Consider the following 72,089-nt stretch of genomic DNA (forward strand, 5'->3'; position numbering starts at 1 on the left):
CAATGTATAAATTTCCTGGAAATGAATTAATTCCGACATGTTGAAAATTCTATCATGTTACTTTATGCTTGCTTGATGAATGAACAGTAATTAAACAGAACAACAGTTCATTAGGCCACCCCTTGAGTTAATGTGGGCAGAATTCTGGAAATGATATAATAGGAGCCTATGGTTTATGAATATTCCACTTATGCTGGGCTCGACAAAGCAGTCTTTCAGGTTATGCCTCAACATAGGGTAGATATGAAAAAAGTGTATGCATTAATATATTTGCTTTTACGATCACAAAGCATCTGGAATTGCATCACAGCCATCTATGATTATAATGATTGTAAAGAGGTCAGCCAGGTTGACTTCATAGAAGATGCATTCCCTGATTGGGGCTGTTAATTTGGTCCGATCAAGGAGCCCTGGCTAACAGATACAAACAGGAGCGTCAGAGGTTCTGTTCACTCCGACAGCTGGCTGTGAGGGAGTTGGATCAATGTCAAGGACTCTCTATGTGTAAATAAAGGTGACTTGGTGATGAGATACTGGCCTCTATGGAGTTAATTTCAATGGACTCTGTTGTAATGTTTTGTAAAGTATTTTCTTGGTGTGTTCTCTGGCTAGGTCAGAATTTATTGCCAATTCCTGTTTGACAGAGTGATGGCAAGTTATAGTCTTGAACTGCTGCAGTCCATGTTGATGTGATTTTTCCTTCTACAGGGTATTTCACCTCATGTACAAATGCTTGTCATTTATAGGATATTGCTGAGGCTGTTTTTGAAATATTGCATACAGTTCTGGTCTCTCTTCTATAAGAAGGATATTGTTAAACCTCAGAGGGTGCAGTACTAAGTTGTGTCAAGTATTCATGAATTGGGAGACGGAGTCAGAATTCATTGACAAAAAGTGATTGTGGGAGAAGCAGTGTTGTCCTTTTAAAAGTGTTTTTGTTTCAGTGCTTAGAGTTAAAATGGATATCTGACCGGCAGCTTGAAATGCAAGTGCACAGAGAATGCCTAAATAGAAATAGAAGAGCCAAGCAGTATTTTACCAAGACAACAATCTTTACAAATTTAGCCAATTGATTTAAACCAGGCCCTTAGATACTAAAAACCTATCAAATTTAAATCTGATGGTGTTGACAACATCAAACCAATCCTACGTAAGAAATATTATGTCATCATGGATATAAATGTGAGGGCATTCGGAAAATTGCGATTGCCAAGAGACAACACATTTTCGATCTCCAAGAAAGCACCATCTAATTAATAGAAGGTACCATAGCATTTCTAGCTAAAAGTTCTCACAGAAGCAATTACAGGGATAAACGTCCCCGACAGCGGAATCAGTGGAAGAAAGACATTTGTGATGTGAGATCGACAGGAGGAAATTTGGAGAAGACTGTGTTCCAGAAGACAGTCTGTGCGAATGTGGAGAGATTAAGTATGAATTTGTTGTTGTCTTATTAATTGGGTTTACATAAGTGGGATAACACAGTATAGTGCTAGAGGAACACAGCAGGCGAGGCAGCATCAGAGGAGCAGGAAAGTCGATGTTTTGAGTCGGGACCCTTCTTCAAAAATGGTGGAGGTGGAAGGGGGCTCTGAAATAGAGGGGAAGGATTGGGCTGGGGAAGGTAGGTGGGATGGTGATAGGTGAGTGCATGTCAGCAATGGTGGGGATTGGTCAGTGAGGTGGAAGGAGCAGATAGGTGGGAGAGAAGACAGACAGGTCAAGGAGGTGGGGATGAGAAGGAGGGTTGGTCATGGAATAAGTTTGGGGGTGGGGAGATTTTGAAGCTTAAAGTCCACATTGAGACCATTGGGTTGTAGGCTCCCAAGGCAGAATATGGGGTGCTGTTCCACCAGTTTCTGGGTGGTGTCATTGTGATACTGGATGGACATGTCATCCAGGGATTAGGAGCGAGAGTTGAAGTGTTTCGTGACTGGAACACATTGTTGTTTGTCGCAAACTGAGCATAGATGCTCAACAAAGCGATCGCCAAGCCTCTACTTGGTTTCACCAATGTAGAGGAAGCCACATCAGCAAAAGCAGATACAATAGATCACATTAGCAGATGTGTATCTGTCTGATGTGGAAGGTTTTTTCGATCCTGGTATGGAGGTGTTGGGTGGGGGGAACGGTGGTAGGCATAGGGGCAGGTGTAGCACTCCCTGTGTTTGCAGGGAAAGCTGCTGGGGGTGGTGAGGTTATTGGGGAATGTGGATCATGCAAGGGAGTCGTGGAGCAAGCTGTCCCAACAGAAGGCAGATAGGGGTGAGGAGGGAAATATATCTTTCATTGTGAGGTTAGATTGTAGGTGGTGGAAGTATAGGAGAATGATATGTTGAATCCAGTGGTTAGTGGGGTGACACGTGAGGGCATTCTGTCTGTTTTTGTTGCAGGGAGTGGCTGTGAGGGGAGGTGCGGGAAAGGCAAGAGATGCCGTTGAGAACACTTTGGACCGCTGAAGTCGTGGTCCTTGAAATAAGAGGACATCTGGGATGTTCGGGAGTAGAATGCATCATCTTAGGAGCAGACGCAACGGAGATGGAGGAATTGAGTGGGGTATTGCATCTTGCAGGAAGTTGAGTGAGAAGTGGTGTAGTCTAGGTCACTGTTATTCCCGACTCCAGCATTGGCCGTTCTTACTATCTCTTATATAAGTGGAACTTCTGTTTATTTGAACAGCATTCCAGGAGAATTTAGACCAGTTAGGGAGTAGTTAGTACTTAGGTGGGAGTTGCTCGGTTCGTTAGTAATTGTTTATTTTGTTACTGTTAGAGTTCAATAAATAATTTGTTTGTTATTTATAAAAGTGATCAATATTCTTTCCTTTAATCATTCTTTTAACAGATTGAGGCAAAAGGCGATCATCTTTGGGTGTTTTGATGGGTAATTATTAGAAGGGAACCTTTACTCCCATCAGAACAGATTAGAGCTTGTATCAGAGATAATGGGAACTGCAGATGCTCGAGCTTGTATTTTGATTTAGTTATCAGAGGTGTTTTGCCATTCCCCTTCCATAAACAGAAGGATGTTGCCAGGACTGGAGGGTTTGAGCCAAAGTGAGAGTCTGAATAGGCTGGAGGTTTTTTCCTGGGGCATTGGAGACTGAGGATTGAATTTATAGAGTTTTATAAAAATCATAAAGGGCATAGATAGTGTGAATAGTCAAGGTCTTTTCCCTAGGGTGGACAAGTTCAAAACTAAAGGACACGGGTTTAAGGTGATTCGGGGAAAAATTTATCAAGAACCTGAGTTTTTTTTGATACAGGAATTGGTGTGTGTCTGGAACAAGATGCCAGAGGTGAATACAATGACAACATTTAAGAGGCATCTGGCTGGGTGTATGATTAGGAAGGGTTTAAAGAGATGTTGGCCAAATGTTAGTAAATGGAGTCATAGAGACATACAACAGGCAAATAGAACTTATCTGGTCAACCTGCCATGTTGACCAGATACCTTATATAAATCCAGTCCCGTTTGTCCATATCCCTCTAAACCCTTCTTATTCATATACCCATCGAGATGCCTTTTACATGTTGTAATCATACCAGCCACCACCACTTCCTCTGGCAGTTCATTCCAAGTATGCACCACCCTCTGTGGAAAAAGTTGCCCCTTAGGTCCCTTTTATATCACCAAGTGACAGATCTCAGTAAAAGCATGTACTCAAAGAACCCACTCTACTTACTATTGTAGATTTATAAAAAAAATCTAGCACTTAGCTGCTCCCCTGCTATGATCTCCCTACAGTTTCTCCAAGGTCACTTGGAGAATTTTGCTGCTTGATAATTCAAACTTTGATGCCCAGAGGTACTTGAAATCAAACAGCAGAGGCAGTAGCTGTGATGATTCAATGCTGGATCAGACAGCACTACAGGTCTCTTTCTCTGTTGATTCACTTCCCACCATGTAGTCGCTGCCTTAAACTTCCTTCCTCTATTTCTAAAGAGCCGTTGCAAGTTCTAAAACAATGCAGCAGGTTATAAAACAGTAATTACTGCTCCTGGAATTCATGAAAATCGGCTGCAACACTGAAAATACTGCAAAAAAGAGCAACTCTTACAGCTGCGAATTATTCCTGCCCTCCATCTTGGATTAGCCAGACCAGATTGGGATGTCTAATTGGTGTAGATGATTAAGACTAAAAACTGTTTCTGTGCTGTATGACTCTATACGTGAATATCATGGTGCTGAAGAATCCAACAGACATTTAATAGAGCTGACTATTATCTACAAACACCGCTTTCAAAGATGCTGCAGTTTCTAGGCTAACATTGAGTAATTTAATTACAAAAGGGTATCACACTTTCAACAGTGTGTCATTTAAAAGGAGCATGCCATCCTTACCCTGTATAATCACATGATATGAAGCTCTAACAATGCGATTGACGCACTGACTGCAAGACACATGTGAAGTTGACACATTCACAATGCTGTTTGGAGGGTTTTCCCGGATTTGACCCAGTGACAGTAAATTTACCTTGATATGGTTCCAAATCAGACTTGTGTGAGGCTTTGAGAACTTATTGTTGGGGGTGTTCCTTTGCAACTATTGCTCTCGTCCTTTGAATTGGCAGTTATTGAGGGTTCCATAGATGTTGATCTGAACAAGGCAAGTTGCACATATTAATATTGCATTAACAGCAACATGAAAAGGATTCGATCATTCAGTTTTCAGTGATGTTGGTTAAAGAAGCAAAATTGATCAGGACAGAATTCTACTTCAAAATAATTTGATGGCATATTTTTCACTTGCCTTCAGCAATGAAGCACTCCACTACTATTTCAATGAAGCTTCAGCCTAAATTATTTACACTGTTCTCTTGAGTGACCCTGAAACCCACAATCTTCTGACTGTGATGAGAATGTTGCCCACTGAGCCATGATGACCAGTAATCTCTTTCAGGTTGTTGGCGAACCCATTAGTTTATCAAAGGCTGATATAAAAATGATTAAATACATTTAATAAAGAAGAATGCAATACGAGAGCAGAAAGGATCTGAGTGCATGACCAATAATATTGATTTGCTGAATGTCAAATGGCAGATTAAAACAAATGTGTATGTACCACAAAGCAGACCTGAGAAAATGATAATCCGGTAAATTTATAGCCACACTTACAAACCTAACCTTTCCAATGTCAAATATTTCTAAATCAAATTAAGTGTATGCATCATTTACAAATACGTTTGCAAGATACACATCATTAAAATCTTTAAGGGTTCAATAGAAAACAAGCATTTTTAAAAATGCAGAATGTAAAACAAGGAACTAAATGCAAATGCTATCAAAACTTTCTCAAGCTAGGACTCAGACGTCCAGTGGACACATTAATGTTAATTCTCATCAAATGAAGAGGGTACCACAATCATTCAGCACCAAGAAGTAAAAATAACAGCTCAACATGTAGAAAATAAGATCAACTGAGGTGTTACTATCTTTGTATTTTCCCACAAAGAATTTAAACATTGAAATCCATATGTGAAGGTAAATTTTCATTTTACTCATATACCTTATTAAAGGTATACCTACATTACATGAGTGGCTTCACTGCAAAAGTACTTTGGAACATCCTGATCCAGCTTTGAAAGGTGTATATGAATACAGATCGTGGCCTTTTATTTCCATTATCTAATTGCATTGAGTTTGGTTCTTTCTACCTGTAACTTCCTTTTTGATTAATTCATGGGATGTAGGCATCATTAGTTGGACCAAAATTTATTGCCCATCCCTAGTTGTCCTTTTAAAGGTGATGGTGAGCTGCTTTCTTGAACTGCTGCAAACCATTTCATGTAGCTTCCCATACAATTCTGTCAGGGTGACATTTCCAGGGAATTTTGGCCCAGCAACACTGAAGGATAGGCAAAATATTTTCTAGTCAGGCTAGTGATGAGCATTTGCAACAGTAGTGTTCCCATGTATCTGCAGCCCTTGTCCTTCTATTTCGCAGTGATCATGGTTTGGACAGTGCTGCCTGAGGATCTTTGGTGAATATCTGCAGTACATCCTGGAAATAGTGCACGTTACTGCTACTGACCTTTTGGTGGTGGCGGGATTGAATATTTACGGATGTGGTTCTAATTAAGCGGGCTGCTTTGACCTAGAAGGTGTTAATATCCTTCAGCGTTGTTGCAGTTTCACTCGTTCAGGCATGTGGGGAGACTTCCCTCACATATTTGACATGTGCCTTGTAGTTTGTGGAAAGGCTTTGAAAAGTCAAGAAGTTAGGTACTCACTGCAGGATTCCTAACATCAGACATACTGTTGGAGCCACTCTATTTATATGGCAAGTCCAGTTCAAGTTCTTCTCAATGGTGACTCCCAGGATGTTGATACTGTGGGATTCAATGATGGAAACACCATATAAAGGGATGATGGTTAGATTCTCCCTTGTTGGACATGGTCATTGTCTGGCTCTCTTGTGGCATGAATATTACTGTGAGGTTTACTGGCATGTTCCCCAGTATGGAGGAATTATCTTATGAGCAATAGGAATTTAAGAGAATGAAGGATGATCTCATTAAAACATACTGGATTCTTAAGGCACTTGAAATGGTAAATGCTGAGAGAGTTCTTCCCTCATGAAAGCCTAGGATCAGAAGACATAGTCTCATAAAGGTGAAATAACTGCACAGAGGTTGGTATCTGTCACTGAGTCACCTTTTATTTTCCTGTGCACAGTACAGTGACTGTGGCCAGCCAGCTCGGAGTGAGCCCCTGAACTGAGGAGATTCTAATTCCCCTGTTAATATTGGTCAGCCAGGCTTCCTGATTGGCCCAGGATAACAACCCCGGTCCAGGATTATGCCAACAAAAAGATGAACCTAGAGCCAATCACTATATCCCTTGACACCAAGCACCACCCCCCCACCCCATTCCCAACCCCAAGTCCAGGGATTGGTCTTTAGCTTGTAGCTTTTCCTGCACCGTTTTCGCCCCAGGTCCGGTTCCTCTGAGGCTCTGACACAGGCAGCGTGTGCCAGACTGTAGCCCATCTCTTGCATCTGGAGCATCTCAGAAGAGTTTCCTCCTTTTTCTTTAGGCAGTATTGGTATCAAGGCTGCGCCTATCTCGGACTCCGAGATTTCTTCAACATAGACAGAGGGGGGCGAACCTACAGTTCCTGCCAGGACTTCTGGCTGTTCTGAGGTACCCGGTATGTTTTGCTCTTGGCCAGTTTGAAGGTAACACCTTTCAGGTGACCCATGCGTTTGTTCAGGACTGCCTCACGTTTGCTAACTTTGGAAGTCACAGGACCTGATATCACATGAACCTCACCTCGTACCCATACCAGTCTGCAAGCAATCAGAAGAATTATCCATTGCTTTTTACCTGACTCAATTTTATTTGCCTAGATAAAAATGTCGCATTCTTTCTACATACTGGGCCCAGCCTTCAACAGCAGAATCAAATGAGTCAAGCTTCCCAAATAAAGATGCGATACCAGAAATGTTTATCTCATCTCCAAGATGACTGTTGTGAGCAAATGTTCTTCAGGTATATCTTGTTTTCTCCCGGTGCCATTGAAATAAGTGCACTGAGTCCGGCATCCCATCACCAAACCACCCTTTATTTACTTGTACACTGTACACTAGCTATGGTTAGCCTGCTCCGACTCGGTCTTCAGAACTGAGGAGATACTTAATCCCTTGTTAATATTGGTCAGCCAGGCTTCCTGATGGAGTCGACACAGTGCGGTGCTAGTGGAATACAGAAGGTCAGGCATCGTCAGAGGAACAGGAAAGGCAATATTTCAGGTCGGGAATCTTCATCAAGTGATGAAGGGTCCTGACGTGAAACTGAAGGATCAGCACCACATATTCTGCCTCGGGGGCCACCACTTGATGGTCTAAATGTGGACTTCACCAGTTTCAAAATCTCCCCACCTGCACCACGCCCCGACACACCAGCCTCATCCCATTCCTCCCTCTCATCCCCGCCTCCTTGACCTGACACAAGCTGCCCATCTTCTCTCCCACCTATCCGTCCAATCCACCTTGCTGGCCAATCCCCACCACTCCCTACCTGCACTCACCTATTACCACCCCACCTACCTTCCCCAGCCCCACCCCCTCCTCTATTTATTTCGGAGCTCTCTCCACCCCCCACCATTTCTGAAGAAGGGCCCTAACCCAAGATGTAAACTTTTCTGCTCCTCTGATGCTGCCTGGCCTGCTGCGTTCATTCAGCTCCACACTGAGTTATCTCTGACTCCATCTTCTGCAGTTCTTGCTAAATCTGCAGGTGCACAGCAATGTGTTCTGTTAACTGACATGTGAAGTGGTTCAGGAAGCTGCACCATCACATTAAACCATGTTGAAAAGGTTTAACAGGAAACTGGATGGACTATCCATCATTGATCTCAGCAGCGGATGCAAATTCCTTCTTAGAAATATTTGGAGATAGCATGGAACTGACTACTGGGGAGAGAAGTCTACATCCCATAAAAGATGAAGGAACAGATCTAGTCAGCCCATTTTGTAAGGGTCACTTGCATATAAATCATTGCTCTATTTTTGTGAGGCTGAAATAATAATTAAATTAAGCACTGAAACCTACACACATTACACTTTCAGGCTAGTAATAACAAATAATTGGACTGCACTTCCTCTGAACAATTTTAATTTTGTGTTGCTCAACTGGCAACACCCACAATCCATGATCAAAAACAAACAAAAATAATAATAACAACTAGTTCAATGATCTGGTTTACAAATTGTTGATTTTCTATTTCCATTGATTTCATTGGAAGTAAAAATAGATAGATATAAAGCTAGCTAAAACAACCTATTAATATAGGCTTTCTTGAGTTTTAAATTTCTTAATTGAATAAGTGACTTAGTAATTTAAAGTGCATCATCACTACGAAGTTTCAGATAAATACCGTATTTCTCCAGCACCATTACTGTTTCAATGAATAGAAACTGATATTGTTGCATAAGAAAATAGGAATGATCTTGACTAATATAGAAAACAGGGACAGGACCAAGTCTTTCCACTCTTCAAGCATGCTCTACATCCAATATGATTATGGCCGATATTCCAGGTCTGTACTCCGTTGCCACTTTTTCCCCATATCGTTTGATTGCTTCAGCCCCAAGAACTATATTTAGCTCTTTGAAAAACATCCAGTGTTTTGGCTTCAACTGCTTTCTCTGGCAGGGAATTTCACGGCTCTCTGGGTGAAGGAATTTATTCTCATCTCAGTCTTAAGCAAACCATGCCATTTCCTTAAACTGTGATCCCTGGCCTGGACTCCCTGCTAATTGGCAACATCCCACCTATACTTACCTTGTTTAGACCAGTTAGAATTCTATCAATTTCTAAGATTTCTCCCCATTCTTCCAAACTCCAGTGACTACAGTCGTCACAGATTCAGTCTCTCTTCATTTGTCAGTCCTGTCATCTCAGGAATCAATCTGTCTTACAGGGCAGCTGACTTAGCCAGTGATGCCCACATCCCAGGAATAAATAATTAAAGACAAACTGAAATGTTTCTTGGACACTTTTGAGCACTTTCAAGACTCCTGAAGTAGAAGTGATCAAAAGAGAATCATGGTTTTAAAATATGGCTAATTGACCACTTCTGATGACAAATAATCACTGTTATTGTGATCAAAGTCTACTGCAAGTTAAACATTTTGGCCTCAACTGATGCTCTGACTGTTTTGAGTACAATTGAGAACAACATCAGTGTCAATATCTGCTGGTGGGAGACGGACAGAAAGATATAATGCTGACATCTATTGCTTGAAAGAGTCCTGCTGCAACAGCAAATCCAGAGGGAACAAAGTCTGAGAGATAGATGAAGTAAGATATGGTAGAAGCTAGAGTGTGATATTAATGGAAAAGAAGGAAGAAAGAACTGACAAGAAATCCAGTCACAGGGAATGTAAACCAATACAATAAGCGAGGGAAAGATTATTGAAGGAAGGACTTGCATGAGAAACAATATTTCATGTCAGATTGCAAGATTAATTGAATGCTAAGTCTCAAAAATATTTGTTTTTCTCACTCACCAGCATTCTCAAGAAGTATCCTTGACTTCACTGCCCCCCACCCCAGCAGTAGTTTCACTACGCATCCTTGCTGACTTGTAAATTGATAAAGCAACAAACAACTGCAGACTGTGGCTTCCAAGTTGTCTAAGTCATAGCATTATATTACAGCGAGACAACAGAATGAATGTTAATCTAGGCAGATCTAAATCTGAAGGATATGTTCAAGCAAATCGCCACTGAACACTTAAGTTGAAATCTCAACTTTTCAAACATAGTTTGTATCATGTTGGGTAAGGTTAAAGGAACTGTTCAATGCCAAAGACATACATTCTTTCATCGCTGGCTACATTTGGTAATATAAACTTGCCGATCCTTATTTTTTTCCTGTTAGCAATTAGACTCCACCTCTAACTGAGTCAGATTTGGCACAGCATCCGATTCTAGTGTGCCAATTTTAACTTTGTTATTATACAGTACACTCATGAAAGTGATGCATTCTAATTCTTCTCTACGTTTGCAAGGCAAGTGGCTATTTAATTGCCTCCTGACTGCCTAGTAATTGTTATATTGTCCACAAGGCAAAAATCATGAATGTGGTGGAATATTGTCCACTTGTCTGGTTGGTTTCAGTGACAACAACACTCAAGAAGCTTGACATTAACAACCATCCCTGAACATCCATTGTTCCAGTACAGATTGCACATTGGCAACAAGGCATACCATATCAACGCCTCATTTGACAGCATCTTCCAATCCCACTGACTCTACCACTTAGAAGGTCAAGACCAAGAGATATATGGGAATATCACCACCTGCAAGGTCCCTTTCAGGTCGCTCACAATCCTGACTTACAAATAGTTTGCCATGCCTTCAGTTTTGCTGGATCTCAATCTTCCTGAACAGCACTGTGGACTGATCTCTCTGCCTTGTTTCATGGACTGTGGTAGTCCAGGAAGGAGTCTCACCACGCAATCTCTCAAATGCAGTAATGGTGTCCAATATATACTGCATCAGTCACGCTCTATGAATTGATAAAATGAAACACAAACAAAGACATGTACAAGTGTTTCTGAACAAAGGAAAGTATTTGTGATGTAAAAAAAGACATTGGATCAAGAAAGGTCTATAGTTCATTGTTAGGCATAGGATTTTGTTTTACAGAAGTAACAAAGTCTTTCTTACAATTTCTCACTCAATTAGCTGTTAAAATTAATTTTGCTTTGTGTTGTTTTTTTAAAAAATTCACTTGTGAGAAGTGAGTGTTGCTAGTTGGCCAGTATTTATTGCCCGTCCCTAACTGCCCCTGAGACGATGGCGGTGAGCTGTCTTCCTGAAATGCCACAGTGCACCTGCTTGGGTTGACTCACGATGCCCTTAGCACGGGAATTCCAGACTTTTGGCCTAGTGACATTGGAGGAAAGATGAAGTATTTCCAAGTCAGGACGATGAGCATCTTGGAGTGGAACTTGCAGATGGTGGTGTTTCAATATATCTGCTGCCCTTATCCTTCTAGATGGAAGAGGCCATGGGTTTGAATGCTGCTGTCTAAAGATCTTTTGTTAAAATTTCATCAGCAGAAATAAATTTTGCAAATTTGCTTATTTTTTTCATTCAGTCCAACAATGTGTTTTGGCTTGTTTTGTATTTTTTTGTTATCAGATGTTTGACTGTCATGTTTCATTACCATTCCAGGCAACATCATTAGTACAACCTCTAATCAAAGCATTGATGTTCTGCTCTGTTCCAAATTTATATGATCCTCTGGTGTGGTGGGTCTTGTCACTTCCAGTTCTGTTTTTCAGCAGCGGTCTGTATCTGGATTCTATTTCTTTGTGTTTGTTACTGGAGTCCCTTATGGAGAACTAAGCCTCCAGAAATTCCCTTGCACCTCTGAAGTTAACTTGTCCCAGTGTAGTCATTTTGTCCCAGCTGAACTGATGACCTTCATTGTCTGTATGTATTGAGAGAAGTGAATATTGCGTTGTTTTGCTGCCAGCTGGTGTTCATGTTTCCTGGTTGTCAGTTTCCTCTCTGTTTGTCCAAAGTAATGTCTATTGCACTCGCTGGATGGGATTCTGGCAGTCCTGTTCACTGTTGGTATGGAGTCTGATTAACAGAACCAGAAGTGACAAGACCCACCACGTCAGGCGATCGCATAAATTTGGAGCGGAGCAGAACACAAACGCTTTGATTAGAAGTTGTACTGATGATGTTTCCTAGAGTGGTAACGAAACGTCTGCACACCACACAACAATCGGCTCAGTGAGAAAACGAACAACCGAATCCACAGCCCGAGCCACAGACCTTCGGTAGGACTCTCATGTTATTAAAAAAAAGTTTGAAGATCTTTGGCTTACAGTTCAAATGGACATGGCAGCAAGAATCCATGACATATTAGTTAACAATTAGTATGTAGATAATGTATGATCCAGATCATGTAATCTGCTCAGGCGGTATTTTTTATTATGTGGCTCAATGTTTATGTTGTAAGCAGCCTGTTGGTACTGGCAGGCAGTCGATATAGATAGAGGAGATTTCTTAATTGCCTGACCTAAAAGAAATGGGTCAGTGAAACAATCCCAGGAAAGCAGCTATTTGGAATTCTCTAATCAAAGATTTTTTGCACAGCATGTCGGTGTTGTCAGTAATCAGCTCACCACTGACAGGTTACCCTGATTTCTGACTTAATTCTGTTTGGGGAACAAGTTGGTAAAAGCCAGAACAGCAAGCATATCTACATCACATATTGGGTTGGGGTGCATTGGGTCAAAAGGAAATTGATGAGAGGAGAGGGACAGGGAGGGTGGTGGATATCAGGTGCAGATGCCAGAAGAGAGAAGAACGAATTGACAGAAGAGGTTTGATCAGCTTGGGAGGGAAGGGGCACGTAAGTGGTGTTTGATCAGAAGGGAGAGTCAATTAAGAAGAGGAGGTTGATCTACAAGGCAAGTATATAAATCTATTTGGTTCTTGTCCTGTCAGGAGTTTGGAGGTTTGAATGGGAGTGTTGATTGTATTATGGTGTGATCTGAGACCTTAGTGTGGGATACAAGTTGCTGGGAAGATGCCAAAATGTAGAGACACCTCAAGCAGGTAATTAGATTCAAGAGGACAGCGTGAAGGCATTTATCTCCAGAGTAAATCAAAGCCTCACCTCAAGGGAGTCATTGGGTTACCAAAAAGGAAACTCAGTTTACAGAAGCTAAAATGTAAAAGCCTGAATATCATTCATTTGACAGGCTCTTTTAACACAACTAAATTACCAACATACCTGCTTAAAGTATAATGTTTGTGAGGCCTCATTCTGGCTTCAATTCAAAGGAAAATCAGGATATTGGAGGCAAATTTGTAAAACAGATTTCTCAGATTTTAAATCAACCCTCCAATCCAAACACATTTTTTAAAGTTAATTCTCCAACTCAAATAACCAATTTTTTGCATCAAAATTTCCCCCATTGTCCAACATCTTTGTGTTGATGGGCAAAACACTTAAGAAGAATTACCTGGCCATTGGATCCAAAAGTTTAGCCTTCCAGATAGTTGTGCTGTTTGGCATGATAAATCATTTTTGCTACCAGTGTGAATGCAAAATGCAAAGTTAGATGTTTGTAGCAAGTATTAATTTTGGCCAATGTAGTCTTCATGGCAGAGCAGGCTTTCAAAATGATTCGTGAGCTAGAGATATCTTTGCACTCCAGTGAAATATGGAGAAGAATTTGAATGCTAGAAATGTTACTATTCAAATATTATTTATGTAAATAAACCAGTAGCAGCCATTATATATTGTAACAGTAAATTGCCAAGTTACAACATTGTAGTCCAAAGTTGGAGCTTCACTATTTTAGACAACAATCAAGCCAAAAGAAATCCTTTGAAGCATAATAATGATGAGTGATAATGTTTGTTCTGTTGCTTGGTGACAGCAGAGTCAATGATGTAGTTGTTTAGAAGTCCAGATGACAATGATGTTGAACATGTAATTACTTCTCAGTTAATCAAATGCACAACTTAAGCTGCTGCTGTGTTCAATAAACAAGTGGCTATCCAGAAGTCTGAAACATTGCACTGGTAGCCATCAATGGGATCACGAGATATAGGCAATATCTGATTTCCGCAGCCCTGCATTAAACCCAACATAGTTGCCTGAGAGTCCACAGGTATGAGGCTGAAAAAGCACAGCTAGTCAGACAGCACCTGTGGAGCAAGAAAGTCAACGAAGGGTTTCGGCCCAAAACATTGACTTTCCTGCACCTCAGATGCTGTCTGACCTGCAGTGCTTTTCCAGCCTCACGCCAATAGACGCTGGTATCCAGCATCTGCAGTCCTTATTGTCTCCATAGTTGTCTATGAACAAGATTATTATTTTTTTCAAACTGAGGTTTGTGTTATACTGTCTGATGCATCAATCTATGTTTTTACTGTGAGGGTGAGTGTGAAATGTGACAAGATGTAAGAGAGTGCTGGCAGAAGTTCTGAATTTGGAAGAGCCCAGCAAGCTCCATGATCTGCAGCAGCATATATTCAGGAAGCTTCTGGCAGAGGAAATGCTCATTATGATTTTCCTCCACTTGGGGCTCTATGCCATTGAATTTTGTACAATCTTGCTGTGCACCTGGAAAGGTAAGCTGAATTACTTTGTTTCCAGTTATGCATTACTGGAATGTTAGAAATAGTCCTGTATCATTTGTAGCTCACAACTAACAATAGCCCCTTGGTAAATTGAAAATTTCTCAGACCACAGAACTTCAACCATTGAGAAGACAGAACAATGGGCATTTGGAGGCTGGAGAAGAGTCTAATTCCAATAATTAATTTTAGTTATCTTCTGCCTAAGTTTTCAAATACATACACTTAATTTTGCATAGATTGACTATTCAACATTTGATACAGTTATCATCTTAATACATAATCTCAATTAGATGCTCCTATTGTTATATTAATGAAATGTAAGATGATTTTGATTAATTCCTTCTGATATCATATTACTGTAATGTTTAGCTATTGTCCTTTGTAGTAATAATGTGATTTAAATTTACAACAAAAATGTGATCATAAATCTTTGAACTTAAGCCATTTATGTGGCTTATTTCATTAAATGAGCATCTTTGCATTTAAGTGTCAATACATTCATAATGTACAAACACTGTCAACCTATAATTATCTCTCCAAAACCCTCAGAATAGGAAATGGGAAACATTTGAAATGGGATCTATTCATAGTTATGTCATTCATCTATCATATAAATATATCACTCATAGTATAGGATTTGGCTAAGTGATGACTTACAAAAGTAATGGCCACATTTCAAATTGAAGTGATTAATTGTTGATTCTAAAACCATAACCAAACTAGAAAGGTAAAAAACAATTCCTTGGGTAAATTAGAAATGGAACAAAGTGGAAATTTGAAACCACAGCGAAATAGTATGATCTAAAGCCTAAGACGTGGACATTGTTAGAGATGTTTCAATGTCGAGCAGCCAGAAGAGGAGAAATATCCATTATGTAGTCGTCTTCCATGTGATCACATTGAAAAAGATAACATGCATTTCTTATGCTATTTGCTCACCTAAATCATAATAGTAAAAACTGAAAGAAATGCAGATGCCGTAAATTGGAAACAAACAAAAATCAGAAATTGCTGGAAAGTCTCAGCAGGCCTTTCGTTCGGCCACATTTGGAGTACTGTGTACAGTTCTGGTCGCCAAATTACCAAAAGCTTTGGAGCCGGTGCAGCGGAGGTTCACCAGGATGTTGCCTGGTCTGGAGGGTGCTAGCTATGAAGAGAGGTTGAATAGATTAGGATTAATTTCATTAGAAAGACAGAGATTGAGGGGGGAACCTGTTGAAGTCTACAAAATTATGAGGGGTGTAGACAAGGTGGATAGCAAAAAGCTTTTTCCCAGTTACTAGGGGTCTCAATTACTAGGGGTCATGAGTTCAAAGTGAGAGGAGGAAAGTTTAAGGGAGATATGCGAGGTAAGTTCTTTACACAGAGGGTGGTGGGTGCCTGGAACGTGTTGCCAGTGGAGGTGGTAGATGCAGACACGTTAGCGTCTTTTAAGTTATATTTGGACAGGTACGTGGATGGGCAGGGAGCAAATGGACACAGACCATTAGAAAATAGATGACAGGTTAGACAGAGGATCTTGACTGGCGCAGGCTTGGAGGGCCAAAGGGCCTGTTCCTGTGCTGTAATTTTCTTTGTTCTTTGCCTGTCGGTATTTATGGAGAGAAATCAGAGTTAATAACTTGGTGTTGAGTGAGCTCTGAGGAAGGTCACCCAACCCAAAATGTTAACTCTGAGTTCTCTTCGCAGATGCTGCCAGGCCTGCTGAAATTGGAGGCATTGGTTGAAGAGTTAGACAGCAGAAACACAGTGGGCAGGACTTATTGAAGCCAACAGAAGTGAGTTGCAAGGTGGGGTACCTTAGAATATGGTACAAAGGGTCAGGATGAAGAGTCTTTCCCTCTCTTAACTCCAAACATTTTTTTTTATCCTGGGCCAACAAAAAGTGTGAAGGGTCAAGCATAGCCATCCCGCTCAGGGGTCAGTTGAGGCTCTTAAGTAGGCAATTATGTGTAACTGAAAGGCCTCAAACTGCCATCATTGGTATTCTCCCAGGGTCATGGACTATGGGAGAGCTATGGCAGAAAATCAGGTTGTCAAGTGAACCCTTTCAGGACTGTCCCTTTCTGAGTGGGACTCCTACTGCTTGGCCACTCTGTTGCCATGGGAACCTCTCTCCTGCTTTTTGCATAGATTTCCCCACTCCCTTTTAAATATCTGGCTTCACCAAGCCCACTCTCGCATTTTAGGGCTTCAAGGCTATTCCTCTGTTCTGGCACTATTCTGGCAGAGCCACCATTGCTGACTATATTACATATAATAAGACAGAGCCATTCTTCTGCCTCTCAGTATTTTTTAAGTTTCAGTGAGACCCCTTCTTCATCATTCTAAACAGAAAAACTAGTTGCCTTTAATTGGGTAGACTTTCTTGGAGTAGGACATCAAGCCTGAAGAATGGAGGAACGCTACAAAGAGGTGGGCATATGATTGAACTTTTGTCATTTGGGAATCCCTGAAATGCCCCTGGTTGAGTTTGCACCAACACTGCTGGCCATGACTGGGGCCCATTGGCTTAGACATTGTATCTAGCCCCTGAGAAGCTTATGCCCCACCTTGAGAAGTGCGAGGAGGTGAGATCGGGGAGGCTAACTCCTACTCTCTGGTTCTGAAGTAGGGCTGCCGATCATTCAATCAGCTCATGTGAGTTCTCAAGATCAGTGAAGCCATCTTCAATGGCACCTTCCACCAACACCTTCCACTGATTGATGCACGATCAGTTCGCTCACTCACTCAACAGCCATTTTTAGCAATCAAGGTCTAATACCACCTCAAGATAACAAACTGTGAGGCTGGATGAACACAGCGGGCCAAGCAGCATCTCAGGAGCACAAAAGCTGACGTTTCGGGCCTGGACCCTTCATCAGAGAGGGGGATGGGGAGAGGGAACTGGAATAAATAGGGAGAGAGGGGGAGGCGGACCGAAGATGGAGAGTAAAGAAGATAGGTGGAGAGAGTGTAGGTGGGGAGGTAGGGAGGGGATAGGTCAGTCCAGGGAAGACGGACAGGTCAAGGAGGTGGGATGAGGTTAGTGGGTAGCTGGGGGTGCGGCTTGGGGTGGGAGGAAGGGATGGGTGAGAGGAAGAACCGGTTAGGGAGGCAGGGACAGGTTGGACTGGTTTTGGGATGCAGTGGGTGGGGGGGAAGAGCTGGGCTGGTTGTGTGGTGCAGTGGGGGGAGGGGACGAACTGGGCTGGTTTAGGGATGCAGTGGGGGAAGGGGAGATTTTGAAACTGGTGAAGTCCACATTGATACCATATGGCTGCAGGGTTCCCAGGCGGAATATGAGTTGCTGTTCCTGCAACCTTCGGGTGGCATCATTGTGGCACTGCAGGAGGCCCATGATGGACATGTCATCAAGAGAATGGGAGGGGGAGTGGAAATGGTTTGCGACTGGGAGGTGCAGTTGCTTGTTGCGAACTGAGCGGAGGTGTTCTGCAAAGCGGTCCCCAAGCCTCCGCTTGGTTTCCCCAATGTAGAGGAAGCCGCACCGGGTACAGTGGATGCAGTATACCACATTGGCAGATGTGCAGGTGAGCCTCTGCTTAATGTGGAATGTCATCTTGGGGCCTGGGATGGGGGTGAGGGAGGAGGTGTGGGGACAAGTGTAGCATTTCCTGCGGTTGCAGGGGAAGGTGCCGGGTGTGGTGGGGTTGGAGGGCAGTGTGGAGCGAACAAGGGAGTCACGGAGAGAGTGGTCTCTCTGGAAAGCAGACAGGGGAGGGGATGGGAAAATGTCTTGGGTGGTGGGGTCGGATTGTAAATGGCGGAAGTGTCGGAGGATAATACGTTGTATCCGGAGGTTGGTGGGGTGGTGTGTGAGAATGAGGGGGATCCTCTTGGGGCGGTTGTGGCGGGGGCGGGGTGTGAGGGATGTGTCGCGGGAAATGCGGGAGACGCGGTCAAGGGCGTTCTCGATCACTGTGGGGGGAAAGTTGCGGTCCTTAAAGAACTGGGACATCTGGGATGTGCGGGAGTGGAATGTCTTATCTTGGGAGCAGATGCGGCGGAGGCGGAGGAATTGGGAATAGGGGATGGAATTTTTGCAGGAGGGTGGGTGGGAGGAGGTGTATTCTAGGTAGCTGTGGGAGTCGGTGGGCTTGAAATGGACTTCAGTTACAAGCTGGTTGCCTGAGATGGAGACTGAGAGGTCCAGGAAGGTGAGGGATGTGCTGGAGATGGCCCAGGTGAACTGAAGGTTGGGGTGGAAGGTGTTGGTGAAGTGGATGAACTGTTCAAGCTCCTCTGGGGAGCAAGAGGCGGCGCCGATACAGTCATCAATGTACCGGAGGAAGAGGTGGGGTTTGGGGCCTGTGTAGGTGCGGAAGAGGGACTGTTCCACGTAACCTACAAAGAGGCAGGCTTAGCTGGGGCCCATGCGGGTGCCCATGGCCACCCCCTTAGTCTGTAGGAAGTGGGAGTTCCACGTAACCTACAAAGAGGCAGGCATAGCTGGGGCCCATGCGGGTGCCCATGGCCACCCCCGTAGTCTGTAGGAAGTGGGAGAGGTTGGACTGGTTTAGGGATGCAGTGGGGGAAGGTCATCAATGTACCGGAGGAAGAGGTGGGGTTTGGGGCCTGTGTAGGTGCGGAACCAACCCCACCACACCCGGCACCTTCCCCTGCAACCGCAGGAAATGCTACACTTGTCCCCACACCTCCTCCCTCACCCCCATCCCAGGCCCCAAGATGACATTCCACATTAAGCAGAGGTTCACCTGCACATCTGCCAATGTGGTATACTGCATCCACTGTACCCGGTGCAGCTTCCTCTACATTGGGGAAACCAAGCAGAGGCTTGGGGACCGCTTTGCAGAACACCTCCGCTCAGTTCGCAACAAGCAACTGCACCTCCCAGTCGCAAACCATTTCCACTCCCCCTCCCATTCTCTTGATGACATGTCCATCATGGGCCTCCTGCAGTGCCACAATGATGCCACCCGAAGGTTGCAGGAACAGCAACTCATATTCCGCCCGGGAACCCTGCAGCCATATGGTATCAATGTGGACTTCACCAGTTTCAAAATCCCCCCTTCCCCCACTGCATCCCTAAACCAGCCCAGTTCGTCTCCTCCCCCCACTGCACCACACAACCAGCCCAGCTCTTTCCCCCCAACCACTGCATCCCAAAACCAGTCCAACCTGTCCCTGCCTCCCTAACCGGTTCTTCCTCTCACCCATCCCTTCCTCCCACCCCAAGCCACACCCCCAGCTACCTACTAACCTCATCCCACCTCCTTGACCTGTCCGTCTTCCCTGGACTGACCTATCCCCTCCCTACCTCCCCACCTACACTCTCTCCACCTATCTTCTTTACTCTCCATCTTCGGTCCGCCTCCCCCTCTCTCCCTATTTATTCCAGTTCCCTCTCCCCATCCCCCTCTCTGATGAAGGGTCCAGGCCCGAAACGTGAGCTTTTGTGCTCCTGAGATGCTGCTTGGCCTGCTGTGTTCATCCAGCCTCACAGTTTGTTATCCTGAAATTCTCCAGCATCTGCAGTTCCCATTATCTCTAATACCACCTCACTCTGATATGTACCAGTGGAGCTAACCTTGCTGCTAATCACATCGTTCTATCGATGCAATTATTGCTGGCATATCACCCAAATACCAAGCAATAAAATCACTGACATTATTCTCTCTCTCTTGCAGGACAAACTAGCCCCTGACAGAAGAGGGCATTGCAAACCCAAAATAACACCGCCAAATCTGTGCATCAACTAAGCTTCCCAGAGGACGTGGTAACCTACACCAAAGATCTGGTTTTTAATAGATGCCGTTGGATTCCACATTATTTGGATTAAAGGTAATAATGTACTTCTGTCTTCTGACCATCTTCAAATCTACCCTCATCCTCATCACCCTGCTGTCTGACATGGCATGTGAGCTGCAGGAAATCTGAGCATGGAATTTTGTTTTCTACCTCCCTACATTTCCAATGAAAATGAATTCATCCAACATTCGCAGCCAACGGCACAAATATTACTATTTTATGTGGTGTATGTGTACCTTGTGTTTAAAAGACTTGATCTTTATGGATATACAATGGTGTGACACTGTTACCAAGTTGGTCTTCCATGAGTTTGCAAACTACTCAAACAGTTGGTTTACTGTCGTGTCAACTGCCTAAGTTGCAATGTGTTTTATTCTTTTGAACAAAATAACCCATGGAGGTAATTAATTCCTGAAGAGCAATTGATTATTAGACCTTTATGATTAAGGTGGAGGCATGGTGAACAACACTGGTATGCCATTGTGCCGATGAGGCCTATCATGCTTGAATAGTCAGCAAGATAGTTAATCTACAGTGCAAGACACGGTCAACAGACTTAAATCATGTTAAAGTACGAGTCAACCCTTCATGTCTTCATTCATTATAGCATTAGAAAGTGTTGAAAACCAGATGGCTCACTTAAATTAGGATATAGCAGGCCCCCTAACAGAATTCAAAATGTTTAAGCAGAGTTCAGAAATATGATTTCTAGATTCAGATGTGTCTGATGCAGATCAACAAGCTATTATTACTTGCTTGGTAAACAGGAATAAAGGTCTACCAGACTTAATCTGTCAAGATTAACAGCTGAAGAGCTAAGAATCCCTGAAAGATATGAAGCAGATTCAAACACCAATTTATAGTCAGATTAAATTTCCATTTAAAGTGACTGTTTAGGAAAAGGTAGAAATCTGACTTTGGTTGTGGGTAAATTGTTGGAGGTGATTTAAAGAAATAGGATTTATGGATATTTAGAGAGGCAAAAATTGATTAAGGATAGTCAGCATGGCCTTATGCAAGGAAAAGCATGGCTCACAAACTTGCTTGAGTTTTTTGATGAAGTTACTAAAAAGATTGATGATCGCAGACCAGTGGGCATTGTTTACTTGGATTTTAGTAAAGCCTTTGTAGGTCATGTGGGATTCAGGGTGATCTTGCCAATTGGACACGTAATTGGCTTAATGGCAGGAGACAGACAGCAGTGGTATGGTGTTGCTTTTCTGACTGGAGGCCGGTCACCAGTAGTGTTGTGCAGGGATCAGTTCCAGGTCCTCTTTTGTTTGTCGATTATATAAATGACTTGGATGACAATATAGAAATCATGATTAGTAAGTCTGTGGATGACACCAAAATTGGTGGCATAATAGATATTGAAGAACGTTTCCTGAGAAATCAAAGGGATCTTGAGCAAAAGAGTCAATGGGCTGAAAAGGGGCATATGGAGTTCAGTCTGGATAAATGTGAGGTATTGCATTTTAGTACAACAAACAAGGTTAGCGCTTGTACAATTAATGGTAGGGCCTTGGGTAGTGTTGTAGTACATAGGAAACTAGGTGAGCGGGTACATAATTCTTTGAGGTTCATGCCACATCTTGACAGGGTGGCTCAAAAGGCATTTGGCACATTTGCATTTGTTGCTCAGTCCTTTGAGTATAGGAGTTGGGAAGTCATGTTGATGTTTACAGGACATTGGTGAGGCCACTTCTGGAATCCCGTATCCAGTTATTAGAACAGTATTATTAAGCTGGAGAGGGTTCAGAAGAGATTTACCACGATGTTGCCAGATATAGAAGGCTTGAGTTATAAAGAAAGGCTGGAAAAGCCGGTACTTTTTCCACTGGATTTCAAGATCGGGGGCACATTTTTATGGTGAGAGGAAAGAGATTTAAAAAGATATGACAGGAAAATGTTTTAAGCAGACGGTGGTTTGTGTGTGGGAATGAACTTTCTAAGAAAGTGATGAATGAGGGTACAATTACAATATTTGAAACACTTTTAGATAGGTACATGAATAGGAAAGTTTGGAGGGATAATGGCCAGGAACAGGTATGTGGGACTAGTTTAGTTTGGAATTACATTTGGCATGGACCATTTAGACTGAAGGGCCTGTTTCCGGCTGTATGACCCTATGACTAGAATTCACGTCGTTTATACTGAAGCCTATATGTAGTCCACAAACCACTTTGTTAGCTGAAGAAGGGAAAAGTGCTCATTATGAGATTTTTCGGATGGGGGCACTAACGGTGGTGACTGCCTCCATCCCATGGAAGCTTTCTCGAAAGAATTGCTCAACTAACAAAATCTTCACAGTGTTGAAGGTAAAGTAGGTGACTTACAAATCTGTTGGATCATCCCAAAAATGTTTGGTGCATTGGAGAAGCTGTTGTTTCTATCAAGGAGCAGAAAACAGTTCAGCTCCAGTTTGTCAATGGGCATTACCCAGAGTTTGGAGCCCTCCTCTCCACTGTTTAAGTGATGATGACCAAGACCGAGATGTGATATACCAATTACTATCCAATAGCTCAGCTACCCCTGTAACACAATTGGCCTCTACCCAGCATTTCTGTGCTAAATTGAAAGTTGAGGCTGAGACTATAAGATCCACAACTGTTGCTATAATTTGAAAAAAAGGGTTTCCCCTATTTTGTACAAAAAGATGGAATGAAGTATTATTTGATTTTAAGACAGAGCCATGATGTGTAAACATTCAAAAAACAATGTTCATCGCAAAAATAGAAAGGTAATTCTGAAACATTTAGAACCTTTACAACTTTAATTAGCAGAAATCCAGGAGCATTTCTGAAAAGGAAAATTAGAGGATCAAAGTTCAAATTATTCATAATGAAACTTTGTTAGCTATTCATCTTCATTATTTTGTGATGTAAGAAATAACTGCTTTCTTTAGAAAATTTACTGAAGAAGATTCAACATTAATGCACAATTTAATTGATTGAACAATTTGAAACAGTAAAGTCAGCTGCATCAACAAAATTAAAATGTTTGAAGTAAATTAGTTATACAAGAAAAGACAGCAGCAGTCAAAAAGTAATGACAATCAAGAAAGATACTGCACTTTCAAGCAGGTTTTAAATCATAAATCATTCAGACAGGGAATTGAACAGGAATATGTAGAACAGACAACAGAGTGAGTAATTCAATCCCCAAAGCCTCTCCACCACCTGCAAGACAGGAGTCAGAAATGTGATGAAATATCTTCCTTTTGCCTGGATGAGTGCAGCTCCAATAACGCTCAAAAAGCTTGGCACCACACAGAGTAAAGCAGTCTATTTGATTGATACCACATCCACAAGAATTCACTCTACCCACGGATCAATTCTCAGTAGCAGCAATGAGTAACAACCACAAGATCCACCACAAAAGTTCACCAAGACTCATTAGGCAGCATCTTCTAAACCAATGACTGCTTCCACCTAGATGGACAAGGATAAAATGCACGGGTTCACCACCATCTGCAAGTTCCCCTCCAAGCCACAGACCATTCTGATTTAGAAATATTATACCTTTCTTTGGCATTGCTGGATCAAAATCTTGGAATCTCCTCCAGTCAGCATTGTAGGTCTAAGTACAGTAAATGAACTGCAGTGATTCAAGAATGCAGCTTACCATTACCTTCTCAAAGGCAAATAGAAATGGGCATAATTACTGGACCAGCCAGCATTACCAACACCCCATGAATGAATTAGAAAAAAAATTCAAAGGACATCTGAGAGTACTTTTAAAATACAATGATCAATACTACGTAGAACAGGCGTATATCATCAGAAACTAACGCTCCTCCCTTCTGAGTAGACACACATGGTGCATTCTTAAAATTTGACAATGTGTAGATGAACTTAAGCAAGCTTATAAGTCCAATACTTCACTCAATACAACGATGACATTATAGGTCTCAGAACATTGTTTGCTGAACCTAAGAGGAAGAAAGTGAAAATCTTGAGATAAATTACTTGATGCTTTTCAATATTTCTCAATAGAGATACCATAAACTAAACCCCTGATTTCATGTATTTGATGTATTATCTTTTAATATATTTGTCTTCACTTACTTTTTCAACTGAAGATGACCTTTGAGTAGCAGAATGTAGGATATCGTCAATTCTTCACCCAATGGGATTATAACAGATTCTTAATACAGTTGATTCAGCTATCAAGAAGAAGCAGTATCAAAACAGATTTACAGTCTATAATTAAACCTGATGAAATGATGATATTATTCAAAATAGCACAAGTAAGAATGGAGGATGACACGTATGGTCATCAGTCAGAGCTGTTCAGTCAGGTCAGCCAGTAGGGCGGAACTATTAGTCTTATTGGTCAGAGGAAAAAAATGCCGAGTGGAGACTATCAGCAGATGTGTGATAGGCAATTGTGGATCTACAATGTGGGGGTAAGAGGCAGAAACTTGAATTGCACAGGGAGCATGGATAGTGATGGGGGTAAATCCAAAATATGGATAGCTTGGTGGCGCAGTGGTTAGCACACTGCTGCTACACAGTGCTAAGGACCTGCGTTCAATTCCAGCCTCAGGTGTGGAGTTTGCACGTACTCCCATGTCTGCTTCGGTTTCCTATGCAGTCTAAAGATGTGCAGGTTAGATGGATTGACCATGCTAAATTACCCAGTAGCGTCCAGGGTTGTACAGGCTAGGTGGATTAGCCATGAGAAATGTGGGGTTGTGGGAATGGGTTTGGTCTGGGTGGGATGCTGTTCAGAGGGGCAGTGCAGGCTTGGTGGACTTGGACCTGTACTGCAAAGGTTCAATGATACAAGGGGAGGAGCGAGATGATAGAGGATGTGCTTGATATGAATGAGTACCACCACTGTGTCCTTGATGAGGGGAATGTGCATCATAATGGTGGAGAGGACTAAACTGGAGAAACAGTGTAAAAGAGTTTTAGTTATAACAACAAGGCTATGGGTGAGAACATGATGCAGATCAGTTGTGAGGGACATCCATAGAGTGCCATTTAGACAGGGGCAGATTGTGCAGAGTAGGGCTCTTTAATGACAATGCTGAGCCTGGAACTTTCAGTGTCAAACACAACCTGCACTGCATTTTGCGTGAATGTAAAATAACTGCGATCACACCTGGACTGGTGCTGGTAACAAGCAACCTTCAGCATGCCATTAGAATGGTTACAAGAGCTATTGCCTCTGACCATGGCTAACAACTCCATCATATAATCATGATTTGAGGCAGAGTGTTAATACAATGCAGCCCATTCTTAGACCATGGCAATGATGGAGCAGGTAATTGAGCTGCTGAAGGTGAGATGCTTGAATCAGCCTGAGGAGACCAGGCAGTACATTCTAGACAGCAGGATCTGTATAATCTTAGCATTCAGTGCTCTGCACATCAGGACGAGGCAAAAAGGAATGTGAGGGAGGCTGACAAGCTTTAAGAGGCAGAGCAGTTTCCCAAAAGGAGGATTAGAGCGTTGTGCAGGAGGAACACCACCTTATATATGACAGACCACAGCAGCATCAGGTGCTGCATGCTAGACAGGTCTTGGATAAGTGTCATTGAGGTAGTTAATTGCTCCAGCCTTCCGTTGTCTTTGCTTTGTTTTAGGCCTATGTAGTGGTCAGTAGTAGAGAATGTGTCACTCTTGAGCAAATATAGAAGGGGTACTGTTCTTGGATAATAAGGAAGTTGACTGGATGCTACAATGACAACTACATTTGGCCATGTATAACTATTAAGATCTTAAGGAGCTGGTACAGGTATGTCTTTTCCCTTTGAAAGCTAGAGTAGAGTAGAACTGCTCTGCACCTGCAGACTACATGTGGCAAATATAGTAAACTACTAGGATTGGTCATCTTGGATCACAACACTTGAGCTAATTAGAGAGATACGGTCTCTGAAGGCAAGCATGGACATTCTGTCTCTATGCTGGAGGTGGACCAGTGTTACAAAGTGCAATTGCACTGAATCCAGTCACACTTTATGAATCTGCAATAGAGCACTTCAAAATATTCTGGGGCACTTTAACATTTTTGGCCATTTATAATTCCCTAATAAACTTAATATATCTCACTACACATCACTTCAAGATTTTGAACAAAAATATTTGTAAGAAATATTCAGTTGAGTTCTTGTAATATATAAATGACTTTTGACCAAATGGTTGCTGAGATGAAGTACAAAACTTTAAGTGTTGAATGTAACAGTATATACCACGGTGACCAAATGGAGTTCCTTTAGTTTTGACTGAATAGAGTTGTGCTTTCTTTCAGTTGCTCTCTCCTGGTCAAAATCATTCACTCAGGATACATGAAAATGCACCCAAGAAACTGCTTACCCATCCAGAAATAGTTTCATGTCAATAGAAATTACAACAGCAGTTGCCACAGGGATCATTCAGAGTTTTATCTCCATGGGCATAAATAGTCCTAATTGCCTTCCTCCATACCACTTTATCCCTTTTAACCTGACCTTGTGATTATTTTATGTTTTGTGTTTCTGCCCCAAGCGTTAACCAGGAAGTTTATTTCAATGTTGTACAAGACTTTTTAAGAAGGATTTTTTTTCTTTGCTTTTCATTCCTGAACCTCTTGAATTTTGGTTTGTATCAATGGCCCTCAATTTTAGATCCATCAATGACTAAAAATATTCTGTTCCTATTAACCCTGTTCTAACAGTCCATAATTTTATCACATTGTTTTGTAATATGTGTTTTCGAATAAAAGCAGGCTCAATATTTTGTGGCTTTCCATTTTCCTGTATTATATACAAATATGTTTGTGATATATCCTGTCTTAAACCTCATTATTTGTCCTATTCTATGGAGCTCAAAACTGTATATTGAATGCTGATTGAAGTTTTATTAATGCACTGTATGGTTTTCTCATTCGCTTTGGCACATAAATTTATAGCCCGTAATTCTGGAATCTAAATTGATACGATGAAAGTTATACAGATTTTAAATGAATTGGGAATGGACGTAGACTTGATCCAATGCTGTTTATGAGTAGAAATGAAAACTTGTATTTTCACAGTGTCTTTCGTGACCTCAGAATATTCCAAACATTCTTTTGAAATATAGTTGCTGTTGTAATGTATAATATATGGAACCAACCAATTTGTACACAGCAAGATGCCAGAAATAACGCTGTGATTATGAACAGAGAATCCATATTTTTGGCATTGTTCAAGGGTTCAATGTTATCAAGACACCAAGAACGCCTGAAGAAGGGTCTTCACCTGAAACATCAGCTTTCCTGCTCCCCTGATTCTGCCTGGCCTGCTGTGTTCCTCCAGCTCCACACTGTGCTATCTCTGACTCGTAAAATCACCAGTTCTTACTGTCTCTGAAGGATAGCTCCCTGTATCTTTTTGAAATTATGTTCATATGAAGTTTTTCATTTACTGGAGAAGGCTGGGTAGGGTTTGGGGGCAGGGGGTGCTTTACCTTTTCACCCAAACAATATGACTTCTGACAGTGCAGTACATTCTTAGTCCTGCACGTACTGTCAATCAAGGTTTTTGTACTTAATTCTCTACGGTAGGATTTTAGTCCATTTCTGATTCAGGAGCAAGTGTGCTACCATGTGAGTCAGAGCAACACACTTCTTAGCATATAAATTGCATTTAATTCATCATTATGTGCTGCAAAATTGACAGCTTGACTCAAGGAGGTCAACTGGATGCCTGGATGAAGTAGCAGAGCTGCTATGACAGTACTGAAGCTCGTACTCTGATTAGTCCTTGACATAATTGGTACTTTATTTCACAATTAGGAATGTCATTTTGGCAGGGCAGATCAGTGCGATATTTACTGACATCCCACCTGATCCAGGGTCTGGGTGGAAGAACTGTTGACATTCCTTACCATAAAAATATTAAACAAAAATTAAAATGATATTTAAGAAAATCACCTACAAATAATTGAACAGTGTTGTCCCCCCTAAAGCAAAGGAACTGCAACTTAAGCCACTGTGCAAGTTGCCATTTGAACGCTGATGCTGTTGTCAGGATCAGTGACTGCATGGCCACTGAAGCAGTTAGTATATATGGAAACAGTGTTGAGAAACCTACTGAAGAATGCTTGCAGCAGAAAATAACCTTTACAGTTTTTTTTTTCAATTTCTGCATAAGTGAGGCTTTCCAAATAAATCAATTGTGCTGTGGAAATGCTACAGAAACCATCAGAAGTTAGCACTGGGAAAGGTTCATACCCAAACTATGTAGTTTGCCTTTATTCTCCAAATGTGCTGCAATTTATTGGGTTTATATGGAACGATGATGTCGTTGACAGAATGCGATGATTTAGCATGCTTTTTATAGCTGGGTTGACTTTAATTAGTAGAGCAGCTGTCATGAAAAGAAATAACAAAGATGACGAAGTCAAAACATTTTCTGCCATGAGCTCATGTGCCATAGTTCTTCTTTGTTCTGTTCAGTTAGTTCTTTGTTTCTCATTGTCTTGCCTTCAATGAGTACCCTCCAAAGATGAATTGGATGGATTTGCCTTGTATAACTCCCAAAAATGATGCTGTGGCTCCTTTGGATGGCTTCTTTTTTCTGCACGTATGTGAGTTAATATCAAACCTAAAAAGACAATTCAAAGCAGCAGTAAAGCCAGTACTGACCTTTTAATCATTAACCCAGAATATTTACACACCAATGAGCAAATGAGCTCTTGTCAGTACACACAATCCAGATGCAAAAGTGACATGAAACTTTTTAAGACAGCAATCTGTGGTGTGAATGGTGTCTGGTTTGAATGTGTCTTGAGTTAGTTTAGTGAATAGAAAAAAGCATCATTTTTAGAAAGAAGAATGTTGCATTTTAGAAGGGCACCTAAGCAGCATTTGCTGCGCCAGAATTTTGTGTTGGAGAGTGACTGGTCATGTATTGGCACCCATATGGTGAATACTAAACCCATTTCTAGAGTTTGAAGAGGAAAGCCAACGTTTTGCCAATACAAGGAAGGAAGACAAGACAGGAAGTGGCTCAATGATGTCTCATCTTCTGGTTGCTGGGCATGATGATATTGACATGGAAAAGATATTCAATAAACAAGGCAGACCACAAAGAATGCATGTTCTTAGTGGTTATTAACAGCATTGACAAAGCAGAAAACAACTTTGCAATCTCTGATGAAGGGTCTAGGCCCGAAACATCAGCCTTTGTTCTCATGAGATGCTGCTTGGCCTGCTGTGTTCATCCAGCTTCACACTTTGTTATCTTGGATTCTTCAGCATCTGCAGTTCCCATTATCTCTGATTGCAATTCATATAACTTCTTTACAATTGTTAACTAAGCTTCTTGTGTTTTATCTTACTTCTCACAACTAAGGAGTAAGGAGAATGCCAGAACAGTAAGCAAGGCAGGCAGTCGTGGAGAGTGATCACAGGATAAACAAAGGGTGATTTATTAGGAGAGATAATGGGAACTACAAATGCTGGAGAATCCAAGATAACAAAGTGTGAAGCTGGATGAACACAGCAGGCCCAGCAGCATCTCAGGAGCACAAAAACTGGTGTTTCAGGCCTAGACCCTTCATCCTCGGTGATTTATTAGGATGCAGTTTGTGGATGGGTTATCAGGAAGATCAAGTTGAAGAGTAATTAGAACAAAGTATATTGGAGAGTTGCCAGAGTAATTTGTGTTGTAATTTGTTCATCTATGGAAAAGGAGAGGCATCACATAATTGTAAAAGGACTGGCAAGTAGAAAAGGTAAAACTGATTCAACCAGGACAGCTATTGAATAAGAGATAATGGGAACTGCAGATGCTGGAGAATCCAAGATAATAAAGTGTGAAGCTGGATGAACACAGCAGGCCAAGCAGCATCTCAGGAGCACAAAAGTTGACGTTTCGGGCCTAGACTCGCTGATGAAGGGTCTAGGCCCGAAACGTCAGCTTTTGTTTCAAATTCAGTGACATTTCATCAGAACAAGTATGTTAAAAGGCCAATTGCCAATTGAAACGCTTTATGGATTGTTAAACATCTTGTCATTAGTCCAACACGTGAATTTTCGGCTTCCTATTTTACTAAACATACCAAAAAAAACTTAATGTCAAGAAAGCCTCAAATTGGGTACCTGATGACTTCAGCTTCACACTTGCTCCGAAGGAGCTCCATTTTGCATTGGATCAAAAAGCATTTCAGGGCATGATCCATTGGCACGAGCCACATCCTCCCTCTTATCCATGGACGTTGGCATGACTTGCATTGCAATGTGCACGAGCAACTAGGTTTGAAAGGCTGCAGTCAGGGGCAATTTGTATTCATGGACAGATACTCAGCTCTTAGGTTTGACTAGGAAGTACCACATGGCTGCTCTCTTGCTTTCTATGTGCTCACTCACTGAACACCTACCTGAATACTCACGTCACACGCACCATGCCTTGCCATGTGAATTAATGCAGTTTTAATGACTGGACAGTTTGCCTTGCTGTACAGCAGTCCTTAGTCAATCTGTGCATCTTGTTGTATAGCATTTTATGATGTGAATCACCCCTCTGCTCCATGCGTCAGTGGTTTACACCACAAGCACACAACACATGCAACAAGCAAGCAGTCATGTCTCAAAGTCTTAGGAGACTAGTCTTCAGCAAAGTCCATGGAGGCACACAGTCAGACAGGGGGTCTCAGCAAAATAAGTCCAGCATCTCATACCAGCCCAGGGATGTGTTCATGGTGAAGCATTCAGTTAGAGTGTTTTTAGTCAGGAGGTTCATACCACTCCAGTTTGGGGAGTAGGTCATGGTGTTGGGAGGAAAGAGGATGAGGATATATGCAGCCACCAGCTGGGGTTTGGACTGGAGCTGTCCAATTAGTGTCTAAAGGGGCTGGACCATGTTCAGTCAGTTCAGGATTCCCCATAGAAAGGGCTGGGGTGGGAAACTATTGTTCAGGGATGGTGCCTTGACAAGTTATCCTTTGGAACTGGAGTCTGCAGGCTGTGGGGAAGAGGGAGTAGCATTCATGAGGTTGGAGGTAATAGTATCTGCAAGGGGGATATTTTAATGAATGGATAGGAAGGACAACGCAGGCGAGTTTGGTACCTCCATAATCAGGAGCACACTTGGTATGATCACCTGATATTCCAGGGGCTTGGGGTAAAGGTGGCAGATACAGGCTGTGTGGGGCCTGGGGTTTGCAGGAGTGCTAATGAGGAAGGAGAAAACAATGTTCAGAATCTCACTGACAGATTGAGGTGGAGGCTGCAAACCACTATAATCAGCTTCTATAGCGCTGGAAATCAAGATTGCAAATGGGAAGAACATGTCTGTGAACACGTTCGGATTGGGTAGGTTAAATGTCTTGACCTGTGAGGGAGGGAGCTGCGTGACCCACTGACATGTTGTTTAAATGGAAACAACATGACACACAGATCCATTCACTGCACCGGACAATGTCCTGGGTGTTCTCTGATCCCTGAACATCCTAAGGCATTGCCCCTGCCCCATCTTTGCTCCTCACTTCCCTGCCCCAGACACTGATCATTCGCACCAACACTTTTGAATTCAGAAACCATGAAAAGAACAGGGACATTGTAGTGTGAGAGCCAATGGCCTCAGCAGAACCCATTGCCCTGGATACATTTTGTTCCTCTTTCTGCAATAGGCTCTCCCCACTGACATGCTACAGCCTGTGTGGTCATGAAGTTATGCCTCGTACTAGAGTGGTAACATTGAGAGAGACAAACAACCGAATGTAAAGTCAAAGCCAAATAACATAATGCCTCGTCATCCATGCCACCCAAAGTGTCCTCATGACCTTTTCTTCTTCCCATCATGCCCACTATGTCATAATGAACTGCTTGGCTCCACAGCGCAGGTGGAGAGACCCCACTTGGCACTGGAGCTCTTTGGCCCTGGAGGTTTAGGCAGCTGATCTTTGGGGTGTTCGCGTCAGGATGGATTGGGCATGCCACTCTTCTGGCCAGATGCAACTGATCTTTCTGTGGCATGAACTTCTAATGGTCATGGTGGCATGCAGGGTGGAGATGAGGAGTCCAGCCACCTGTGGAGTGTCCTGAGTGGAGACAGCTGAGGGGGCTACATTTGTATTTTCCTCCTGGCACCACTCGTGAGGAAGGGGCACCCAGAATACTCGCCAGGTTCCCCACCTCTTTGTTACCATGCCTTGAGTTCTGAGGATCAATGGCTGCAGTGGTGGAGTACAGGTTTGTTGCACCCCTGAGGGCACTGGACCTGGCTTTCCTTGCCAGCTGCCAACATAGGTATGGAGGCAACCAGACAGCTGCAGGTTCTGGGCAATGAGGGCTATTGTCTCTTGCATACCCATCTGCTAATCCTGCTCCTATCTGTGCAACTGGATGATTCCTGACATCACTTTGTCCTCTCCTATCTGGGCTGAGCAGATGCCAGGAGACTGGCAGTCGCCCAACTGGCAGCAGCCATGTGTACTTCTCATCCTTAGACGTTAAAGAGGTGGCTAATGGGAGAGCTGTTCACTTCACCATGAAAGTGATGGAGATACTGGTAACAAAAAAGAGAGAGGGTGTCACAGCCAGTGATTAGCTATGGCATACAATGAACAAGACTGGGAGTAGGGTTACTGTCAGAGGTCAGTGGCATGGAGATGGTATCTACATGTTTGGCAAGACATGGATATTTCCAATCCATAGGAATGTGGAAATATTCTTAAGGACCAGGATTTTCTCCTTTAGGAGATGATAAGAAGATGAGCTTAATTTCAGGCATAGCTCTCCCTGAACAGATTGTCTCTATATTTTGCGGATTGTTTACTGCTGGAATGAAAGAGAAAGGGAGGGCCTGAGTGAGACGAAAGAGGGTTGTGCAGCAGTTATTGCGGATACAGGTGGGTGAAATGTGGTGATGTGTCCCGAAAATGAGCAGGTTGCTTGGAGAGAGATAATGGGAACTGCAGATGCTGGAGAATTCCAAGATAATAAAATGTGAGGCTGGATGAACACAGCAGGCCAAGCAGCATCTCAGGAGCACAAAAGCTGACGTTTCGGGCCTAGACCCTTCATCAGAGAGGGGGATGGGGAGAGGGAGCTGGAATAAATAGGGAGAGAGGGGGAGGCGGACCGAAGATGGAGAGTAAAGAAGATAGGTGGAGAGAGTATAGGTGGGGAGGTAGGGAGGGGATTGGTCAGTCCAGGGAAGACGGACAGGTCAAGGAGGTGGGATGAGGCTAGTAGGTAGGTAGATGGGGGTGCGGCTTGGTGTGGGAGGAAGGGATGGGTGAGAGGAAGAACCGGTTAGGGAGGCAGAGACAGGTTGGACTGGTTTTGGGATGCAGTGGGTGGGGGGGAAGAGCTGGGCTGGTTGTGTGGTGCAGTGGGGGGAGGGGACGAACTAGGCTGGTTTAGGGATGCAGTAGGGGAAGGGGAGATTTTGAAACTGGTGAAATCCACATTGATACCATATGGCTGCAGGGTTCCTAGGCGGAATATGAGCTGCTGTTCCTGCAACCTTCGGGTGGCATCATTGTGGCAGTGCAGGAGGCCCATGATGGACATGTCATCTAGAGAATGGGAGGGGGAGTGGAAATGGTTTGCGACTGGGAGGTGCAGTTGTTTGTTGCGAACTGAGCGGAGGTGTTCTGCAAAGCGGTCTCCAAGCCTCCGTTGCTTGGTTGCTTGGAGAGCTTGCAAGGTTATGGGTATGGGATGGATGGATTTGGATGTAACAATGACAGTGGTAGAGCATGAAAGCTGGTAGAAATTGGGTGTAGAGTGTGACACTTACCCTCACACAGGGGAGAAGGTCTTCTTGTGGCATTGCTGGGCATTCCCCACACCGTGGAGATGATACTGACCCAAGTTATGACTTCTGACCTGGTGCCAGGGTTGGGGTGGTATGACCTCCTCTGCTGGCCCTCTGAGAACAGGACTTCTTTCCTTTGCACCATCCCCTCAAGTGGGATCTCCACATTCTTGTCAGAGAATCATGGTGCCAACTTTCCCTTCTCCGACATCTTGTGCTAACATCCTTACCTGACCATAGCCTGTTTAGCATTTCAGTGCCTGTCTGGGTGCTCAGTAATCTTTTGTGGATTGCACTGATGCAAGGGATGATTTTTTTTTAGCTGACATCATCTGGATGGTGACTTGTTCCGGGAACAGAATGTGATAAAATAAAGTTGGTCTCAGATGTCAAGGGGATGGGCAGGTGGTTAATAAGGATGGTTTGGTGAGATATAGTGGGAACTCTTGTTAGGCCTCCCAGCAGGACTCCCTCCATAAAACCTGGTATTACTTGTGCTCATCAAAACAGTAAGCTTCAGCTGAGGGGTTTTAATTGCCTATCTGCCAGGCTAGGAACTAAAATTTCCCTGCGCCTACAAAGCTTATGCTTTTGTAAGCTTTGTTATTACAAATCTGTTTAAGGCAGTGTCCTTTAAAAGTGCGACCTCTGCTACTAGTTTTTAATTATAACAAAGCCTTATCTCTGATTCTGGTAGTTTCTGTATTCTAACTAATTGATGAGCTCTCACATTAACACAAATTCTTGATTAGAGAGCTCGGTTTCCAGACATCATACGTTTGGACTAATGAGGACTATTTTAGAAGTACTTATATCTGGGGTGGATTCTGCTAGGTGATTGTTTCCAAATATAAGCTGTAGTAATGGATTTGCTTTTGGACTAAATGAATAAATGTTGCTTGTAAGGGAGAAATTGTACAGTTTGCAGATTTCCTTCAGAATTTTTAGTCTTCCAGAAATATCTGTTTGCCTGTCATTCCCAATCAGAATCTAGCACTGATATTCATGCATCTTTTAACAACGACAGAATTGGTTGGGTTTACAGGCATGTTTGATCTGGGTAGATAAGTTAATGATATCCTTCCTCTATGGGAATAGTTGGAATGTACTGACATTTTCTCCATTCAGGTCACATTTACTGGATTGTGGAGTTAAAAATTATCATGCTTTGCCTGACTTGCAAGTTTAATTAGGGATGGGTAGAACAACGCACTTACATTGAATTTAAAAGTCCCCATCTACAAAAAAAATTCCATTGAAGTCTATCCCTTTCAAGCATCATTAAGGCTGATCGTCTCAGTAAATATTGAAGGAGAACTGATCAAATATCATAATAGGGTGCCAGCTTTTGTCTAATCTTCATGTGCAACCTAATGTATACAGCACGTGACAACAGAATAAAGTAAGTGCTGGAAGAGTTATTTGTAATTCTATGAAGCATATCTGTGGCAACTAATGATCCCTGACTTTAAATAAGATGGACAGCTCTCACTGATACCTGTTCTGTTCCTACTCCTAAGCACAAGAGGGGATCGTTTGGATGAGGATGCCTGCAGTGCCAACTCTTTATAAGAAGTGTACAATTAGTCTCCATTCCTTATTTTCATGCTGCAAGCCTGCAAATCTATTCATTCACAAGCATATAATCAATTTGAAAGTTACCATTGAATCTGTTTGACTGCTTCTTCTTACATTTCAGACCAAAACAACTTGCAACACAAAGAAATTTTTGACTTGTTCCTTTGGTTTATTATTTTGTCAGTTACCTTAAATCTCTCTCCTTCCGATACCCACCAAGTTTCATTCCATGCACCAAGTGACCATAGTTTTATGTGGGGAATATTGACAAGGAACAATTTTTCCACAATGGTTTCTCAGTGAAACCCCAGTGACTGCAGGTAGAAAATTGTATAGTTTAATCTAATACCTTTCTCTGGCAGTGAGCCAGAGGATAAAATTGCTGAACAATAAGCAGCTGTATTCAAATGGTATGTTAATGTTGGGAAAATCTCATATTCTCCTGTCATTAGTGATACTGAGCATCGGCCATATCAATACACTGAAGATTTCCAGTATCTCTATGGTGTGTGAATGATGGGTTAACTTTTAAATTCTCTAATCTCTGCACTCACAAGCCAGCCCCCATGCCCAAAGGAGCGCAACTGATTGTAGGACAATTCATTGGAAATCTAAGACTTTATCATTTTGAAATTGGGACACAAATGATTTCTTCAGCTGCCCTTGAGGCAGAAAGCCCATTCCACTGCTGATGGTTCCCAATACTCTCTCAAAACAAGTTTCCTAGGGCAATCCAGTCAGAATTACAGCCAAGGCATCTCATCAGAGTTCAAAAAGAAGAAATTGACAATAGCAGCAGAAGAGCCAAGGTTGTTTAGCATTGGACTGGGAGTAAAGTCCTATCTGAAGTCAAAACCAAATCCAATGCACTCACTGTTTCCAGCTGCAAGTAACCAGAAGACGCTGCTTAAGTCATCATCCCAAGACCCTTTCGACCAAAATGCAACATTCAACTGCCTGAGGTATGAGCTACGTGATCTGAACTCTATGTTTATATGATTATATTGTAGGATATTGTGATTCAGCTTTCATATCCTTAAAATATTGTGCAAGTGTTTGCCACCTGAGCTGCTGGTATGTGCTGTAGGTGTGACATTGATGTAGCATGATGCCATACAGCCATTAGTCTGCAATATGTCAACCCACTTGGTTGATCACTGCTATTGACCATGACAAGCTGCCTGACTTTCTTTCTGAGCTGAAAGGTGAGGCTGTACTGAAATACTGCATGCCTGCAAGTTCAGAATGAGCTGGCAATGCGTAAAATGTCAATGCAGGCAAGGCAGAGATACTGTGAACATTCAAGTAAGTGCAATATGAACAAAGTGGATGTTGAGAAAGCTAGCTTTTGGATACACCCTAGTCTGATGCCTGCCTGTCCCTTCATACAATACACGCTGACAGCAGCATTACAGTGAAAGGTCAGTCAGCTCCAAAGCACAGCATTGGAATGGTGAACTGTATTGTAAGTGAGCCAGCGATGTTCTGCGAGGATGTGGTGACTCTGGTGCAAGTTCGATAGTAATCTCCTTGGATGAAGAATGTATTCAGTCATTGCTCATGCAGCAATTCTAAAGTGTTGGAGAATATTGGCCAAGATAGAGAACAAGAGGAGTAAAAAGTGAGCTGGGACTGTCAAATACTGGCTCAGACTTTCATGTTGTGAGTTGAAACCATCGAGTTTCTTTCCACTGCCTGGGAAAATAGTAAAATGCATATAAATCTGGTACATTGAGTAATAACGAGATCTTAGTGCATGCAAATAGGCCTCTCACCACTGATTAGTGAGATTCTCATCCAGCAGCCAAAACCTTGGATGGAAAATCAAATTCTTTTTCCTTGATGTTACAAATCTTGCCATTTTTCCCATTAGAGTCGGCGTTGTCCGTGTTGCCAAGGGGATAGGATTATTCTATCCTTATTTATATTTCACAAGAGTTACTTGAAATGGTTTCATTACAAATATAAGAAGGAACAATTCACCCCTTTCATCTCAACAATGCCCTTACAGATATTCAAACCTCAGTAAAGTGTCATGCCCATTTCTTATTAAAGCTGTAATTGGTTTCTTGAGCTTTCTTCTTTCTGACCTCTGAGCACCTTCAGAGCAAAGACTTGGATTTTCCATATAGTCTTCTTTCAGCAGTTTTCTGACCGGTCTTCTGACTAGCATTCTGAGTCCTGGGATTTGGGCTCCAGCAGGGGGGACAGTGACGTGTGTAAGCTCCTGAGTGGGTAAGGAGAGTGGGGACATGTGTCAGAAGCTGGTGAAGAGGGGGTGCTGGGTCCAGAATGGGAGAAGGGGGAACAGTGGAAGTTGGGAAGTCCAGCAGGGAAAGTGGGTCCAGAATGGTGGTAGGAGATAGGAGGCCCCAGCGAAGTGGAGGTGGATTGGTTCTGGAGCTGGGGAGGTGCAGATTAGGGAGGAAGAAACAGATCCTGAGTGAGGGGAAATAGGTGTCAGGTCCAATGCATAGGTGAAGGTGTAGATTTTTGGGAGAAAGCAGGACATCAATTTAATATCTGGGGTCTGTAAGTGGTCTCGGAGAAGTTCAATTTGGGTTAATTGAATAATTATATCATACTTCTGAGCTTTGGCAACCATTGGCACTATTCAAGACTGAAATGTTCAAGCACACCTAAGTCATTCTGATTGAAAATCCAGCCCCAACTGTTCATTCCAGCTGGGAATGAGTGAAGGTCTGGGCAGAAGCGGGGAGATGGTCCGTTTTGCCATATCACCATGGAAATTCAACTCATTCACATTCTGTTGTTTATTTGACTTCTAGGGGAAGTTGACACAAGCTAACATTGGTTGTTGACCCTGAGGTCCATTTTCTTCTGAAATGCAGATGCAAGCAAATTTACTTGAAGAAAAATATTTGAAGAAACAAAAACAAAAGTTGCTGGAAAAGCTCAGCAGACTTGGCAGCATCCGTGAAGAGAACAATCAGAGTTAATATTTTGGGTCCGGTGACCCTTCCTCAGAACTGATGCTAGCTAGGAAAAAAGTCCTTAGTTAAGAAATGTGTTTGGCTTCAAAGCAGGAATTAGTCCCATGGTTTAAAGTAAGAATTAATATTGTAGCAAGTGGGTTTTAATAAAGCAGTACTGAGCGTCCCTGAAACCTTGATTGCCTCCACCTTAGAAAGGCAAAAAGTAAAAGCCATTATGAACATTGACACAATATGCCGCCAAACAACATGTTTGCTAGGATAATAATCAACAGGAGGTGACAATTTGCTGTGTGATCACATGTATATAATGTCTTATGTTATATTTGTTCGTATTTCTAACTGGTATTCCTACCAAACCTAATAAAGCCATTCAAGTTTAATTTGAGCTTTGAGTATTGTCTGATTATTTCTCATAATTCTTCTACCTGAATCGTAGAATAACCTGTCACGCGTAGAAGGTTACATTTTACAGAAAGATAAAATGACAAAGCATTCTCTAATTAGCTTAATGCATGCGTATAAAGTGACATTGACTGCTAATTTATTGCAAACAACCATGCCCGTGTCTTTCTTAAAATAGAAAGTAAACAAATTTCACACGAAGACATCAGGCATTTTTTTCACTAATATTCTATGAAAAGTCTTATGTGATTTTTCTATATTAAAAATCCATATAAAAGCAATTAGTATTATATTTCAAAAGTCCATTTTCAGGACTCCTCTCTATCCTTTATTTATGTCTTGGCATGAAATATGTAAACATCACACATATCTAACCAGTTGAAACTGTGAACAGAATACATATCTGATCAAGAAATATTTTTGGGAAGCCAAAGAGAGTGCAACATTTGTATTGATATAGTCAACGAATCATTCTGTAAAGAAAAGAATAACTTGCATTCATCAAAACACCTTTAATTACTGTTCAGTGTCCTAAAGAACTATGCAACTGATAAAGTACTGAATGAAGTGTTAATCTTGCAATGTGGAAAATGTAGCATCACACATAGTTTCAGAAATTCCAGCATATTACCTCAGTAATGGTAATGTGGTGTCATTGTATATCCAAAGCAGAATGATGATTGAAGTGGTGTAATCTTGGACAGAGTGGTGTTGCTTTGATCTTGCTGGTTTTGTCCTGTTTGTGTGAAGGCAGCACACATAATAATAGTCTTCGGTTACTTAAATATAACACAAATGAGGAATATGGATTCTGTTCACTTGAAAATCTCTGACAGGTTTACTTACAGCTAAACTAGTATATGTGCATTATAGAGTAATTTCCAGGCGAAGCCTGGATCTTCAGTACCACTTCAGTCATTGAATGAAAGCCCATATCATTTTTTAATTTTCCTGTCGTAGAAAATTATCAATAATCCAAGTACATCCAGATTCATTTTCTATAATTCTGCACTTATATTTCTGAATCACATCTTGACTTATAAATAAACTGAAAGGTAGTCTCTGATAGCAACATCATCTAAATAGTGTTTTGATGGTAGTGTCTTTCTAAGATTCCTTGACCACGTTTAGCTAACAATATACGTGGTTGATGTCCAGTTTGGAGAAGAATTTAGCTCCAGCGAACTTGGGATTCAACACCTCTCATGAAGTTTTAGAATGCATACCTCTTTAGGGAGAGGTTTTGACATCTCAGATCTAGATATACTCTGATTGTGTGGTCCTTCTTTAATGACCACGTAATTAAACCAAACCAGTCAATAATTTACATAGTAAATTATGCAATTACATTCCATGTAACCTAGTTCGTGCTTAAGCTTTTCTTGTATGTGAGTGTTACACTTTCTCTGACTGTTGATTGACAGAATTGCCAAGGTGCAATATGGCATCATCTTTGAAACTCACAATGCCACAAAACCTGTCCAGCTACAATTTTTGAAGACCTTGGACAAATTCATTGTGAATATTCTTGGACACTTCTGCCACCAGGTGTACCTCAGTGATCTCCTGAATTGTCGCACTGCTGAGAGTCACACACACTAGTAGTCCTCCCATTGCTGGCCCCTGTGTCTACAAGATAAATTATTTGTGGTTTCCACGCTCAGTTGCCATTGCATTGTTAGTGTTCCAATATAAGGGACTGGCAATCCATTGTATGCAGTAAATTTAGAGGCTGTCAGTTTTACCATTGAATATCAATAATCCCAGTACCTGTCCTAAGCATTCAGGCAATTTTCTTTAAAGCTGGGCTGTGAAAATTATTTTATTTTAGCTCACCGTTATTAACTTTGTGGTCAAGTTCAGTAATTTGTTAACTCACCTTTTAGAAGTCTTAGCTATTCTCCTGTGACTAGTTTCTCAGGTGAAAGTCTCTTTCCCAAACAGTTCCAGTTTTCTTTGGCTGCCCAATAACCAATCTCTTTTCATGAGTACTTTGTTAAAATTATTCCCCTAAGGTACTAGTGGATTTTTACTGTTCTCACTAATATTCTAAAGGCTTACTTCTCCATTACCAGCTGTAAAAGACTTCTTGAAACTTACAATTTTCTGCTGGTTTCTCTGGAGGATTTTTCTGTTCAGAGATGTCTCGTTCACACCAGCTGTTCACCCTGTGACTTTTCTGCCCATTAGCTGGTCCTGAAGTTGTACTAGAGATAGTAGGAACTGCAGATGCTGGAGAATCTGAGATAACAAGGTGAAGAGCTGGATGCTCACAGCAGGCCAAGCAGCATCAGAGGAGCAGGAAGGCTGACATTTTGGGCCTAGACTCTTCTTTGGAAATGGGTCATTTTTGAATTGGCCCATTTGTTGTACTGATGGTTTCTCGATAAAGTAATATTTTTTGTGATTTCTCTATTCTCTAGATGATCTTAAGTCAATGTCTTAATTTTCATTGCTGCCACAATTTTCTATGTAATGAATCATCTCACTGCCACCGATTTTATCATGAGCTTTTTTTTCACTATCCCATGAGCTTGGGCTCTTTACATAATGGTCAAGTTGGATTGAAAAGCTAAGAACTGTCTTCAGGTTTAGATTTCAAAATGACATTATTAATTATACTTCCATACTGTGCATTGTGATCAGTGAAGAGTCATAGTGTCATAGAGGTGTACAGGATAGAAACAGACCCTTTGGTCCAATTCATCCTTGCCAACCAGATATCATAAATTAATCTAGTGTCATTTGTCAGCAGTTGGCCCATATCCCCTCTGAACCCTTCCTGTTCATATACCCATCTAAATGGCTTTTTAAATGCTATAATTGTACCAGTCTCCATCACTTCCTCTGGCAGCTCATTCCATATGTGCACCATCCTCTGCGTGAAAAGGTTGCCTCTTAGGTCGCTTTTAAATCTTTCCTTAAACCTAAACCCTCTTGCTTTGACTCCCTTACTCTGAGGAAAAGACCTTGGCTATTCACTCTATCCATGCCCCTCATGATTTTATAAGCTTTTATGAAGTCACCCCCAGCTTCCAATGCTCCAGGGAAAATATCCCCAACCTATTCAGCCTCTCCCTTTTGCTGAAACCCTCCAATTCTTACAAAAAGAAACAGGTTCTAATCCTATAGTTAGGCTGGGTGAGGATTAAATATTTTATTTTGTGTTTATATCCAGGTTATGGTTTGATCAGGTGTAGATTAATATAATTCCATCCACACTATGTGACTTATGATCTTTACGCAGAGAGTTGTGAGAGCATGGAATGCGTTGCCAGCAGCAGTTGTGGAAGCAAGGTCATTGGGGTCATTTAAGAGACTGCTGGACATGCATATGGTCACAGAAATTTGAGGGTGCATCCATGAGGATCAATGGTCGGCACAACATTGTGGGCTGAAGGGCCTGTTCTGTGCTGTACTGTTCTATGTTCTATGTTCTATGTTCTATGTTCTAATAGAATGCAGGTCAGTGACATCATTGCAAGGTAACTCTAGGGTTCTGAAGTTTTTACACAACAGTAATCACCGTGTTGATATATCAGGTGTAAGCTTAAGCTTCCAGTAAATGGAAGATAGTTGAATGAGAGAGGGAGGGATAGATGGTAATGAGACAATGAATGGAGCAGTTGGTGACAGTGATGCAGTTTATTGCTAGGAGAGTTTGTGGCTCTCTTCTTGTTGGAGATGATCATTTTCTGGCATGGTTTGTGTCGGAAGGTAGTAATTGTTGTTATTTTAAACAGTAAAATGAGATGCTCTAAATGATCTTTAATTATAATGGTTATACAACTGTTGGAAGGAAAGGATCAGCTGGCTTTATTAATGATGAATTACCTAAATTGCTTACTTTATGAGAACATTCATTGTAGATTCATGAAGAGAGAAAAAAAGAAAAAAATGGTCTCTGTAGAAAATAATGCAAGTCCACCATCCACGGCCACAAGTGCAGTGAGTTCCACCTTAGGACCCTTGAACTGGCATTGCTCTTTCAATAAAAAATAGAACAATATTCCAGTTCGTTGATACTGTTCCATTAATAAAATGTCAAACTGAATGCTTTAAAAATGTACAATTTCCCAAGAATACTATTTAGCCCACAGCCCAATTAGATGCAGGCAATAAACGAGGATATTCCTTTTTATATTTAAAGAGAAGTTTCACTCATTGTTGGAGTATACATAAAAAAAATTTGCACAACAGTTGATTCCTTTTTAGTCAGTATGATTTTCACCTCAGGGTGTGATACCTCTTAAAATGGTAGAGTAATGGTTTCTGGGTTATGGATGTGCAATGCTTTTCTTTAGAATATACCAGATCACACACTTTATCTAGTTGACGTACCTTAATTTCAAGAATTAGAACTTTTGAATATGAAGGAAAAATTATGGCAATTTACACATATTTTCTCAGTAAATTGATGCATGTATTTCTGTTAAATCTTCTATTTAGATTGATACTGTAAGGAGAATTTGTAACTGTGTTTGGACTGAAGGATTAAATTCTTACTGGAACAGCACTCTCGATGATACATTAATCAGTTTACATAAAAGTCTTGCATGGTTCAAAGCCCCATTTAGCTGCTTCAGTGACCTTGCAAAGGAAGACTTAAAATCAAACCCATCAGATTTCTACCATTAACATCGAAATTGATCAGGTAAGATAATACTTCTGAAACATATAAATTAAAAGTCTCCAACAAATATTTTTCTTTCTCAAATTACAGTGAGAATTGTAGAATTTGGCAGCCCTTGCACTTTCAGCTAGGAATGCTATTTTAGTTACAAAATATGTTCTGTGGCGTGCATTCACTTCTGGAGTCACTGTCACTGGATGCCAGTTTGCTGAGGGCACTTGCACATCTCTCAGGAATGTTAGCTGGAAATGACAGCGCCTCCTGATTTTAGTCAGCTTGCAATGCTGGGTTGACATCGGCATTTATAAGCAGAATTCTCCAATTAAAGTTCTCTCAAACCTTCAGGTTCATCCAGCCAGGGCTCCACTGCTCCACCAGTTCCTTTTCTTTTTCATTTCTTTTTTTCCGTCTCTTTCCTTTCTGCAGTTTTAGTTCCACACCACCCCCCGCCCCCCACCAAACGTTTAACTTCTTAAATGTACCCAGACAGAAGGAAGGACATGACTTCCAGGCCATGGCCATTGCTAGTGAATCACTGAGGTGCGTCTGAGACCAGGCCAGCACAGGAGGAGAGTCTTGGGCTGGAGGCTGGTCCATCCAAGCCCAGGCCAACATGGGAGACAAGCCCTGGGGAGGATTCCTGGTTCAGAGGCCGGGGTGGGAGGCAAGTCTGAATTCAGGCCGGCAGGGGAGACGAGTCCTTCAGGTGAGCCCCAGAGCGGAGGTTATTGCAAGTGAGGTGAAGCTCTTCTGGACTGGAAGGGATACTTTGGATTTTGAAGCCTGGCATTGTCTGGAAACTTGGTGCTAGCATGGACTTGGTGAAAAAGACTATAATTTGAGTGCTTTTAAAATAACATTTTATTCTTAAGCTGGACTTTACGAGTAGCTCGAGTACATTTAAAAACATTGTATTCCTATGGTAGAATATTTACTATTCTTTCAATTCTGTAACAAGCACTTAAGTATCTGTACTGAGGTATCCTATACTGAAGCTGGCAGCATACGCATCGACGTTACAAATTTTTCACTGCACTCCCTCGAGTGCCAATAAAGCCAATCCTGATTCTGAATATGCATTCAGGAGCAGAAGGAAACTCCATCACCAGTGACACCAATAATCTTGATGTTATATGACATTTTAAAATTCGCAGGTAGTGGACATTGCTGCTTGTGCCAACATTTATTGTCCACCACAATGTAAGTCATATTGCTGTGGGTCTGGAGTCATGTGTAGGCCAGACCAGGTAAGGGTGGCAGTTTTCTCCTCTGAGGGGCATTAGTGAACCAGATGCGTTTTCCGTCAATCAACAAAAGTTTCATGGTAATCATGAAATGTTTCTCATCTCAATTCCATTTTATAAGATATCAATTTATATTCCACGATCTGCCATGGTGGGATTGGAACTGAGGTCCCCAGAACATGACTTCAGTCTGTGGATTAACGGCCCAGCAATAAACCATCACCTCCCCTGAATACCTTAGATTTGGACTGATGGATTGATAACAAGCATTTCTGTACATAACATATTGTGATCTTTCTGAAAAACTTGATTTCATAGTTGTAGATCTTCTCTATTAAGGTCAAAGTTGGTGTGTTCTTCAAATAGCCAGAAGAATAGACAGGGATATTGGTGAGCGTGATCTCTATACCCCCAAGTCACACCAAATTCTATTTACAGGCTGACCGGAAAATAATTTTCATCTCAAAACAGCCATAGATCTGTATTTATGCAATTTCTTTCACAACTGTAATGTCCCAAGATGTTTTAAAGACAATTACAATCTTTAGAAATGTTTGTTACTGTTGGAATGTAGGAAACAAGGTAGCCAATAGATATACTGCAAACTTCCACAAACAACAGTGCAGTCATCAGCAGCAGTTCATTTTAGTACTATTGATTAAGAGATAAATATTGGCCCAGACATCACACAGAATTCACCCTAGTTTCCCCAGGGGAGCACACAGGATCCTGGATTTTAATTTCTTACCTATAAGACAACACCTCCCGCAGGATAACACTCTTTCAGTAATGCACTGGAACTCAGCCCAGATTGCTGTCTTGAAGTCATTGAGTCATAGACATGTACAACACAGAAACAGATCCTTTCATCCAACTCGTCCTTGTTGACCAACTATCCAAAACTAGCCTAGTCCCATTTGCCAGCAACTGGCCCATATCCCTGAAAAACCCTTCCTATTCATAAAACCGTTCAGATGCCTTTTAAATATTGTAGCCGTCCAGACTCCACTATTTCCCCTGGCAGCTTATTCCACATACGTACCACCTTCTGTGCAAAAAGGTTGCTCCTTAAGTCTGTTTTAAATCTTTTCCCTGTTATTTTAAACTGATGCCCTATAGTTTTGGGCTCCCCCAACCCAAGGAAAAGACCTCTTTTCGTCCTGTCTGTGCCCCTAATGATTTTATAAACATCTATAAGCTCATCCCTCAGCATCTGGTGCTCCAGTGAAAATAGCCCCAAGCCTATTCAATCTCTCCCCATAGCTCAAAGCCTCCAACCCTAGTAATATCCTTGTAAATATTTTCTGAACCCTTTCAAGTTTCTCATCATCCTTCTTGCATGCGGGTGACCAGAATTGCATGCTGTATTCCAAAAGTGGCCTAACCGATGTCCTGTACAGTTGCAACATGATCATGCAACTCCTATACTCAATGCACTGACCAATAAAAGCAAACATAGCAAACGCCTTCTTCACTATCCTATTTGCCTATGATGCCAATTTCGAAAAACTATGAATCTGCACTCCAAGGTCTCTGTGTTCAGTAACATTCTCCAGGACCTTACCATTAAGTATATAAGTCCTGCCCTGATTTGACTTTCCAAATTGCATCAGCTCACATTTATCGAAATTAAACTCCATCACCTTGGCCCATTGGCCCATCTGGACAAGATCCCATTATATTCTGAGGTAACCTTCTTCACTGTCCACTGCACTTCTAATTTTGATGTAATCTGCAAACTTAGGAATCGAATCTCTTATGTTCACATTCAAATCATTTGTATAAATGATAAAAAGCAGTGGACCCAGCACCAATCCCTATGGCCCACCACTGCTCTCAGACCTTCAGTCTGAATAGCAACCCTGCACCACCACCCTCTGTCTTTTACTTTCAAGCAAATTCTGTATCTAAATGGCTAGTCCTTCCTGTCTTTCATGTGATCTAACCTTGCTGACCAGTCCACCATGAGGAACCTTGTCGATATAGATCATGTCCACCCCTCTGCCCTCATCAATATCCTTTTTGTTATTTCCTCAAAAAACTCAATTAAGTTAGTCCAACACAATTTCCCATGCACAAAGCCATGTTGATTGTTCCTAATCAGTCCTTGCCTTTCTAAATACGTGTAAATACAGTCACTCAGGATTCCCTCCAACAACTTGCCCACCATGGAAGTTAGTGTCACTGGTATATTGTTCTCTGGCTTTTCCTTACCACCCTTCTTAAATAGTGGCACCACGTTAGCCAACCTTCAGTCTTCTGGCACCTGACCTGTGGCTATTGATGATATAAATGTCTCAGCAAGGGGCCCAGCAATATCTTCCCTAGCATCTCACAGATTTCTAGGGCACACCTGATTAGGTCCTGGGAATTTATCCACCTTGTGTGTTTTAAGCCATCCAGCACCTCCTCCTCTGTAATATGAACATTTTTCAAGATATCACCACTTATCTCCCCACATTCTCTATCCTCCATATTTTTGTCCACAGAAAATGCTGATGCAAAATATTCATTTAGTATCTCCCCCATCTCCTGCTATTCCACACTTTGACAGCCTTGCTGATCTTTGAGAGGCTCTACTCTCTCGCTCGTTACCCTTTTGCCCTTAATGTATTTGTACAATCTCTTTGGATCCTCCTTAACCCTTTTCAAATTATTTTAAGCACAATCACAATAAAAGCATCAAAATTTGAAGATTAATGAGACAGGTCCAAGCCCCTCTGGCATTGGGCACAAGACTTCACATCCTGTGTATTGAGTGAGAGAAAGATTGTTGAGGTAAGTGAGCTTTACTGAACTCATAGACATGTTTAATTTCAGCCACAGCTTCCAATCAGTTCAGAAATCTATCAAAAGGAAGAGCTTAATGTATCGGAATCCTTAATGTGTTTCTGTATAACTAGGCCTGATGAATGAGCTGAATACAAATCAGGTCAGTCATTAAAATGTTTTGCTTTATTCTAGAGTATATTTCAATCTCTAATGGTCCTAATGTAGTCATTTACGTTGAATGATGATGAATCTCAACTCACACTTTATCTGTCATTGCTAAGGATTTTCTGTCATTTAAGAGCAGTATTATACTATAATGGGAGAAGGTTTCTTCTAGTTTCTCTGTTTTACAATTCTAAACACATTGAGAGGATATTTAAGGACATTTGATATGATTTTGGTGGTATAATAGACATTGAAAATCTTCCAGCTGTGATGCTTCTTTCACAGGGGAAATCCACAAAGAAGGAGCACAGTTTCAAAATAACCAGGCCTCCATTTGAGATGAAGAGGGGAAATTTCTTTTTACTGATGGTGTTTGGGATTCTCTTTCCCAGTGAGTAGTGGAACCTGAATCACCGAATATATTCAAGACTGATTAGACAGATTTTTCATAGACAAGTGTTTGAAAAGTTACAGGGAATATGTGTGTCTATGTGTGTGTGTGTACACAGTGTGCGGGGGAGATGGTGTGCAAGCAACGAAGTGGAGTTAAGGTCATAATCAGATCAGCCCTAGTTGAATGGAATTGTAGGCTTTATGGGTTGAATGGTTTACTCCCGCTCCCATTTCTTATGGCGCTTATCTTTTCACTCGTGCATAACTACATAATCAAAGACACTTACTCTCCCACCCTACTTGGCCTCTACAGTCCAATTCACTATATGAAATTTGCGTTGGTCATCTCAATGAACTTTTAACCTGTAGCCATCTGTTTAAAAATGTGCCTGTGGTGTGTTGAGCAATTTAAAATATGACTCAATGGTTAGTATTCTTGCCTCTGAGCCAGAAAGCTGTGGGTTTAAGCCTCACTACAGAGACTTGGGACCATATTCCAGGAGGATGCAGCAACGTTCAGATTGTCAGTGTTTGGTTGAGGTGCCTTCTCAGGTGAACACAAAAGATCACATGGCACAATTTAAAAGAAAAACTGAGAATTCTCCTCGTATCTTGGTCTAGCATTATCTCTCAATCAACATCACTAAAATAGATTACCCAATCATTGTCACCTGAGTGTTTCTGAAACTTTGCACAAAATAGCTGCTGCACTCTTGCATTAAAACAGTGATTGTTCTTTACCCACGATCAGGGAATGTGAGCTAGGATTAGACTATTGTGAGACACTGGGTGAAAGATGCTTCTTGTTCTGCCCCAAACATTTTGGTCTTTCAATGTAAAGAGTTGACCTTAGACCATAAGACCATAAGACATAGGAGTGGAAGTAAGGCCATTTGGCCCATCGAGTCCACTCCACCATTTAAACCATGGCTGATGGGCATTTCAACTCCACTTCCCTGCACTCCCCCCGTAGCCCTTGATTCCTTGTGAGATCAAGAATTTATTGATCTCTGCCTTGAAGGCATCCAACGTCCTGGCCTCCACTGCACTCCGTGGCAATGAATTCCACAGGCCCACCACTCTCTGGCTGAAGAAATGTCCCCTCATTTCCGTGCTAAATTTCCCCCTCTAATTCTAAGTCTGTGCCCATGGGTCCTAGTCTCCCTGCCTAACGGAAATGATTTCCCAGCATCCACCCCTCAATCTTCTAAACTCTAATGAGTACAATCCCAGGACCCCTAGCCATTCATCATATGTTAAACCTACCATTCCAGGGATCATCCATGTGAATCTCCGCTGGACACGATCCAGTGCCAATATGTTCTTCCTGATGTGTGGGGCCCAAAATTGGACACAGTATTCTAAATGGGGCCTAATGAGCCTTATAAAGTCTCAGAAGCACAACACTGCTTTTATATTCCAACCCTGTTGAGATAAATGACAACATTACATTTCTTAATCACAGACTCTGCCTGCAAGTTAACTGTTAGAGAATACTGGACCAACACTCTGAGATCCCTTTGTACTTCTGGTTTACGAATTTTCTCACCGTTTAGAAAATAGTCCATGCCTGTATTCTTTTTTCCAAAACGCAAAACCTCACACTTGCTCATGTTGAATTTCATCAGCCATTCCCTGGACCACTCTCCTAAACTGTCTAAATCTTTCTGCAGCCTCCCCACCTCCTCAGTGCTACCTGCCTGTCCACTTATCTTCGTATCATTGGCAAACTTCACCAGAATGGCCCCAGTCCCTTCATCCAGATCATTAATATATAAAGTGAACAGCTTCGGCCCCAACACTGAACCCTGCGGGACACCACTCGTCACCGGTTGCCATTCCGAAAAAGAGCCTTTTATCCCAACTCTCTGCCCTCTGTCAGACAGCCAATCCTCAATCCAAGCCAGTAGTCCACCTCGAACACCATGGGCCCTCACCTTGCTCAGCAGCCTCCCGTGAGGCACCGAATCAAAGACCTTTGGAAGTTTAGATAGATAACATCTACTGGGTCTAACATACTTGTTACCTCTTCAAAGAATTCTAACAGGTTTGTCAGGCACAAGCTCTCCTTGCTAAATCCATGCTGACTTGTTCTAATCTGACCCTGCACTTCCAGGAATTTAGAAATCTCACCCTTGACAATGGATTCTAGAATTTTACCAACTACCAAGATTAGGCTAATCGGCCTATAATTTTCCATCTTTTGCTTTGATCCTTTCTTAAACAAGGGAGTTACAACAGCAATTTTCCAATCATCTGGGACTTTCCCTAACTCCAGTGACTTTTGAACAATCACAACCAAAGCCTTCACTATTTCCTTAGATACCTCCCTCGGAAATCTAGGGTGTAGCTCATCGGGGCCAGGAGATTTATCAATTTTTAGACCTTTTAGCTTTTCTAGCACTTTCTCTTTTGTAATGCCTACCATACTCAACTCTGCCCCCTGGCTCTCCCTAATTGTTGGCATACTTGACTAAGTGTTGCAGACTGGAACACTCTAAGGTCCAAGACTATGTGCTGATGGATGCAGTAAAGCTGGGGGCCGCTGCTGCCAAGACACGGGGGGAAAGGCCATTTCCTAAGGTCTTTCTGCAACGTATAATGAGGGTCTCTTCAGTTTGTAGACCATCTCATTGCCTCAATGTATGTAAATAATGTTCTACATGAATAAGAAATGCCTTTGGCTTTTGTAACTGCAGGGAATGTCAAATTCCAATGTTTGCTTTTCTTGTTGCGCAAAATCTGTACAGAACTACTTTAGCCACTGTGAAGGCACATAAAAGATATTTTATCAGTAAAGTTTATTTTTGCAATAAAATAAAACTGACTGTACTTCAAAGTACCTCATTGATTTTCAGGCACTTTAGAAAGTTCTGAGGTCATAAAAGGCACAAATAATTGTATATTTTCCCCTTTTCTCTGAAAATTAACTTATTCAGACCCAGGCGAAAAACACTAACAAATTTAGAAACCAGCTGCTTTCTAACTAAAAAGTATATTTTGACTCCCTTGTCTGCTCCACACTCCCCTCCAGTCCCACCGCACCCGGTACTTTTCCCTGCAACCGCAGGAAGTGCTACACCTGCCCCAGCACCTCACCCCTCACCCCCACCCCAGGCTCCAAGAAGACTTTCCACATCAAGCAGATGTTCACTTGCACATCTGCGAATGTGATATACTGCATCCGCTGTACCCGTTGTGGCCTCCTCTACATCAGGGAGACCAAGCGGAGGCTTGGGGACCACTTTGCGGAACACCTCCGCTCGATTCACACCAAACAACTGCACCTTCCAGTCGCGAACCATTTCAACTACCCCTCGCACTCCTTGGATGACATGTCCAGCCTGGGCATCTTGCAGTGCCACAACGATGCCACCTGAAGGTTGCAGGAAGAGCATCTCATATTTTGCTTGGGAACCCTCCAGCCCGATGGTATCAATGTGGACTTCACAAGCTTCAAAATCTCCCCTCCCCCAACCGCATCCCAAAACCAACTCAGCTCATCTCCGCCTCCCTAACCTGCCCTTCCTCCCACCTCAAGCTCAAACCCCATCTCCTACGTACTAGCCTCATCCTGTCTCCTTGACCTGTCCATCCTCCCTGGACCGACCTATCCCCTCCCTAACTCCACATCTACATTCACCTTTACAGGTTCCAACCCTGCCTCTTTGACCTGCCTGTCTCCTCTCCAGCTATCTTCTCCTTCATCCATCTTCTATCCACCTCCCTCTTTCTCCCTACGTATTTCAGCATCCACTTCCCCTACCCCATTTCTGAGGAATGGTCGCGACACAAAATGTCAGATTATCTGCTCCTCGGATGCTGCTGGGCCTGCTGTATTCATCCAGCTCTACACCTTGTTGTCTCAGTATATTACCCACCTTGTGCCCAAGATCATTGGTTTGACTAACATCACAAAAGTTATTTTTCTATGAAAACTGGCTTTTGATTTCCAAATCTTTTCTTGTGATGTTTCGGATTTATCACAAACTGACACATTCACTGTAATAACTCTATCCCACTAATCAACCTCAAAAAAATCACCTCAGTGTGTGCAGTAGTCCCCAACATCTTAACTTTTCCTAAATGATGAAGCATTTCAATTGATTTTCATATTTTAGTTTTCAGAAGTCTATTTTAAGTTCACCTTTTTATGATTGAAATATGTGTGGCTTGAATACTAGTCGATAGATATTGCTGTGTAGAGTTGTGTCGAATTTTAAATTGTCAATGCCAACAGTCAATTCAAAGTCAAATTAAAAGCTGCACAAAAGGAATTCATAGTTTCACTAAATGGTTACAGCACAGGAGGAGGTTATTTGGTCCTTCATTTCTGTGCTAGATTTCTGTAAGAATAAATCACTCATTTCATTTCTCTGTAGCCTGCAAATCATTTCTCCAATTCCCTCTTGAAATAAAAACAGGGAAGTGCTGGGGAAACTCAGCCGATCTGAAAGCATCAAGAGAGAGAGAGAGAGAGAAACAGTGCTGACACTTTGAGTCCAATATCAGTCTTTAGGATCTTCAGATCTTTTGAAAGCCTTGATTGCATCTGTTTCCATCCAACACAAATGCAGCACAAAAAATTCTGCTGTAATTCATGAAACATAAGAAATCAGAGCTGGAGTTGGCTGTGTGGCCCTTTAAATCTGCTGTGTTATTTAACAATGTCTCATCTTCTACCTGGACTATACCTCCCACACCATCCACAAATCTCTTAATTCCTTTTGTACCCAAAAACCTATGTCTAGCCAAAAATCTTGAATATCATTGCACTTTTGCATGCATACTAGGTCCTGGCTTGCTCTTGGTTCACATAATTCTGGCTGAGGTAAATTAGGAAACCAAAAAGCGACTTTAGACTTTTCATTTACAAAGAAGAAAGATCTTATATTTATATACAGTCTGCTACAACCAAAGGATAACAAAGAGACTTCATGGCCTTTGAAGTGTAGTTGTGGTTTTGTAATGTTGGGTTACGAGCTACACATCTTATATGACAAAATCTCTCCCACTAAAAACAATGAGATTATGGTTTTATAGTCGACCATTATGATGTTGATGAGGAATAAGCATTGGCACAGGTTGAATAATGGAATGTAATACCTTAAGGCATAGAAGCACAAGTAGGACATTTGGACCATCAAACCTGCTCCAGTATTCAATGAGGTCATGGCTAATTTGATAATCCTGAACTCAATTTTCCGGTTTTAACCTTGTACTCCTTATGCTCCCATAGCACTGTTCATGATACATCTTTTTAACAACTAGGGAGTTTTACTGCAACGATGAAGAATGTTTGTGATATGTCAGATATAGAGAACTAGTATGGTATAAAGTTGTAATGCATAATGTACTATTGTTGTTCTGTTGAAACTTTAAGCTATTCTGCTTTTAAAACTGTCCTAAATAAACTCTAAAATCACTGCCTCGCTTTCATTGTTTGAAACGTGACATTTGAATGGCATTTTGGGAGTGCCCAAGGAGTGAAATATCAGGCAGTAGGGGGATAAATACAAATTCAGAAACCATGGTCATTTTACAGTGAGATGAGTTGGTTTAACACTCTTGTGTCAGGAACCTGTACCCAACGAAGCACCCCACCACCCCCACTGAAATTCCTGCAATGGTGATCCTCATCATCCATTGGCCATGGTTATGATCCCACACCATTGCACCTCCTCACTGGGACATGCCTGATAGCCAATGGCAAAATGGCCCCACATTGGCCTCCAGCAGTGATCTCTTTGGAGGTTTGATTGCAGCCCCAGCAGTGGTCGCCACTTCCAAAATGTTCCCCACTGGGATTAGAAAGCTGCCACAGCTCCAGACGGGGGTGGAAGCCACAACCTGAGCCAATTAACAGGCCAGAGGCTATAAAAGGCTATAAAATCAGCTTGTCCCTGGGTGTTCAGCTGGTGGAGAGCTGCCACATTGTCCACATTGAATTCTAGCCTTGTGGTGTGACAAATACTGTCATAACATTCAGATATATGTTGAATATATAAAAATTTGATTTATTTCCTTGTCCAAATTTTTCTGTATTAGCTTTACTATAATTGAAACAACTCTCAGAGGTTGACGTTCCATCACCAATCACCCTTTATTTACAAATGCATAGCGTTGACAACAGCACTGTCTCTCACTGAGTCAGACTTTCTCAGCTCAATATCCCTGATATTCAACCTTGCATGTCAGCCATGGCTCCCTGCATGGACAAGATTAACAGCCTAAATCAGGAAACTAGGTTCTCTGAGGTCCAGCTGGCTGACTACGTTACAATCACTATAGTGTTCATTGAATTTGCAACAGTGCAAAAGGTATTTAAATTGTGCTCCATGTCACTGATGCTTTTCTGTAAATCAGTCAAGAATTGACAATCCTGCATCTGGGAGTGCCATACATCACTGTATGGTTCTTTTCAACACCCACATGTTGGAACAATTTACTGCTTTAAGTAATTCTATTAGGTTTTACGGGGCTATTAAGATGTACAAGGTTTTCTGTGAGTTTAAATGTATTTCAACCAGATCATTTGACTGAAACAATAATATAGTATTTTATGAAATAATAATATGGAAATTGTAGCAGTTCTTTCACTGTCACTAACAAATTGATTGTTTTAAGTCTCTTTAAGGACAGCGGAGTTTTGCCAGCCTAGCATCTGAAATTCATGGTAGTTTGTTATATTTTGTTATTAGCTTTTGATGCAGTACTGAATGCAGCTGTACATGCAAAACAATTTCTTAAGCATCAAGACATGAATGCCGATAAATGGTTACAGACGATACAACATCTACTGGTGCTGACCATTCAGATCAATTTTCCAGAACATTATCTTATCACTACTGATAGAGGCGTCCTTTGTATGCGGTTAACAACTCTGCACATCTCAATAGTTTGATTGAAAATAATCTGAGATGTGTGCAGGGATCTTGTAGTGCGATGGCATCGGCCCCTACCTGTGGGCGAGAAGTGTTGGTTTAAACCCCACACCCTATCAATGTGCGTAGTGACATGTGTAAACAAGTGATTTTTTTTTAAAGTATTGTTTTAACCTCATACCATCCTTTCAGGGTCTTTTGGCACAATGATAGTGACTCTACCCCTGGGTTAGAAGGCCTGGTTGAAATCACACCTCTGAATGTGATTTGCCAAACAGGCTAATAAATGTTTACATTATAGCACCCAGTTCTGATCTGGCCTTGTGAAGTATTACATAAGACATATTGTGGCCGAACTGTCATCTTGTGCTCTCTCGGGTTATCAAGAATCAATGGAGCAAGGTTCATTCATTACTAAGCTCAACTTCTCCGTTGGTCAAAGCCTGCAGTCTTTAGGACTGTAAGGCATCACATTGTACCTGCTATATCCTCACACATACAATGGAGGCTACTAGGACCCTAGTCTACTCGTACCCTATGGTACTTTTCTGGGGAATTGTAGGAAACCTCCTACTAGCTGTTTCATGTCATGTCCATGTTGATGTATTATACCTTACGTCAAGTCAGAATGTCTAATGTGCATGGAATGGGTTATTGTCAGAGTAAAATGTGATCCAACATTAGGCATGTGTCACCCAGCTCCGGTCATGATGTTTGGAGGTCACCTCTCACAAACTGCAGCATTGCAGAATCAGAAGGGACACATTCCGCTTAGGAAATTGACCAGGCACATAACTAACCCATGTGTGGGCATAAGTTGGAGCATCATGGGGAAATGATGTCAGGGTTAAGGACCCTCTTTCATAAGACTTTGTACTTTCACTTATTGTACCTACAGATCAACTGAACACAAATGAAACATAGCAGCGATAATGCTGGTAGATCATCTCACAGTCATACCGTTGCGTGGGACATGTTTAGAAGACAAGAGAGGCAACTGCAGTTGTATCAGCAGTAGCACCATTGGCTGCTGCAAAGCTGGCAACAGCAACCAGGACAAAAGCTATCTCTTGAAGGAAAGTTCTTGAGCGACTCAGGGTCCCCACCAACGAAGTTTCCACTGCTCTGGACAGTAAAATGTGAATTTATTCCATCCACTGGTCTTCACATTTATGGCAATTGATGTGTGATTTCACTGTTGCCTACTTCACAGCCTTAAATATTAAAGCATAGCTTTGAGAACTCCAGAGACAGAGCAGAAACTATCCTCCTGGAGCCCATAAGTACATGACAGATTCTGCCTTCACTCCCATAAGTGCCAGACACATTAATAGACTTTCCAACCTTGCTTCTCCCCGGAACCTGTAATTCGCCTTTCCCAGATTCATCTGTCATACCTTGACTTTTATTCGCAACTTGTAGTGATATAGTTCCCTGAGGCTGTCGTGATTAATTATGCATAAAGAGAAAGGTTCTGAGGAAGGGTCACTCAACCCAAATATGATATGATTCTATGATATAAAATTTTATATGATTTCTCTCCACAGATGCTGCCAGATTTGCTGAGCTTTTCCACAATTTCTATTTTTGTCATTGATTCTGAGAAAGCTTCCAAGTTGCACAATTGTAATGCAGCTCATCCTTTTGATGGTTGAAGACTGTCTATACCTTTCATTTTGGAGAACGTTCTCACTTCATGCTGTCACAATAAAACTATAACATATATTAGAATAGTGTGAGCTAGAAAGTGCAGATTATATACAATGATTAAATACCTCCCGTGCCAATGATATGCCTTAAAAGGTTTGTTTTACTCTCTCCCTTCCAATATATCTCAGTGTATCTATGGGTCTGTGGAGGAAGCCTGATGACTGGCTTGATGGCTTTGAAGGTAATAGCTAGGTCACTGATAGATGCATCTCAGAGCTCTACCTATCTTGTAAGGTATAGAATCCAAACAAAAATTGGTCCTGTTTGGCTAAGAATGCTGGGAAATTCCACACAATGGTAAGAAATATACAAGCAGCCAAATAATACATTCAATGTGAAACATGAGCAGGCAAAAAAGTGTCAGTGATGATGGGAACTGCAGATGTTGGAGAATCCAAGATAATAAACTGTGAGGCTGGATGAACACAGCAGGCCCAGCAGCATCTCAGGAGCACAAAAGCTGACGTGCCAATGTGGTATACTGCATCCACTGTACCTGGTGTGTCTTCCTCTACATTGGGGAAACCAAGCAGAGGCTTGGGGACCACTTTGCAGAACACATCCGCTCGGTTCACAATAAACAACTGCACCTCCCAGTCGCAAACCATTTCCACTCCCCCTCCCATTCTTTAGATGACATGTCCATCATGGGCCTCCTGCAGTGCCACAATGATGCCACCCGAAGGTTGCAGGAACAGCAACTCATATTCCGCTTGGGAAACCTGCAGCCCAATGGTATCACTGTGGGCTTCACCAGCTTCAAAATCTCCCCTTCCCCCACTGCATCCCAAAACCAGCCCAGTTCGTCCCCTCCCCCCACTGCACCACACAACCAGCCCAGCTCTTCCCCCCCACCCACTGCATCCCAAAACCAGTCCAACCTGTCTCTGCCTCCCTAACCTGTTCTTCCTCTCACCCATCCCTTCCTCCCACCCCAAGCCGCACCCCCATCTACCTACTAACTTCATCCCACCTCCTTGACCTGTCCATCTTCCCTGGACTGACCTATCCCCTCCCTACCTCCCCACCTATACTCTGCTCTCCACCTATCTTCTCTCCATCTTCAGTCCGCCTCCCCCTCTCTCCCTATTTATTCCAGAACCCTCTCCCCATCCCCCTCTCTGATGAAGGGTCTAGGCCTGAAACGTCAGCTTTTGTGCTGCTGAGATGCTGCTGGGCCTGCTGTGTTCATCCAGCCTCACATTTTATTATCAGGCAAAAAAGTATGTCCAGTTTGATTCCAAAAGTGAATCCCAAATCTCCTGTCCCTCCTTCTTTCTTTGTCTACCAGCTGCCACTGTTCTTCCTGTGACAACAAATGAGAAATATCATGGTCTGAGTGTTTCAGCTCTTGTCTGTGCTCCTCTGAAGTTGTCTCCAGCAAGAAAAAATTTCCAAAGCAACAAAGCTGCATGCAACTTCCATTGTTCAAATTGGATCTAACAAAACAATTTCATAAGTAGATAGGAGAGAACTTCTGTCATATCCATATATGCCTTATGGTAGGAATAGAGAAAATATGAGATGAGGTTTGATTCTACTAACAGTGCTGGCTCAACAAACTTGTTTTTGAGATCATTTTCTGACATCTTTAATCATGCAAATTTGTTATTAAATATTTGAGTCTATAAATGAAAAGCTTACACAAAATTCACTTCATGATCAAATTTTGAAGAAAGGAACTTTGTTTCCTTGGGTGTTTTGTGGAATTTTCTTTCACATTAAGAGTTACATAGAAACACATTCTGTATATATATAATGTAATATCACTTTCTCAGAACATTCCAATGTTCTTTAAAACTCACAGATTAAAGTATAGTCACTGGTGTTATGCAGGCAAACATGACAAAGGATTAGAGTTTGCCAGCAGCCTGAAAAAGTGTAATTGGCTAGACATTCCTTTTTCTTGCTAGTGGTTGTTGGGAGATGTATGTTAGCCAAGACATCAGAACTCTGGTTTCTCAAATAATGAAATTATCACTTTCTCTTCATTTTGGCAAGCAGATGGAGACTTGATTTAGTGTCTCATTCAAGACTCCACCTTGTACTATTCAACATTTCCTCTATGTGATATGTTAGTCCTTTATATCTACAGTGGAAAATGAACTCATAACTTCCAATCTCAGTTGCTGTCACTTTTGAAGATGATTTATAAGAGGTGGAGGTAACCAAGGAAAGAATTGCTTGCATCACTTTTGATCTATTTCACACTGATGAGGCTGTATTGAAAACACTATTTGGAGACAATTGCTCACAGAAGATGTTTCTTTCTTATGTTTTGAAGAGCTCTGGCCAGATTGGATGCAGAAAAATCTCTCCTGCTTCCAGCACTAATTTTTGTCTGATCTCAGACTGTTCCCTAATCAACACCTGGCATTGTTACTTTTCATGAATGTCCAGCAGTAAGGCATCTTCGATTTGTATTTTAAAATCCTGCAGGATCCTTTGTGCATTATGTGCTAACATGCAAGTAATACAGATCTGCAATCACAGCAGTATTGCCAATTTCTTGTTACTTCTCCACTTTAATTGCCACTCAATTTGGATATTTGCATTCAGATCAATTAACCCACATCTCACTTGGACTCTAATCGGTGATTCTCCTACAAACCACATCAGAATTCTGATCAAGGACTTAGGGATATGGCAACGGTACTGCTATTGGACTGTTACTGTTACTAATCAGACTCTTCAGCATCAGATTAAAATGTATTGGTTTCTAACAAGGCTAGACAGACTAAAGGCGCAACTTTCCAAAGACCCCCAGCACTCTAAGAACCATAGAATGATAAAATCCCTAGAGTGCAAATAGAGGCCATTTGGCCTGCATCAACTCTCTCCCTGTAACCCTGCCTTCATCATAGTTCACCCACTCAGCCTACACATTACACTACAGGGCAGTTTAGCATGCCCAACCAACCTAAGAGTCACATCTTTGGATTGTGGGAGGAAACTGGAGCACCCAACGGAAACCCATACAGACATGAGGGGCATGTGCAAACTCTGCCTGGACAGTCACCCAAGAGTGGAATCAATCCAGAGTCACTGGGGTGCTGAGTGAAAAATATTACTTCTAACCGCTATCTTTGTAGATGTGCAAAGGGGTCTGAATGTCATTATATTCCAGTCAGTGAAAGTAGACAAACAGATGCAACAAGCAGGTAGGAAGGCAAATAGTATGCTGACCTTCATTGCAAGAGGATTTGATGAGATCTCATCTGGACTATTGTGTGTAGTTTTGGTCTCCCTAACTTTGAAATGACGTAGTTATCACACATGGAGTGAAGCAAAGGTTCATTAGGTTGATACAGGGAATATCAAGACTATTATATGAGAGAGATTGGTTCAACTGGGCCTGTGTTCATGAGGGTATAGAAGAATTTATTTGAAATGTATAAGATTCTAACAGGGCTGGACAGAGTGGACTTATCCCGATTGAGAGTCTAGAACCAGGGTTCACAGTCTCAAGACATGGAATTGGCTATTTAAGACTGAGATGAGGAAGTATTTCTTCAATCAGAGGATGGACTGTGGAATTTGCTACCACAGACAGCTGTGTTGACCAGTCAGTAAATATACTCAATAAAAAGATTGATCATGTTTTTAGATATAAAGGCATCAAGTGCTATGGAGAGAGGCTGGAATATGGTATTGAGGTAGTGGAGCAGGCATGATCATATTAAAAGATAGAAAAGACTCAAAGGGCCAAGTGCCTCCTCCTGCTCCCAGACATTCAAGCTTGCCATTCATTCCTTCAAGCCTGCTTTATCGTTTTACGTTTGATCTGGTTGTCAGCTAAAATTCACATTCCTTCCTCTCCCTGATAATCTTTCACCCTTTGGCTTATCAAAAAAACTATCTACCTGGGCTTTCAAACTTGTCAAACTTTGCCTTCACCAGCTTTCCAGGAATAGAGTACCAAGGCCTCTTGACCCTTTGTGAAAACAAAAAAATGCCCCACCTAATAATTCGGAGATGTGTGTTCAAAGAACCATCACAATGTTTGGGGAATATAAATGTAGTTAGATGTGAAATTTAAAAAAGCCAGTACCATAATGACCATAAAACCATCAGATTCTCATAAAAAGTCAACTGGTTCACTCTCACAAATTAAGGCGAAAAACTACAGGCACTGGAAGTCTGAAATAAGAATAGAAAATGGATTCTCTGGACTGTTGAAATTCCAATGTGGAAAAAAGATAGGTATTGTTTCTTAGGCTGTGAAAGGTGACAAACTGACATTTTGAATGCAGTAAATTGGAAAACCTCCACTCTGACTGCAAAAGGCAGGACTCCTCCACTTTGACTGCACAAAGATTGTGCGAGGCAATGGCATGGTGCTATTATCACTAGGCTATTAATCCAGAGACCCATATAGCATTCGGAGGACCTGGGATTGAATTGTGCCATGGTGGAATTTGAATTCAATAAAATATCTGGAATTAAGAATCTAATGATGACCATGAATCCATTGTCAATTGTCAGAAAAACCCATCCGGTTCAATAATGTCCTTTAGGGAAGGAAACTGCCATCCTTATCTGGTCTGGCTTGCATGTGACTCCAGGCCCACAGACTTTCAACTGCCTTCTAGGCAATTAGGGATGGGCAATAAATACTGCCTAGCCAGCAATGCCCCTTATCCTGTTAATGAATAAAGGATAAAAAAATGCAGGAGAAACCCCCATAAGCAGTACAATGATGCTGGATTGCTACACTGTTTTACCTAATGCACACAAGACAAAGTCAGAGCATGAACACCTTCAACCTCCCCCTCCTGACAGCCTTAAATCTGTCTGGATTACTCCCAGCACAGCCAACTCACTTTCAACTCTTCACACACCCCGTTAGCACCCAATCAGTACGGATCTCTCTCTCTCTCTCAGCTATCATCAACAATCACTTCCCCTTTGCCTGCTTCCCCTTTCTCTGGTCGCTGGACCCCAAACGTTAACTCTGTTTTTCCCTTCACAGATGCTGCCGGACCCGCTGAGCTTTTCCAGCAATTTTGGTTTTGTTCCCCTTTCTCTCTCTCTGGGCACCATCTCTATCTAATCAACTCACTCCTTCTCTCACTCCTCAATTCTACGCCCATCACCAACATAAATACAGGAACAAAACCAAAGTTGCTGGAAAAGCTCAGCAGATCTGGCAGAATTTGTGAAGGAAAGAACAGAGTTAACATTTTGGGTCCAGTGATTTTTCCTCAGAACTTATAGATTGGTGAATGAGATGGGTTTTTCCAACAATCGACAATGGATTCATGGTCATCATTAGATTCTTAACTCCAGATATTCCATTGAATTCAAATTCCAACGTAAATACCACTGTTTCCCAAATATTTTCAGTTCTGATGAAAGAGTCAGTAGACTCAGACCAGTAATTCTGTTTTTCTCTGAACAGAGGTACCAGACCAGCTGAGCTCCTCGAGCATTTTTTGTTTTTGTTTCAGATCTTCAGTTGCCACAGTCCCTTGTTTCCTCAAGGTTAAGGTATTCTCCAAGCAAAACTGCGACGCAAAATCTCTGGAAGAATACAGAATATATACATAATTCATAATCAAGAAACATTATTTCTGTGTGAGCACACCTGCCTTCAACATAACATTCATTAAGAAGCAGAAGGAGTTCATCAATTTGTAATGGACAATGAGCAAGTCAAGTGTGAACAAGTTAAGTTAAACCTGTTGAGAAACAAGCCAGTCAGAAAATAGCTGGTTCACATGTTAACAGTTTCTGACAATTCAGCTTGTTCTTAGCAGGCTTTCTTCTAAATCACTCCAAACAAGTTACAATTCAAACCAACCCAAGCTGGCTTTATAGCAAAGCCTACAGTAGTCACCAGTGGTATGATTTTGGGGTTAACGACGTGGTGGCTCAGTGGTTAACACTGCTCCCTCACAGCGCCAGGGACCCAGATTCAATTTCAGCCTTGGGCGACTGTCTGTGTGGCGATTTGGATATTCTCCCCATGGCCATGGGGTTTCCTTTGGGTGCTCCAGTTTCCTCCTCCAGTCCAACCATGTGCAGGTTAGGTGCATTGGCCGTGTTAAATTGCCCATAGTGTCTAGAGGCGTGCAGGTTGGGGGATTAGTCATGGGGAATGCAGTGTGACAGGGATGCAGCGGGGTGGGAGGGGGGGTGCGGCATGTGAGACTGGGTAGGATGTTCTTCAGAAAGTCGATGTGGATTTGTTGGACCGAATGGCCCATTTTCACACTTTAGGCATTCTGTTCTAACTAAATTTCAACTGTGCACAGTGAATTTTCAATTATCTCTTCAAGGAAACCACTCCAGGCATGTCCACAAAACTTGCAATGAATTCCTTTTCTCACAGTCCTTCAAAATATCAACCCTCCAAGCAATATCAAATGTTTTTAGAACACCTGTAAGATAAGCACAAACGTTGAATGAAAATGTTCAACATAATGTACAAGTTCAGGCAGACTTTACATACTTCTACACAAATGTGTCAGTAGATTGAGAATACAGGTTTGTTTGTATCAGTTGTGGTTTGCTACATACGATAAGATGTAGGGGCAGAAGTACTTAATATGGCCCATCGAGGCTGCTCTTTCACTGAATGATTTCATGGTTGATCTGATAACCCTCAATTCTAATTTCCTTCTTTTGTCCACTACCCTCAATTTCTTGACTGATTAAAAACCTGCTGATCTCAGCCTTGAACTTAGCCACCCAAATTTGACGGCTCTCTGCAGTAATGAATTTCACAGCTTCACCCACTTAGAGAAGTAAAAAAAATTGCTCCTTACCTCTGAGATTATGCCCTCTGGTCCTAGACTCTCCCAAAAGACAGATAAACTCTCCACATTGGCTCTGTCAAGACTCCTAACAGCTTTATGCGTTTCAATAAGGTTACCTTTCATTCTTCTAAACTCTAACAAATGGAAGCCCAAACGTTTCTGCTTCTCCTCATGAAAAGAATTATTCCATACCCTGAATCAATCTAGTGAACCTTTTGTGGACTGCCTCCAAGATTAGTGCATCTTTCCTTAGATTAGGGAACCAGAAGTATTCACAGCATTCCAGCTGAGGTCTGACCAGTGCTTTGTGTAGTTTCAGCAAGCTCTTCCTATTGAATCCGCTATCCCTTTTAACAAAAAGGCCAGCATTCCATTTGCCTTCCCCATTACCTGCTGAACCATATCCTCAAGGGAGCCATCACTGAGTTGAAATGGCAAACATCCACAGACTCAGGAGATGGTTAAGGGAGACTTGCCCGGGACAGAAATCCAGGATACTGCAAAAAAGAAAATAACTGTTTCAACAGTTTAGCCATCTCCAGAGAAAGGAATTTGCAGTAGAACATAGAACATAGAACAGCGCAGAACAGGCTCTTCGGCCCTCAATGTTGCGCCAACCTGTGAACTAATCTAAACCGCTCCCCCTACACTATCCCATCAGGTGATACCATTGGACTATTATCCAATTCAGCAGGTAAGAACACCACATCAAAGGAAATGAAATGTTCTCTAGTTAAGGTAATAGAATAACTAATAAAAGGAAAATACTGCTAATTCTGGAAATCTGAAATTAAAACTATTAAAATATTGCAGAAACTCAGGAGATCTGACAACATCTGTGGAGAGAGAAACAGAGTTAAAATTTTGAATCTGATATGACAATCTTTAAAACCCAGAGCTCTGAAGCAGAGTAATATCGGATTCAAATTGTCAACTGTGTTTCTCTGTCCACAGATTTTGCCAGACCAGTTAAGTTTCTCAGCACTTTCTGGTTTTATTACTGGAATAACGACCTGGTTAAGCAGAAACATTGTCTTCATTGAAGTATATCCAGGAGGTAAGAGGCTCTTAGTGTAAAGAGACTTTACAGATTATATTGGTTCAAGAACAAAGTCAAGGTCAATAGCTCTCAATTCAAAAATCTGCTAATCTTCTAAATCCAAAGAGATTGTACTCTGTAAGTATTATACAACCTCCAGACTCCCCCCAGACTTTGAAGTCAGAGACTTGGAAGAGGATGGGGAAATATTATTATACATATGCATTTATAAATATAAACTATGGGGGAAATGCTTGAGGAAAGGTGTTGTATAATGTTATGTTTTTCAATGGGTTAATGTTGGAGACTGCAGCAAACTTCCACTCAACCTGATGATGTTAAATAGACTTCAGAGGGTTTAGGTAGAACAGCTTGGATTTCATGGAGAGAAGATATCCTACATCTTTCAATTGCATTTGTAGCAATGTGAAATTATTAACATAATTTGTACCTGGTTGCTAATGAGCAATTAACTCAATACTGATAAGACAATGGCCTCTTCCAATTAATACACAATTGCTGGTAGCAAACTACCCCAAGCCGTCAGTAGTTGGTATCCCTAGAAAAAAATGGTGATCTTAAGTCATTCAATAAAATTCTGGACATGGTATCAAGAAGGCAATGTATTATCCTTGGGTTCCATCTGTGGTCTGCCTGCCTGTCACCACATTGAAGTTAATCCGAGGATATGGGACAACTTAGGAGTGGTGCTCCTCATTACGAAGTGCAATGAAAAAGTAAATAAAATGGAATTGTTTCCAAAGGCTGGAACGATTGCAACAAGAGATTTGGCGTTTAAGAAGACAGGCAAAAGGAGAGGGGAGATGAGGGGAATTTATTTGCTGCACTCAGTTACATTCTGAATACGTTATTAGAAATTAGTAGTTTTAAGAATGACTTTAAAAATTAATTATATAAAATAATTGATTGATTGAATCATTATCTTTTGATTGAATCATTAATATTAGATTAGATTAGATTCCCTACAGTGCGGAAACAGGCCCTTTGGCCCAACAAGTCCACACGGCCCCTCGGAGCATCCCACTCAGACCCATCCCCCGATAACACATGCACCCCTGAACACTACAGGCAATTTAGCATGGCCAATCCACCTAGCCTGCACATCTTTGGACTGTGGGAGGAAACTAGAGCACCCGGACAAAACCCACGCAGACACGGGGAGAATGTGCAAACTCCGCACAGACAGTTACCCGAGGCTTGAATCGAACTCGGGTCCCTGGTGCTGTGAGGCTGCACTGCTAACCACTGAGCCACTATGCCACCCATAATAAATTGTCATGTATATTCAATATAAAAATACAGTGAAAAATGTTTGCTTTAGACATACATGGTGCCATTTCCAACCCTTGCAATGCCTCCACCAGAACCCGACTCTGGGTTTTCCATCTCTCTCCATGCCTCCACGAGAGTCCCACTCTGGGCTTTCCATCTCTCTCCACACCTCTGCCGCAGTCCCGGTCTGGGTTTTCCAGCCCTCGCCGTGCTTCCACTAGTGTCCCACTCTGGGATTTCCAGCCCTCGTCTCTACTAGAGTCCCACTCTGGGCTTTTCAGCCCTCTCCATGCCTCTGCCGCAGTCCCATTCTGGGCTTTCCAGCCCTCATCATGCTTCCACTACAGAACCACTCTGGGCTGCCTCACTGGCACGATCTTGCTACTGTTGCCTCCCCAGCCCACTCTTGATCCTTTGCTGCCACGTTGGCCCAGGCTCGATCCTCCGTCACTGCAGGCCCCAACCTATGAGTTCAGATCCTGCCACGTGGTCACCAACCGAATGCTGAAGTGGGTAGTTAAAAGGGGTGGGTTGTGTATAGAATTACTACAGAGGGTGAGAGAAGAAGGGAGAAATAAAAAGGAAGGACAAAGAATGAAGGCGAAAGAGAACTGGTGAGCAGAGTGGGGGCCTGAACAGAATGACTTACCCTGCCACCATCTTCCCAGAAGGTCAGTGCAATGCAATGCTATAAGAAATGAGTTTAATTGGTTAACTCTTTCCAAAAGCCAGTATTAGGCAGGATACACTTAAGGAACTCCTACTTTGTCAAATATTAAACCATGCACCTTTTTTTTCAAATATTAATTCTGTTTGAATGTTAGGTAACAAGGTGTAGAGCTGGATGAACGCAGCATCTGAGGAGCAGGAGGGCGTCTAGGCCCGAAACTCAGATTCTCCGAAATACAGTTATCTCAGATTGTCCAGCTTCTGCAATTCCTACTATCTCTGTTTGAAAGTTGTTTGATTCTACTTGGGCTCCCTTTATGATTCTGTAGTTTTTACAGTACTGCCATGGGAGTTTGATGGAGTAGACAAACGGTTATGGCACAGCCTTTCTGCAATCATTCAGAGTTTCATACTTCCTATAAACTATCTGGATGCACATCTGCTTGTGTCTCTGTGTGTGAATTACTTTCACTGTCAGCCGCAAAATGGTCATTGCTGTGAATGCCTTGAGGACTAGCAATTACTTTTCGTTACAGGACTTTCATGACAGCCAACTTTCAATGCTGACTAACCTGGGAGCCAGTCCAACCCACTACCCATTCAAACAGCTTGGAAAATAGTTGTTTTTATTTCCAAAAGTTCTTACCAAGATACCATACTTTTGGATTACTTGGGCATTTTTTAAAACTACTAATGTATTTGAATGGACAAAGCTGGGTTAAGCTACTTGAAGCCCAAGCTCAGAATTCAGATAATTAATGTTTAAGGTAGTAAAGAATTTAAGTCATACTGTTTACCTTTTCACTCATTTTGTGGAAAGGTTTCATCAACCAACAGCATTCAATATCTGCAACAACCAGCTTTAACCAAATGACTACAACTTCAGTTGAAAGTCATTGTGCTGTAAAACATACTGAACAAGGATCCCGTTGACTAATTAAATAAGAATTCATGCAATGATGTTTCTCCTTTAATTAGAGCAGTTGCTGCAGTACAATTCAGTCAAGTTTATATCCTAGCTCCCCTCAAAATCTAAATACATCACTCATGCCTCTATATATTTCAGTTCCTAACCTGAAGCCACAACTTTACTTGGATATAAGTCTTGAACCCGACTGTAGCTCACATTTTAACAAAGACATTAGCATTGCATTGAATGTAATTTTGTGACAAGTCAGTATCTCTTAATTAATTTTAGAGTCTGCATTAAATGTATTAAAAGTACATTCGTATCTAATTCCAGGTTTTGGGATACAACAACATGTTATTCTAAGGCACTCATACAAATGTACGCAAACACATTCTCCCTTGAGCAAAGGTACATGTGACTATTTTTTAAGGACACAAGGAAAATCTCATTAACAACAAGCATTTCATTCTTTGTAGGCAAAATATCTACTTCTCTAACTCCATAACTTGATTAACTTCAACGTTGATCCTCGTTCTGGTCTCGCATCGATGTCTGTTGGCAGTAGCAGGTGCAAATGGAATTACAGACAAAAAGATACCTGAAAGGATGATCCCAGGAAACCATGCAATCCATGGGTTGGAGTGGAAGATCAGCATTCAAAAGCAGCAGCACCTTAGGGTGGATGGTGGCTCAGTGGTTAGCACTGCTGTCTCATAGAATAAGGGACCTGAGTTCAATTCCACACTGATTCTCCCTGAGTGGGTTTCCTCTCAGTGTCCTAAGCTGGACAGGTTAGGTAGATTGGCCATGACAAAATTGCCTGTTGTGTCCAGAGACCTGTGGATTAGCTGTGGGAAATGCAGGGTTATAGGGTAGGAGGGTGGGTCTGGTTTGGGATGTTCTTTGGAGGGTCGTTGTCAACCCAATTGGCCTGAGTCCACACTATGGGCGTGCTAAAGAAGGTGAAAAGCTGAGACAAAAAAGACTCAGCATTTCCTCTTGGGGTCTGGAGAACTTCTGCTGCTGCAAACTTAATGGAAGAAGTAGAATAACATTGGACATTTTTTTGGCTGCTGCTTCGCTGGTGAACAGTTTTGCTCAGTGAAGAAACAATGATATCTGTGATCAGAGATAATGGGAACAGCAGATGCCAGAAAATCCAAGATAACAAAGTGTGGAGCTGGATGAACACAGCAGGCCAAGCAGCATCTTAGGAGCACAGAAGCTGACGTTTCGGGCCTAGGCTCCACACTTTGTTAAGCAATGAAAGCTTATGTGTTCATACCAGGAGTCAAATCTGTAAGCAGGACCTGATGATGACTGGCATCTTTTTGCAAATATTTAGAAGGCTTCCAATAATCTCCTGTGTTTGATAAAAATAGCAGGTTAAAATTGCACATAAGGCCCTAGATTCAGCAGGAGGAGTTTATCAATCCAATTTTAGCTGTGCATGTTTCTGCTGGGCTGCCTGGCAGAATTCAAAATCAGGTTTCTTAGGTCTGCTCAGTCCTGCTAGACTTGAAATCATGGCACAATGTGCTTCTCTTTCCTAGTTTAAATGCTTGATTTTTATAGTTTGTGCTGTAAATAATTCATTCTAATACTGATGACGGTGTGAAGTAGGTTGAGTGACAGAATGAATCACTTGGATAACTTTCAGAACTCAGTCTAAAAGATTGAAAAATTGCCAACTTCATCCCCTGCTCAAGAAGGGAAATAGACCCCAAAGTATGAAACAATTTGCTTGTTAGCCTAACATCTGACAATGGCCAAATGCTAGATACATTTTTAAGGAAAATTTAGCATTTAGAAAAGTTTAGCACAATCAAACAGAATCACCTGATTTTGTGAAAGGGTAATCATGTTTGACAAATTTTCTAGAGATCTTTAGGTATATAATAAACAGAGTTTATAAAGGAAAACCAGTAGATGTAGTGTAATTGGATTTCAGAAGCCAGTCAATAAGGCACCAAACAAAAAGTTATTGCTTAATGATGATAAAATGTGAGGCTGGATGAACACAGCAGGCCAAGCAGCATCTCAGGAGCACAAAAGCTGACGTTTCGGGCCTAGACCCTTCATCAGAGAGGGGGATGGGGAGAGGGAACTGGAATAAATAGGGAGAGAGGGGGAGGAGGACCGAAGATGGAGTGAAAAGAAGACAGGTGGAGAGAGTATAGGTGGGGAGGTAGGGAGGGGATAGGTCAGTCGTTATCAATGTGGACTTCACCAGTCTCAAAATCTCCCCCTCCCCAACAGCATCCCCAAACCAGCCCAGCTCGTCCCCTCACCCCACTGCAGCTCACCAGTGGGGGAGGGGGAGATTTTGAGACTGGTGAAGTCCACATTGATAACGACTGACCTATCCCCTCCCTACCTCCCCACCTATACTCTCTCCACCTATCTTCTTTTCTCTCCATCTTCGGTCCGCCTCCCCCTCTCTCCCTATTTATTCCAGTTCCCTCTCCCCATCCCCCTCTCTGATGAAGGGTCTAGGCCCGAAACATCAGCTTTTGTACTCCTAAGATGCTGCTTGGCCTGCTGTGTTCATCCAGCCTCACATTTTATTATCTTGGATTCTCCAGCATCTGCAGTTCCCATTATCTCTGAAGTTATTGCTTAATATGAGTTCACAGTTTTCATGGTAAGGTATTATCATGGGTTTCATATTGGTTAACATATAGAAAACAGATAGTCAGGTGTTTTTCAGGGTGGAAAGATTTACCTAGTGGTCTGCCACAAATATCACTCCTGGGCCTCAATTTTTACTTACTATGTTAATGACTTGGAGGAGGAGGAGGAGGAGGCAGTGAGAAATGTCTCCAAATTTGTTGATAATGTAGAAATAGGTAGAAGGACATATTGTGCTGAAGACAGAAGGAATCTGCAAAGTGATATACGTAGGTTGATTGAGCAGAGATTGGAGTAGCAGAAGTTATTTTCCTTGAAATAGAGAAGGCCGGGAGGTGACATGATTCAGGGATACAAAATTATGAGGGGTAGAAATAAAGTAGATACTAGGAATCTATTTCTCTTGGCAGAGAGTTTAAAAACTAGGTGTCATAGATTCAAGCTAAGTGACAGTAGGAATAGAGAGGATGTGATGTGATCTTTTTATGTAGACAGTGATAATACCAGGGATGCGCTGCTTAATTTGGTGATGAAGGCAGAGACCCTAAACTCTTTCAAAAAGTATCTGGCTCTGTACCTTCCATTCTGTAAGCTGCACATGGGTCACGTGCAGGAGGATGTGATTAGAAAGGGCTTCTTGTTGTTTTTGGTTTGGTATGGACAGGATAGACAACATGGCCCCTTTCTGCGCTGTATCATTCCTATGGTGTTTTAGTTGGTAGTGTAGATTATCTGCTTCCGGTCCAGAGCTTGAGTTCAAGTCTTATTTTAGGACTTGATGGCCTTAAAAGGTGCATTAAAAACATGCCTTCAGTGGGTGATTACTACCCCCGATCCTTCCAGTACACCCATTTACAAAGGCAAATCACTTTAGTCCTCTGCCAAGCAGAAACATGAACCAGTCCAGTGGAAGTCCATGGTCACCATTGCCATCTTAGAGTGTGGCAACCAAAGAGTATGTCTGAGAGGTAGCATGAGCCATACATTTCTGCACATATTTGTTTTCAAGTCTAAACATATTTTCAAATACCTCTCACCAGATAATACTGAACTCTTAAATGCAGATCTATGCAATATTTCTTCCAGCCATGCTTGTAGCTCAAATTACGTTTTCAGATAATTTGGGTGTGAGGTAATTGAGCATTTTAAGATGAATTGGATAAAGTACAAGGCTGAGTGAGAATGAATGATTGAGGCATGTATTGTGCTATCAATATAATTGGCTATATTGTGCATTGATTCTGACATTATCTGATTCTGACATTGCGCATATTCATTCAGAGGAAGATCTTTAGTCCTTTGCAATAGACAGAATAGAAGAAAGATCTGGTGGACTAATGAGATGAAGGCTCACAGTGAAAGTGAGCCTGAGATTGTAATAAAGACCTCTCTGGTACAGTGTTATGATGGTCAAATTTAGGGATGAAGAAGATATTTTTGAAGCATCATATCCAACTATGTGATAATTGTTATCAATATATTTTTTTCTGTGAAATGTTAACGCGCACATAGAAAACAGCCTTTCAAAACAATATTTGTAAATATATAGTGTTTGCAGTGCAGCAGACTGCAGTAATTTTCACATACAATTCCTTTACTTCTCAGACATAAGGTACAGCCAATATCAATGGAAGTCAGTTATGTTTTATTCTTTGAGATCTTTCCAAAAATACGTTGCATATATTGCAGTGCCACATCAACCCATGCACAACAGTTCTCTTATGTGAGTCAGGCGAAATAAGGATCTGCTTTATTTATGTTCCCAAATGTCATTCACAGCAATTAATCTCTTCATTTTAAAGGTTTTGAGTTGTGAAATATGCTGCAATTTAATGCTAGTGAACATGACTAATTTTATATCTCCTTTCTCAAGATGATTTTAAAAATGAATAACCCAGAAAAGGTATCTTATAACCT

This window comes from Stegostoma tigrinum, chromosome 13 (assembly GCF_030684315.1).
Source record: "Stegostoma tigrinum isolate sSteTig4 chromosome 13, sSteTig4.hap1, whole genome shotgun sequence".
NCBI lineage: Eukaryota > Metazoa > Chordata > Chondrichthyes > Orectolobiformes > Stegostomatidae > Stegostoma > Stegostoma tigrinum.